At 59.9% G+C, this 67640-nt stretch overlaps 3 protein-coding genes and 1 pseudogene across 13 annotated transcripts; 3 read left to right on the top strand and 1 right to left on the bottom strand.

Annotated features, from left to right (window-relative positions):
• The first annotated feature begins 21314 nt into the window (after positions 1-21314).
• On the top strand, positions 21315-29730 carry TH (tyrosine hydroxylase). 5 transcript variants are annotated; one of them, XM_025357180.1, is made up of 14 exons: positions 21315-22013; positions 22888-22967; positions 23776-23997; positions 24971-25145; positions 25458-25546; positions 25704-25771; positions 26147-26197; positions 26617-26762; positions 26885-27020; positions 27104-27173; positions 27596-27652; positions 27890-27985; positions 28288-28421; positions 29267-29730. In XM_025357180.1, exons 1-14 carry the CDS (start codon positions 21908-21910, stop codon positions 29424-29426), a joined length of 1590 nt encoding a protein of 529 aa, XP_025212965.1. In that variant the 5' UTR covers positions 21315-21907; the 3' UTR covers positions 29427-29730. The 5 variants fall into 5 exon arrangements, with proteins under 5 accessions (XP_025212965.1, XP_025212967.1, XP_025212966.1 ...); XM_025357182.1 differs by lacking the exon at positions 22888-22967 and having other exon boundaries at positions 21315-21997; XM_025357181.1 differs by lacking the exon at positions 22888-22967 and having other exon boundaries at positions 21315-22009.
• Positions 29731-32063: 2333 nt separating this feature from the next.
• On the top strand, positions 32064-47099 carry INS (insulin). Of its 7 annotated transcripts, none has more exons than XM_025355228.1 (3): positions 32064-32135; positions 32305-32508; positions 33261-33478. In XM_025355228.1, the coding sequence occupies exons 2-3, from the start codon at positions 32322-32324 to the stop codon at positions 33404-33406; spliced, it is 333 nt and encodes a 110-aa protein (XP_025211013.1). In that variant the 5' UTR covers positions 32064-32135; positions 32305-32321; the 3' UTR covers positions 33407-33478. The 7 variants fall into 7 exon arrangements, with proteins under 7 accessions (XP_025211013.1, XP_025211014.1, XP_025211015.1 ...); XM_025355229.1 differs by having other exon boundaries at positions 32076-32109; XM_025355230.1 differs by having other exon boundaries at positions 32076-32185.
• LOC112607402 lies at positions 46212-53046 on the bottom strand (annotated as a pseudogene).
• Positions 52440-61104, top strand: IGF2 (insulin like growth factor 2). Its single transcript, XM_025355223.1, has 5 exons — positions 52440-52817; positions 53375-53539; positions 58156-58318; positions 60016-60164; positions 60458-61104. Exons 2-5 carry the CDS (start codon positions 53378-53380, stop codon positions 60692-60694), a joined length of 711 nt encoding a protein of 236 aa, XP_025211008.1. The 5' UTR covers positions 52440-52817; positions 53375-53377; the 3' UTR covers positions 60695-61104.
• Positions 61105-67640: the final 6536 nt, after the last annotated feature.

Here is a 67640-nt window from a genome sequence, read left to right as displayed (position 1 = left end):
TGGCTGGGATTACAGGCGCCCACCACCAAGCTGGGCCTCCTCTTTTTACACAGCACCGTCCCCAGGGCCAACCCTGTTCTGGCCTCTGAGCTGCCCCCAGACAGCCTCTCCCTTGTTTGCCTAGGCACTGTCTGACCCTGCACCAGTGCCTGATGCCCAAGACAACGCTGGCCCCTCAGTGGGCAGGGCTGTAGCCAGCCTTACCCCTGGAAACAGGGGAGAAAGGGAGGGAGGGGGCCACCTTCAGCGATCGGCCACCATGCTCCGCCCTGCAGAGTCAGCTGAGGGACATCAGGCTCTGCCTTCTGGGGTCCCCAAGGCTGCTCCCCTGAAGAAGATTGCTCAGTCCCAACTGCCCCAGACCGGGACCTTGGTTGGGGGGGTCCCTGAGCCTCCACTCCCTCTGGGAATGGCTGATCCTTCCTGGAGCCGAGTTCTTGTCCTGTGGGGAGAGCACCCAGCCATGGGGGGCACCCTGGTATCTCACAACATGGACCCCTGCCCACGGGTGTGCCTTTGGCCTGGAGACAGCTGCTGTACCGACTGCTGGGCCAGGAGTGTCCCAGGTTAAGCCAACAAGCACCCCCTTTCTGAGATGAAACTCGCCTCTTTTGGGTGTGCAATATTGGGGGCTGGGGGGCTGGGAGGTCGGGAGCCCTGGCTGGACCACAGGGCCTATGGCTGGGGACTTCTCGCTGCCCAGGCCACAGTGAACGGGGTCGGGTCTCAGCCTGGAAGGGGTGACCCAGGAGGGTGCATTCCTGCTTCACCCCGAGAAGTCACACTGCACCTAGCCAGGGCCCCCCCAGGGTACACCCCAGGGGTTAGGGGACGTTAATGATTGACCATCTCGATTCACGAAGACAGTAATCACCAGCACCTCGGAGTGGCCACTGCCCAGCTCCGTCACACCCAGACTTAACCTCACGTGCACCTTGATTTAAAGAATGATAAACCAGCCCTGCCCGTACCCCTCGCTCACTGAGCTTCCCTCCCTCATTCCCTCCTTCCCCAGACATAGCCACCACTTTAAATTTCGTGTCCCACGGGGTGTCCGCACAGCGCACCCGATTTATCCAGGCTCGGGGAGGGGTGCGGGGGGGTCACAGATTATTCCTTAGGAGCCTTTACCGATTTTGTGTGTTTGCTCTAGGAGTTCTAGAAGCTACTCGGTTTCTTCTTTATGCATTTTTGTATGTTTTACATTTTTCTAGTGAGCATGGGGTTACCATTTTAGTCATAAATATACATACCTATTTTTTCAGTTAAAAAACTGTGGTTTCAGGCCAGGTGTGGTGGCTCAAGCCTGTAATCCCAATGCTTTGGGAGGTCAGGCAGGGGCATCGCTTAAGCCCAGGAGTTTGAGACCAGCCTGAGTGACATAGTGAGGCTCCGTCTCTACAAAAAAATTGTTTTAAAATTAACAGGGCATGGTGGCGTGTCCCTATAGTCCCAGCTACTCAGGAGGCTGAGGTCGGAGGATTGATTGAGACCATGGAGGTTGCCGTGATCCTGCAACTGTACTCCAGCCTGGGTGACAGAGAGAGACCCCATCTCAAAACGAAAACAAAAATCTGTGTTTCCTCAATAACGAATATAAAGCCACCAACATCCTCGTCCACTGAAAGGTTAGCATGTGCCTGGTGACAAAGTCAACACACAAAGGGAACCAGGGAACAGTTATGTTCCTCCTTTGCAGAGTCATAGGCCCCAGGCCCTTCCCTGAGACAGCCTCAGGGCCTCCTCCTTCCCCTCGCTCATCCTCCTCTCCTTCCCTCTCCTTCCTCCCTCGCTTTCTCCCTCTGCAATCTCAGCCACCTGCACCCGCTTCCTCCACCCCGACCTTCCTGCCAGGCAGGTGCCCAGGGCTTGCTCAGCACGGGCAGCTCCGGCTCTGCCCCCTGCCCACTGGTAGGCTGCTCTACTCGCAGGGGTCTCTGGCTTTCCGTGTCCCTGCAATTAGCCTCCGCGTGCGTGCGAGAAGTCAGCACACTTTGACTTCACGTGGCCCCAGCGCCGATTGTGGACAGATAAAAGACAAACTAATGTCCTGCCCTGAGGATTAAGATGCAGCTGTTTCCCTGGATACGAGATCAGGGTGTAATTAGACAAAGGAAGTGCTTTCCAAACCAACTCAGCCGAAGGCCCAGGGGCAGGCAGCCCTCACCCCCACGCAGCTGGCACGGGATCAGGCCCTTCCTTCCTCCTTGTTAAAAGCAGATTGATACAGACGCCACAGAAAAGGTTTCTGACACACAGCGGGATGATGGCAGCAAGGCCACCTGCGGTGACAGCGAAACAAGACGCTCAGAGCCCATGAGCAGCGCGGCCACGTGCGCGTTCGCCTTCACCTCTGCTTCTATTTTCTCCAGTTTTGTTCACTTTGCTGTATCATGGACGATAACACATCTTAATAAGAAATCAATAACTGGTCCCGAGGCTTTTAATGGAGAAGAAATAAGTAGCAACGGCATTTGGCGGTCTGGAGGAACCAGCCCTTTCTGCCTGGACCCTGAGCCTCAGGCTTCACCGCCAAGACGGCCCTCCTTGTGGGGCGGGAGTAGCCTGGAACGGGAGGGGTCCACCCTTCCTTCTCGGCTTCCTGCAGTGGGCAGGGAGGGGCTCTGTCACCGTGCCCCTCCAAAGCCGGCTTGGGCTGTGTAACTGGGGACTTGTGGACAACAAGCCAGAAGGGGTCCTGCCAGGCTCTAGACGCCCACTCTGCCCATGAGGAGGGCACAGGCAGCGTAGTGCCGTGGTGGGTGGGCTGCCGACCTTATGCCCCAGAGGCGGCCTTAGTGCTGTGTGGACCCAGAGGGGACACTCCCCAGGGCTCCCTGAGGTGCTGCCTCAGTGGTTCTGCACTCCCAGTCCCCACGGGGTGTGCCCACCAGCTGCCCGGCCCCTGGGTGGGCCTGTGTCCATTCCCCCTCTGGCCTCCCAGGAGGGGCTGCTTGCTCTGCCCCAGGGTTGCTGAGAGACGGCCTTGCCGCTGACCCGGGCGGTCTCTGCCTCCAGCCCAGCCCTCTGTGCCCGCTGACCACGGGTGGAAACTCCAGGCTGGCAAAGAAAAACACGTGAGGCAGCCCGTCATTCTGCAGAAGAGTTTGTTCTGGGATCTCTTTTTCAACATTCTTTTCTCCCTTTTTTTATATTATATTTTTTCCAGTTTTTTGTGGTCAAATACACATAACATAAAACTTCTCATCTGAACCACTTTAAGTGCACAGTTCAGCGGCATTAAGCACATTCAGGCTGCTGGGCAGCCATCACCACCGTCATCTCCAGAACTCTGTCATCTTCCCAAACTGAACTCTGTCCCCTGAAACACTCACTCCCTATCCCCTCCGTTGCCCCCACCCCGAACCCGCAGTCCCATTCTCCTCCCCATCCCGAAGGATTTGACGGCTTTAGGGACCGCATGGGATCGGAATCGGGCAGCGTTTGTCCTGTTGTGATTGGCTCCTCTCCCTGATCGTAAGATTCTTGAGGTTCACCCACGGCATAGCGGGTGTAAGAATGTCCTTCCTTTTTAAGGCTGAATCGTGCCCCGTTGTATGCGTGGACCACAAGACGTGGTCTTGGCCGGTGGACTTTGGGTTCACTCCACTTTTCGGCGACAGCAAATAACACTGTTTGAGCAGTCATACACATGTCCCCGTGTGGACATAGGTTTCATTTCTTTTGGGCATCGGCGTAGGAATAGGAGTGCGGCAGCCTCTAGTGACCCTTTAACCTGCGGGGGAGCTGCCAGGGTACCGTTCACAGCGGCTGCCCCGCGGCACGTCCCCACCACAGCGGCTCTGATTTCTCCACATTCTCGTGAGAACTTGTCATTTCCTGTCGTGCATTTTTTGGGTTTGCTGATGGTGGCCGCCCTAACGGGTGTGGGGTCCTGTCGTGCTGTAGTTTTGATTGGCATTGTCTTAACGATTCGTGGCGTTGAGCACCTTTCCCTGCGGTAGCTGCTCTTGATACACCTTCCCTGGAGAGGCGCCCGTCTATGTCCTTCGCCCACTTTTGAATCTGGTGTTTGGCGGTTGTGTTTTAGGGGTTCTCCCTGTGCTCTGGGTACTACTCCCCGATCAGGTGTGTGATTTGTGGCATTTTCTCCTGTTCCGGAAGTCGCCGTTGTACTGTTGATGATGTCCTCTGATGCACAAAGTTGTTTTTTTTTTAAATTTTCGAGTCCAGTTTATCTCTTTGTTGCTTACACCTTTGATGTCACGTCTGGGAAATCACTGCCAGGTCTGAGGCTGTGAAGCTTTTGCCCTGTGCATTCTCTCTACCGTCTCAGACCCTACGTCCAGGCCGTTGACCTGTTTGGCGTTAATTTTTGGATGGGAAGGGAGGGGTCCAGCATCGCACTTCTGCATTTGGGCATCCCGGTTTCCCAGCGCCCTCTGTGGAGGAGGCCGTCCTTGCCCCACTGAGTGGCCTTGGCACCTGTGCCAAAGATCATGGGACTGCATTCGCCAGGGGGGTTGCCAGGCTGTCCTCTACGTATCTACGTATGAATAGGGATCCATACACATTCCACAGAACACCCAATGGGGCCACGGGACAGCCCTGTGCCAGGTTCCTACCTCCCCACCCAGAGGCTGTGTGGATAGAGCACACGCACGTGGCTGTAGCGTCTGTGGCGTGTTCGTGTGTGACACGTGGAGTGTGTGTGGGGTGTGTGTGTGCTGTGTGTTTGTGGTGTGCGTGGTATATGGTGTGTGTGGTATGTGTGGAGTGCATGTGTGGTGTGTGTGTGGTGTGTGGTTGTGTGCGTGGTGTGTGTGATGTGTGTGTGGTGTGTAGCATGTGCGGTGTGTGCATGTGTGGTGTGTATGGGGTGTGTGAAGTGTGTGCGTGGTGGGTGTGGTATGTGTGGGATGTGTGTGTGGTGTGTGTGATCTATGTGTGTTGTGTGTGTGGTGTGCATGTGTGTGCCTGTGTGTGTAGTGTGTAATATGTGTGTGTTGCACGTGTGTGGCATGTGTATGTGGTGAGTGTGTGTGTGATGTGTATGATGTATGTGTTATGTGTGCCTATATATGTGGTGTGTGTGTGTGTGTGTATGTATGGTATGTGATGTTTGTGTGTGTGGTGTATATGGATGTGTGGTGTGTGTATGTGCATTGTGTTTGTGTGTGGTGGTGTGATATGTGTGTGTGGTTTGTGCAGTTTGTGTGGTATGTGTGGTGTGTGTGGTGTGTATTGTGTGTAGTGTATGTGGTGTGTGGTGTTTGTGTGTGGTGTGGGTTTATGTGTGATGCGTATGTGTGCTGTGTGTGTATTGTGTGTTGTGTGTGTGTGTGGTATGTGTATGTGGTGTGAGTAGTTTGCATAGTTTGTGTGGTGTGTATTGGGTGTGGTGTGTGTGTGGTGTGTATGTATGTGTGGTGTGTGTGGTGTGTGTATGTGGTGTGTGGGTGGTTTGCACAGTTTGTGTAGTGTGTGTGGTGTATATGTAGGTGTGTGTGGTGTGTGTTTGGTGTGTATGTGTGTGATTGGTGTAATTTGTGTGGTATGTGTGTGGTGTGTATGTAGGTGTTTGTGGTGTGTGGTGTGTATGTGTGTGTGGTGTGTGTGTAGGGTCTGGTGTGTGTAGTGTGTGGTTTATGTGTGTTTTGTGTGGCATGTGGTTTGTGTTTATGTGGTATGTATGTAGGTGTGTGTGGTATGTGTGGTGTGTGTGGTTTGTGTGTGTTGTGTGTGGTGTGTAGCTTGTATGTGGTGTGTGGTGTGTATGTGTGTGTGGTGTGTATGTGGTATGTGGCATGTGGTGTTTGTGTGCCTGGTGTGTGTGGTTTGTGTGTGTTGTGTGTGTTGTGTGGTATGTATGTGGTGTGTGTGCTGTGTGTGTGTGGTTTGTGTGTGTGGTGTGTTTGTATGTGGCGTGGCGTGTGTGTGTGGTGTGTGTGGTGTGCATGTGTATGGCATGTATGTGTGTTGTGTGTGTGATTTTGTGTGTGTTGCATGTGGCATGTGGTGTGTATATGGTGTGGTGTGCATGTGTGTGTGTATGGTGTGTGTGGTGTGTATATGTGTGGTTTGTGTGTGGTGTGTATGTGGTATGTGTGGTGTGTGTGTGTGTGGTTTGTGTGTGGTGTGTTTGTATGTGATGTGGTGTGGTATGTGTGTGTGGCGTGTGTGTGGTTTGTGTGTGTTTTATGTGGCGTGTGGTGTGTATATGGTGTGGTGTGCATATATGTGTATGGTGTCTGTGGTGTGTGAGGTGTGTTTGTGTGTGTGTGTGTCTGTGTGTGTGCACACACTTAGATATCTTGTGTTTGCAGCTTGTCGTGGAGAGCAGTCCCTGACTGCCTGGCACCGCTTCCTTCTCGGGCTGCCGTCCTGGGAAGGGCCCCCTCCACCCGGCCGTGCCTCCTGCTCCTGCCTCTGCTGCCCTCCCAATGCAGCCGCCTGGTGCAGCAGCCTTTCCAGGGAGGCCTGGGTGGGCCGCCCTCATCTTTTGTCTCCTTAGCGGGCGTTGCAGTGGCTTCACCTGGAGGCTCTGAGGGAGTGCACCTGTGTCCTCTGGGTAAACACTGCTTGCGTCTGGATGCCATCCTCTGGTGCCCACAGGGATATCAGGCTGAGAAGGCCTTTGTGCTGGGGTCCTTTATAAAATCAGTCACGGGAGCATCCAGGACAGGTTAGAGTCAATATTCAAATGTACTGTTGTCTAAAAATGTCTGGAAATTTTACTCCTGGGGTCAAAAGAGGCCCCTCCCGTGGGCTCTGAGACTGGAGGGTAGGGGTTACGAGCAGAAGGACGCAGGGGAGGGGGGTGCTAGAGAGTGGAGGGTCCAACCCACCAGAGGGCATGCATTGGCAAGACCTGAGGTCATGCCATCATTTTCAGGCAGTGGGAGCCATTGAAAGTGCTTGAGTGAGAGAGTGGCCGAGGCAACGTGTGTTTGGCGAAACCACGGAAGTACCTGTGTTGGGAGGTGTTTGCTGGGAAGAGATAGAGTGGGGGTGGCTGGGAAGAACTGTGAGACCTGTGTACACATTTCAGGGGTCCACTCAGCCTGGGCGTCTCACGGAGCTGTGGCAGGCTGCATGGACCATGCTGTTTGTTTGGACTCCCAGCTGTTGGTGGGGATGTGGAGAAGGAGGGAGACCCTGGGGCTGAGGGGGCAATAGCCTGGATAGGGGAAGGTGGCAAGCAGAGGTCAGATGCGGAGGGAGTGGAAGGCCCCAAACCACAGCCATTTACACGTGGGTACCGGGTTGCAGCCAGGAAGAGGGGCCAGGATGTTGAATGCCAGCACCACCCTCTGACTGCTCCCTGCCCAGGCCAACAGTGGGGAGGGGGCATACAGCATTCTGAGGACCATGAGGGTGGGGACCCCAGGTGCCGAATCTAGAAGGAAAGGGCTCCTTCCAGAGGAGGTCATTTGGAGATCCTCCCATCCCTACCCCCTTCCAAACAGCCAAATGCACTCTGGCACCACCGCCTTGCCTGTGACCCCACCCCAGCTCCAGTTGAACCCCCTCCCCCAGCTTCCTCTGGAGACTGCCAATCTAGGCTGAGTTTCGGCAGCTCCTTCTCTGGAGCGCGAGCCAGGCACAGGCTCTGACACTGTCAGGGCAGCAGTAATGAAGCTGGCCTCAAGTCTAGGGCCAGCCCAGGCCCCCTGCTGCCCCCAGACGAATCCTCAGAGGATGCGAGCCTGAGGGTCCCCATTCTGGCCCGAATGAGAAGCCACTCCTGGGGGTGCACTGGCACAGGGGGCGGGGATCCCAAGGCGGCCTGGACAGAGTCAGCCTCCTCACGTCGCCCAGCCCTGACGCCCAGGCCCTCCCTAGGAAGGTGGGGTGCGTGGCCTGCCTGTTCCCTCCGCAGGGTTCCCTGGGGCAACTCAGTGCTTGTGGACCTGACAGCTCTCTCTGCCTTCCTAACCCTTGATCCCTTTGATAAACATCAAAACCTCAGCATCAGCATCGCCTGAGGCCGTGCCCTCCATGCTGCCTCCTCTGCACAGGCACTCACAGGCACGTTCACCCCAATTCGGAAGATTCTGCCCAGCCCACCATCTGCGGTTTGTAAAAGAGAAACAATAGACCATGTTTGCTATTTTGTTATCTAAATGCAAAACTGCACTATGACATTACATAGACTTTTCTGGGAACACAGTCCCCTACTCCAGTGTGCACGAGGAGGGGGCTGGCGCTTCCTTTCTTTGGGGGAACATTGCTGTTTCTGGGGTGGGTTGTTGGACAAGATCCAGGCTGTAGACACCACAAAGGACAGGGTTGACAAGCCTGGCTCCCCGAGGCCACATCAATGCCAAGCCTTCTTGATGACCACAGTCTCCATAAACATGGCAAAGGGTGGACCAGGCTCCGGGAGATGGCATTTCCTGCCAAAAAGGATTCATGTCGGGAATGCATAAAGAATTCCCACGTCTCATCATGGAAAATGCAAGCCCCCAAAGGGAAGATGAGGGGAAGCAGCAAAAGGATTGTTCGAGAGAGGGAGAAGTAGAGATGCCTGGGAAGCAGGTGGACCTGAGACGCCGCTGAAGTGTCCGTCAAGCTTCCTAATGTCGGGCGTGGGTGATGACCTAGAAGACAGACGCTGTTGGGTAGTGCTGGCGGAGTGTGACGGGAGAGGTGCTGGGGCTTTCCTAAGAACATGAATGTGGGCTCCCAGAGCTCATGATTCCCTCCTCCCCAGAGAGGCTTACCCTCCAGTATCCAGGCAGGGGGGCCAGGAGCACACGCACCTTTTTATATTTGTGTGTGTGCATGTGTGTGAGTGTGTGTGTGTTCAAAGGAGAATCTGTTGCTCGTGTAACTAAAATTAAAAATAATACAGATGGCCGGGCGCAGTGGCTCAAGCCTGTAATCCCAGCACTTTGGGAGGCCAAAACACGAGATCAGGAGATCAAGACCGTCCTGGCTAACCCGGTGAAACCCCGTCTCTACTAAAAAATACAAAAAACTAGCCAGGCGAGGTGGCGGGCACCTGTAGTCCCAGCTACTCGGGAGGCTGAGGCAGGAGAAGGGCATAAACTCGGGAGGCAGAGCTTGCAATGAGCTGAGATCTGGTCACTGTACTCCAGCCTGGGCGACAGAGCGAGACTCCGTCTCAAAATAATAATAATAATAATAATAATAATAATAATAATAATAATATAGATGTAGAGGAATTGGAAGTCTTGTGCTGTGTTGGGGGGAGTGTGTAATGCTCCAGCCACTGTGCAAAACAGTAAACATTAAAACAGAAGCACCATGTGACCCACCAATGCCACTTCTAGGTCTAGCCCCAAAAGAATTGAAAGAAGGCTGAGTGCAGTGACTCACGCCTATAATTCTAACACTTTAGGAGGCCACGTCAGGAGGATCACCCAGGCCAGGATTTCAACACCGGCCTGGGCAACATATGGAGATCCCCCATCTCTACAAGAAATTAAAACATTAGCCGGGCGTGGTAGTGCACACCTGCGTTCCCAGTTCCTTGGGAGGCTGAGGTGGGAGGATCGCTTGAGCCCAGGAGTTTTGAGGCTACAGTGAGCCATGATGGTGCCACTGCACTCCTGGGTAACAGAGTAAGGCCCCATCTCTTAAAAAAAAAATATGTGTGTGTATGTTTGTATAGAAAGGGGGTGGGGATCTCAGCTGGGCGCGGTGGCTCACGTCTGTAATCCCAGCACTTTGGGAGGCCGAGTCAGGTGGATCATGAGGTCAGAAGTTAGAGACCAGCCTGGCCAATATGGTGAAACCCCGTCTCTACTGAAAATATAAAAATTAGCCAGGCATGGTGGGGCATCCTGTAATCCCAGCTACTCGGGAGGCTGAGGCAGGAGAATCGTTTGAACCCAGGAGACGGAGTGAGCCGAGATCACGCCACTGCACTCCAGCCTGGGTGACAGAGCGAGATTCCGTATCAAAAAAAAAAAAAAAAGGAGGGTCTCAAGGAGATGCTTGTGTGCTCACGTTCATCGGTTCGGAACTCACAAGAGCCAAAAAGCGAGCGCAACCCAAGTGTGTGTTGACAGGTGAATGAATGAACAAAAGATGGCGCATCCACACAATGACGACCATTCCGTCCTAGAAAGGAAGGAAATTCTGACTCTGCTGCATAGGAATGACCCTGAGGGCATCGTGCTGAGCGAAACAAACCTCAGAAGCGCAGGTCCTGCAGCATCCCACTTAGACGCGGTCCCTAAGGCAGTCACTGGCGTGGAGGCAGAGAGTCAACGACGGTACCCACTTAGACGCGGTCCCTAAGGCAGTCACTGGCGTGGAGGCAGAGAGCCAACGACGGTACCCACTTAGACGCGGTCCCTAAGGCAGTCACAGACATAGAGACAGAGAGCCAACGACGGTACCCACTTAGACGCAGTCCCTAAGGCAGTCACTGGCATGGAGGCAGAGAACCAACAACGGTACCCACTTAGACACAGTCCCTAAGGCAGTCACAGGTGTGGAGACAGACAGCCAACGTCAGTACCAGGAGCTGGGGAACGAGTGTTTAATGGGAACAGAGTTTCAGTTTTAGAAGATGAAAAGAGTCCTGGAGATGATGGCTGTGACGGTTTCACAACCATATGAATGTACTTAATGCCACTGAACTGCACAATGGACAATGGTTAAAACAGTAAATTTTAGCCAGGTGCAGTGGCTCACTACTGTAAGCACAGCACTCTAGGAGGCCGAGGGGCTGGGAGGTGGGAGGATCACTTGAGCCCAGGGGTTCAAGACCAGCCTGGGCAACACAGAGAAACCTCATCTCTACAAAAAATAATAAAAAATAAACTGGCTGTGGTGGCACCCGCTTATAGTCCCAGCTACTTGGGAGGCTGAGGTGGGAGGATCGCTTGAACTCAGGTGTTCGAGGCTGCGGGAAGCCAAAATTGTGCCACGGCACTCCAGCCTGGGAGACAGAGTTAAACTCTGTCTACAAAAAAAAAAAAAAGAAAAGAAAAGAAAAAAAAATCAAAAATGAAAACAAAACAAAAAAGGTAAATCTTATGTACAAACAGGTAAATCTTATGTACATCTTACCACAGCAAAACAATAATTATTTTACAAGCCCAGTAATAGAAAGCAGCCAGAACAGATGGGGGTGGCAACAGCCTCAGAGGTCCTCGGGGCTCCAAGTGCACCCCGGCCTGTGGGGAGTGGGCAGGGGTGGAGATGTGAGTGGGTTTCAGGGAAAGGGCCAGAGGGAAGCAGCGCCTGCTCTGAGCCACCTGGGGCACTTGCTGGAGAACCCGAGTCCCAGGTCCACTGGCCGTGGCAGGGAGAGCTGGTCCGTGGCTTTGCCATGTGGCGGCCAATCCGCCCCCTCTTCTCATCTCTGAGCCTGATGTTCCCAAACTTTTCTACTTGCCTGTTCATCCACCAGGCTCTGAGGGCCCGTCCTGCCCAGCAACAGGGGAACCAAGGGGCCAACTTCAGCTTTCCAGAAGCCTCCGTCCAGGGGAGGAGTCGACGTGAACCAATTGGTCACACACACACGGAAAGGTGCTGCTGCTGGGGACCTGCGGGGCGGGGCGGCGGGGGGCAGAAGGAAGGTCCCCTGTTTGGGGGACCATATATTAAAAACAGGCGGCAAGCTGAGGCATCCAATCGAGTTCGTCCCGGGCCCCAAAGTCATCGCGAGGCCAATAAGTCCCGTCTAAGGTGAGGACGGGCGAGTCTGGACCCAGGCCCCGGCAGGATGGCGGGTCCTGGACGTGCCACCAGCTCTCTGGTTGGAGGCTTCTGCACGGGCTGTGCCCTGCGCTGGGAGACCCCTGCCTGGGCAGCCTTGCTCCAAGGTCAGCTCCATCGAGGGTGCCCGCCCTCTCAGCCCTGGCCTGTGCCATCTGCCCACAGCGCTTTCTCCCCTGGATGCACGCTTCGCCCCCTCTGTGTCCTCTGCTGCACCAGGAAGGGCTTTCTTGCATTGGCTGCCTGCCCAGCGCAGACTGACCCGGACCAGCTGAGGCTGACAGCGCAGGGAAGGAGCCGGACGTCCCTGTGGCTGCTGTGCAGAGACCAGGGTGTCTCCCCACACCTGTGGCCCCCAGGCCCCCAGGGACACAGGGTCTGCACCCTGCCCCACCTGCTCCGTCTCCAGGACGCCCTCGCTCCCCAGTCTGATTGCAGGGGGTGGGGGGGCCCAGCAGCCTTGGTGACAGTTCTTCACCCCAAGGGCCCGCCCAGTTTCTCCTGGCTCCTGGGGATGGGAGCGGCCTGGGGCGTGGCCCCACTAGCTCTGTGACAGGGCTCTGGACGCCTTCCCAGGCCCTGGTTTCCCTGAGACCTGCTGGCCAGGACCACAGGCCTCCTGGTTTCTGGTTACTTTTCCTCCCCTCAGAAAGCAGCCTTGGCAGAGAGAACAGTGGCCCAGAGGATCCCAGAAGGCTCTCCAGGCCCAGAATCTGGGCATCTTGCAAGCATTTGGAATCCTGGCCGGATGTGGTAGCCGAGCCTTAATCCAGAATTTTGGGAGGCTAAGGCAGGAGGATCACTTGAGGACAGGAGTTTGAGACCAGCCAGGGCAACACAGTGAGACCCCCTCTCTATGAAAAAATTTTAGAAAATAGCCAGGCGAGCTGTTGTGCCCCTACAGCCCCAGCTACTTGGGAGGCTGAAATGGGAGGATGGCTTGAGCCCAGGAGGTCAAGGCTTCAGTGAGCCATGATCAAGCCACTGCACTCCAGCCTGGGTGACAGAGTAAGACCCTGTCTCTCAAAATAAACATTTTAAACAATGGAAGTTAAATCCTCTTTTGGAGACTGTGGGGTGAGGGGAGTGTGGCCACACCACAGCCCTTCCACCTCCCCATTCTGTGCCCCGCACTGTGCTGTGCTGGCCACTGGCCTCACGCTCCCTGAAGCACGGCAGGTCCCCCACCCCCAAGGCCATGCTGGGGTGGGGACAGCGGCCATGTGCTTCCCACTTGGCGGGGGCCGTTCCAGACACCTCCCTGGACGCCCCGGCGGGGTCTCAGTTGTACTGGATGTGAGCACCATGGGCCTCCCTCCCCCCAGACTACGAGAGCCTCCGAAGTTGGGACCGTGCTGTTTCCCAAAGGGTTCCCAGGACATGCTTGCTGGGTGAATCAGTGAATGAGTGAATTCATTCTCCTGGGGGCTGGATGGGGGCAATGGCGCCTCCAGCCTCCTGGGACCTGCCCCCAGTGTGGAAAGTGAGGACCCGTCTGTCTTCCTGAGGAAAACCTGGGCTTAGTCCTCCCTCCGGCCCAGGCGGGGACCGGACCCCGCAGCTGGAGGGAGCCGGCTTAGCGGACGGCGAGTGTATTAAAAACAAGCTTCGGAGAAAAGCTGAGGTGTTGGTAGAGACAAGCTCAGGTGTTGGTAGAGTTCATCCCAGGCCCCAGAGTAATCACACGGCAAACAAGCCCTGTCTAAATATCACGGCGGCTAGGGCAGCGGCACGCAGCAGCCTGGAAATGTCAGCTGGGGGTGGGGGCTCCTCCGAGCCCCGGGATTAACGGAGGCACCTGAAGCGAATGTGCCCACCTCCTCCTTCCTGCTCCTGCTCAGGACCTGGGCTGGGCCAGCCCAGGGCACCTGGGGAGGGGCTCAGAGGGTCTCGCTGGGGCCGGGGGCTCCTCTTTTGGCCCCGGCCCGGGCTGGTTCCCGTGGGGTGGCAGCTGAGGGGAGTGGGAGACTGAGCTTGGCCAGAGTGGGGTGAACACACTTCCAGGCCCGAACCGGCAGCCCATGGGTGGGGGCAGAGAAAGCTGCCCCACTGCAGGCCCAGTGAGTCCTCAAGTGAGGGGGCCACCCGGTCACGGGGGTGTGGTGGTGTCGGTTTGGGGAACTTAGGGTTCGGGGACCAGCCCCTGGGCGAGGCGGTCACAGCAGCCGCAGCCACTGCCTGAGCGGGCCGTTCCTGAGCAGGCCACCTGCGGGCTTCCCTCCAGCTCTGCCATCGGCTCGGGGCTTCCAGAGCCCAAGAGAGCAAAGCATCTCTCCCGAGCATGGGTGGAGGGAAAGTAAGGATGTTACGGTCGAGTTGCCCACGGAAGCATTACCCAGCCCCCGGAGACTGATCTCGCCGTGGTGGGACCTTTGCATTGTCCCAGGTGGTGGGGGTCTCTGCCGTGTTGTCCGTAAAGTGTCAGCGTGGGGCCAACCGGGGACCTCAGCAGCCGTGTCCGAGCCTCACCTGAAACAAGAACCGGAGGCCTGGGCCGCTCCTCCCTCCCCGCCCTCAGGAGCACGGGCAGCAGCAGGTGAGCTCCATGCAGGCCCCCAAAGCCAGGCAGGTGCAGGAGGGAAGGACAGGATTCAGGGACATGAGACACACAGGGGGTCCCTTCTGTCCCAGGATGCTCCTAAATCCAAGCCCAGCTGCCCCCAGGGCGGAGGGTGCAGGAGGCTGCGTGGACAGCCGGCCAAGAGGGGTGGGGCCACGGAAGGCCCTGGCGAGGCCGTGGGGCCAAGCAGAGGAGCCTAGAGTGGCTGCCCAGATGGGTCCTAGGAGACGCAAGGCGTCCTCCGCACCCATGTTCTGTTTCCCCGGCTCTGACCCGGTGTGCGGCCTCTCCTTCATGTCTGTATGTGGCTACCTCGAAGGCCCCTCTCCTCGGGCCCTGTATGTCCTCCTTCCTCTGATTGCCCTTGGGAGAGGTGGCATTGAGGTCACCTGCTCCCCTCCCAGAGTCTGTATCTTGTGGGCAAATGCCCCGGTGCCTCCCACCATCCTCCACGCATGCAGCTGCCTGCCCAGGTCCCCTGTGAATGCAGCCCAGGGCCATGCAGGCCACAGCCAGGGCTGATCTCCCCAGGTGGGGCCTCCAAGTCTACACCTGTGGCTGGGAAGGGGCGTCACAGCACAGATGGGATGAAGCATATGAGCCCTGGGTGTGGACCTGCCTCAGCTCAGAGCAGCAGTGGGACCACATCTTCTCCCTGCCACAGGCCAGATGACTAGCACCCAAGCCTGTGGCACTGGCACTGCTGGGGGACCAGGGCGGGCCGCGGCCTTGCAATTAGATGTGATTTTCTGTCAAAGCACAGCTGCTGCCTCTGTGAGTGACTAACGAGAACTGAATGTCGCTCTTACTGCCTTTCACTCCACTAATTTGTCAGAGGCTGTCAAGAACCAGGGGGAGGGGGCAGGGTGTGGGGACCAGAGGTCTGATTGAGTCACCAGCATGGGGGTGAGGCCGGGTGCTCAGGGGGGTCTGCAAGAAAGCAAGAGCCCTGGCGGGAACCCAGGGCCAGTAGAGGCCTCAGCCATGACGTTGTGTGAGAGTCCAGAGGGACACAGGAGCCGGGGTCACCCTGTTTATTCCATATCCATGGCTGGTCAGTCCTTCTAAGCCCCTACTATAGGCACACGTGCACATGGATGCGTAGGACACACACACACTTACACAAGTGCACACATGCATGCATGTGGACATCAAATCATACACTCACATGAATAATTTTAGGAGCATGTACACACGTGTGCACGCAGACACTTTCACACACGGGGAAGCATTCCCACACATGTTCCCTGGCACAAGCATGCACACACACACACACACGCACGCGCACACACACACCCTTGAATGCACACTCTGTCTCCCACACAGACACAGACCAGCGAAAACTCCAGGCCAAGCTCCGATGCATGGGTTCCCAAGCCTGGCTGCGCACACAACCAGGGTGCTCTCGGCGATCCCAGCATCTCCACACGCCTGAAGCCTCTTGTCCCGGGGTGGGCTTCCAGGTGATGTGGGCCAGCCAGGTATGGGTGGAACCGTTCTCCTCCCCCTCCAGCCCCAAGCCTGAGCCAACCTGAGTCTGGCATGGAGCTCCTGGAGCCAGGTGAGCAGTGAGGGGCACTGGGAGCTTGGCCTTTGGGGGTCCCATGGGCACAAGGGGCTCAAGACTGACCCCTCCTCCCACAGGGGCCTGCAACCGCCAATCCCTGATGTCCCCACTGTGTGGATGGTAAAACTGAGTCCAGGGCCCCAGGGGCTGAGTCAGGACCCTCTTTTCGGCCCCCTACATGGTGGGTCTCAACACTGAGGCAGTCCCTACGGGCAACAAGGATGGAAGGACAGAACTGGCTGTCCAGGCTGGAGGGGCTCAGAGAGGAGGCCACTGGGGGACTGCCTGGAGGAGGAGGGCAGCCTGGGCCTGAGGGCCTGGCAGGATTTGGTGAGGAAGGGAAAGCGGAACCCCAGGCGGGCCGCAGCAGGAGCAGATGGGGGGCAGGAGCCATCTGTGGGGGACAGGGAGGGCCTGGCTGACTGTCCAGGGTGTGGTGGAGGAGAGGCAGCCCACGGGCTCAGAGCCCGAAGGAGGTGCAGTGCCTGCTCTGCTGGCCTCGCTCTGGGCCTGACTTCCAAACACCCAATTATCCCTAAGTGCATCCGATCGACCGGCAGGGCGGCTGCTCCGGGGCCGCTTCGTCCATGTGCTCCGCCCGCCCTGCTGCGGGGCTCCATCCGATGGCCTCGTTAGGGCTAATTGCTCTGGCATTTGGGTCTGACAGGGACGGCGGATTCTGTCCTGTGTCGGGGCGTCTTGGTTCCTCCAGCTTGGGAGACGGAGGGGAGCTGCTTCCTTACACGGCACAGAAAGGCCAGGGCAAGATGTCATGAGGGGAGGATGCAGGCCTCACTGTCCCCTGCCTTCTTGGGACAATGGGAACTGAGGGACAGCCCACTGTGGCATGACACCCCAAATCCTCAGGAGGTCCCCCAATGTCTCCCAAATGTGAGTGGGGGTCTAGGAGGGTGCAGGCCTGTGTCCCTGGGACCCAGGCTCTAGAGGGGGCATCTCTGGGGACCCTGGGAACCCTGGACCGTAAAGAGAACTGTGGGGTAGACATGGGCAGAGGGGCAGGGTGTGCTCCAGCATGTGTGTGCATGTACATGTGTGCACTTGTACCACCTGTGTGTATGCATGTGATGTGTATGTGTCATGTATGAGTGCACATGCATAGTGTGTGGTGTGGACATATGTCACATGTGAGCGCATATGTGTAGTGTGTGTTGCATGTGTGGTGTGCCCATGTCATGTATGAGTGCACACGTGTAGTGTGTGCTCATGTGTGGTGTGTGCGTGCATCATGTATGCATGCACACATGTAGTGTGTGCTTTATGTGATGTGTACATGCATCATGAATGTGCATGTGTGGTGTGTGTGTGTATGTGTGGTGTGTGCATGTGTCACGTATGAGTGCACTTATATGTGTTGTGTGTAGTGTGTCATATACGAGTGTGCTTCCCTGTGTAGTGCACGTGCATCTGTGTGTGTGCTTATGGTGTGTCTGTGGGTCATTATGAGTGCATTGTATGTTTATTGTGTACGTGAGTGCACTTGTATGTGTGGTGTGTACATCTGTCTTGTGAGTGTACTTGTACATATAGTGCATGCATGTGTTATGTATGAGTGTGCTTGCATGTGTGGTATGTACATGTCATGTGTGAGGGTGCTTGCATGTATAGGGTGTGGATGGTGCTTGTACCTATGGGGTGTACATGTGTCATGGGTGCCCACACGTGCATTGAGAGTTGTCTGTGTGCATGTGTGTGTGCCTCACACAGATGCCTGCATTTACCCAGGCACTCGCAAGAGGACACAATGCTGGCTCTCAAAGATCACAGGGCCACCTGAGCACACCACAGCCAGGCCATGTCTGGACGCTGCAGAGCCACAGGGCGATGCCTGTCAGCTAGGGGGCCCAGAACACCTCCTCGGCCCCTCCCCAGCATGTACATGGCTGGGCTCCTCCAGCAGGCCTGGATTTGGGAAGGCCCCATGGTGGGCAAGGCTGGTGCTGGGGATCAGGTCTGGTGGCCTCAGAGACTCTCCCTGTGGGCGCAGCAGCCTCACAGCCGGGTTGAAGCCAACGCTCTGCCCCTGCCCCATGCGGGGAGTGGACACCAGTGCCAGGGCACAGACCTGCCAGGTGGTTAATCTGGGTGATTAAGCCTCGGTGCTGAGAGGCTGTTGAGCGCTCTGGTGATGGAGCTGGCTCAGCGCTCCTTACAGCCATGGTGGCAGGGGCCATAACCACAGGGATGGCAGGAGGAAGTGGCAGAGGGTGGTGGGGTATGGAGGGGACCCCAGAGGGCTCCATGCAAGAAGGTGGAGGCTGTCGCAATGGAGGGGACAGCAAGGGCTGCTCAGACCCCCGCAGGGCCCCCACTCCCCCAGTCACCTGTTTTGTCTCTGATCTGGCCTGGGTCGGCCCTCACTCCTGGCCTCTCCCTCACAGCCCACCCCAGTGGGACTCTGCCCCAGCCCCTCTCCTTCCCAGGGGCCACTGTGCTGGTCCCAGGGGTCTCTTGGGGTGTGACCTCAGCCTCCAGAGAACCCTGTCCCAGCTCTGCCCTTCCCTCTGGGGTCTCTGTAGATGGGACGCTGGTCACAGCAGCCTGTCTGATTTGTCCCCTGTGGTCTGGGGTCCTGAGCCCCGCAGTGCCAGGGGATGGTGCCACCAGATCTTTGAAAGACCAGTGTCAGGCCGGGCGCGGTGGCTCACGCCTGTAATCCCAGCACTTTGGGAGGCTGAGGCGGGCAGATCATGAGGTCAGAAGATCGAGACCATCCTGGCTAACACGGTGAAACCCCGTCTCCACTAAAAACACAAAAAATTAGCTGGGTGAGGTGGCGGACGCCTGCAGTCCCAGCTACTCGGGAGGCTGAGGCAGGAGAATGGCGTGAACCAGGGAGGCAGAGCTTGCAGTGAGCCGAGATCGCACCAGTCCAGCCTGGGTGACACAGTGAGACTCCGTTTCAAAAAAAAAAAAAAAAAAGGAAAGACCAGTGTCTTGGGAGTTGGAAAATCTGGGCTGGAGACTCACTGTGTGACCCCTGAGAGGTCGCACCTCAGAACCTCAGTCCTCGCATCTGCAGAATGGATCTGTGAACACCTCAGCTGCCCGAAGGTGGATGCTGCAGGCTGACCCAGCACTGAGCTCTGCCAAGGCAAGGGGCAGCCGTGTGCTCCCTCCAGACCTGCGCCTAGCGTGGAGGGGCCTCTTCCCGTGGGCGCTGGAGTGGAGCCTTCCTGGTCTTTGTGGACATCTCTGGAGAGGGTCAGAGTCAGGTGGGTGACGCAGGTCAAGGCTCAATCCTGGGTGGTCCAGACTGGAGAGGTAGCCTCGGGCTGGGAGAGGGGAGGCTGGCCAGGGTGGACTTTCGGGGCCTCCATGGGTACCCTCACTATCTGGGATGGGGGAGGGGCACGGCACAAAGGAGGGCGGGACCAGGGCCAGGACTGGAGTCAGGGGCACCTCCGTGCCCACGGGGGCCTTGGATCTGGGGTGCAGCGTGGTTCCCTGGCCCTGAGGGGCTGGTGTGTGGGACAGGCTTCCTAGGAATGGACGGGCAGGGCTGCCTGACTGGGGCAGGAGGCTGGAGGCAGGGCAGGTGCAGGGGCCTGAGGGCAGCACTCGCCTCCTCAGGGGTCCAGGGGCCTCCCTGGCCTCAGCACCTGGCCTGAGCTCCTGCCTCCGGAGAGCCTGGCCTCAAGGAAGAGTCTAGAAAGCTTCGTTCCCATCGGGCTTCCATGAAAGCACAACTGGCCCAGGCAGGAAACCAAATTAAAAAGCAATATTTGTATCAGTGGAAGACATTTGCTGAAAGGTTAAATCCACATCCGGCAGTGTTGGCCACGAGCCTCAGGCGTGGTGTTCGTCAGGCATGTCTCTCCCGGCCTGGACACCTGAGCACTCAGGCCACCCTGGGCAGAGCCGGGGTGGGGCGCTCGGGGGCCTGGCGCTGCCTCACCGAGGGATCCCCAGCCGTCGACCCTGGGGCAGGCAAATGAGCCTCTTCCATGGACCTTGAAGGGACTTGGGGGGAGCCATGAAGAGCTTCAGCAGTCCTGGACACTGGGCATGGAGGCTGGGCCACCTGGGGCCAGCATCAGGGACTCAGGTGTGTGGGCCTCAGCCCCGGGTGACAGAAGCTCACAGGCGGCAGGGTGAGGCCAGAGGTTGGGTCTTCAGGCAAATCCCTCCAATGCCCTTTTGAGCAGGCACCCAGACCTACTGTGGGCCAGGACCTAGAGGTGGAGGCCTTTGGGGAACGCCGTGGAGGGGCACAGCATCTCCGAGGGAGGACAGGGTCTGCACTTGGTGCTGGGAGACAGCAGGGGCTGAGCGGTGGGCTTCCCTGCCCCCAGGGAGGTTCCGGAGGAGTGCAAGGGAGGGGACATTAATATCATGGCAAGAAAGGGCAGGACTTGCAGAGTGAGCAGCGACCGAGGTGGGTTTTGTGGGATGCGCAGGAGCTCACCTGGATAGAGGTGGCTGAGGAATGACACTGTGAACTGGGGATCACAGAGCCCCAAATCCTTCTGGGGCAGGAAGTGGGAAGGGTCGGGGGCGTCTCCCCTTTGCTCTGACTGAGCACTCAGCCTGCAGAGGACAGCGAGGAGCCGCCGAGGGGTGTGGAACAGGGATGCCGTGGCTGAAGCAGTTTTAGGAAAGGTCCCAGGGGCTATCACTGAAGAGAGAATGGGGACAGGGGTCGTCCCACAGCTGATAGGAGCAGAGTGAGCCCTGAGAGATGCCAGCTCTGGTGCCACAGTGACCAGCCGGGGGACGCCTTCAAGAAGTCAGGGAGCGTCCAGGGCTTCTGCTTCCTGCTGGGCCCAGCGTGCCACCTTGGGCTGCCAACACCAGAAAGCCCAGCAGACACAGGAAGCCCCATGCCTGTCGGAAGCGGTTCCCCTCCAGGAGGGACAGCGGTAGCAGCGTTCAGCCTCAGGCCATGCACTCTGGGGCCACGTCCTTCCCTCTCTACAGTCCACCGTTGTCAAGGTGGGCTCTGGCCATCTCTGCTGACCCCAGAGGGATGAGGAGGCCTCCCCTTCGACCAGAAACCACCCTGGGCAGGGCATCACTCCTTGGATCGGGGCAGCGGCTGGGAGCAGGAGGTGCCAGTGGGCGTGGGCGGGGTGTGGGTGCCTGAGGACTGTGGGGTGGACACAGAACTCGGGGGAGGCTCTAGGCTGGGGTTGTCCTCAAGGGAGTTCTCAGGTCACCCCAGAATCACCCTCGCCCTCAGGCCCGGTGGGGTAGAGGAGAAACTGCAAAGGTCTCTCCAAGGCAAAGGGCATCAGGGCCCTCAGCACTGAGGGACATGCGTGCTCTTCAAAGAAGGGGTCACAGGACCTCCGAGGGAAGCCAGGAGGCTAGCAGTGCGCCACAGAGGGGCTGGGTGGGGGGGTGGAAGCCGTCCCTGGCATGCCATCCTGGCCCTGGCCACCCTGGTGGGGGCTGCAATGCAGGAGGTGGGAGTCATTTGGAAACGCATGGCATCTCCTTGGGGATGTCTTCTGCAGCCTCCCAGGGTCCTCCACACTGGACGGGTGGGCCCTCCTGGGACATTCTGGACCCCACGGGGCGAGCCTGGGGAGCCTCTGCAATGACCACACCTGCAGGGCCTGGGGGCTGCGGGCAGATGGCACTCCTAGGAAACACATCGACGAGACACACGGCCTGGAGTCTTCGGGAGAAGCAAACAAATTGCCTCCTGACGTCCAGGGCTGGAGGCTGGATTCCCCATCTTGGGGCTTTCTGGGTCCGTCTGCCACGAGGGTCTGGTGTTCATTAAAAGTATGCCCCTGGGTTGCCAGAGAGCCCCTCCCTGTGTGCTCCCTTGAGGGGTGTGGGGCCAAGGGGACCCTGGCTGTCTCAGCCCCCCACAGAGCACGAGCCCCTGGTCCCCGCAAGCCCGCAGGCTGAGGATGATTCAGACAGGGCTGGGGAGTGAAGGCAATTAGATTCCACGGACGAGCCCTTTCTCCTGCGCCTCCCTCCCTCCCTCCTCACTCACCCCCGCCTCCATCAGGCACAGCAGGCAGGGATGGGGGACGTAAGGAGGGGAAGGTGGGGGACCCAGAGGGGCTTTGACGTCAGCTCAGCTTATAAGAGGCTGCTGGGCCAGGGCTGTGGAGACGGAGCCCGGACCTCCACGCTGAGCCATGCCCACCCCCGACGCCACCACACCACAGGCCAAGGGCTTCCGCAGGGCCGTGTCTGAGCTGGATGCCAAGCAGGCAGAGGCCATCATGGTAAGAGGGCAGGTAGGTGCCCGGTGGCTGCAGTGGACGGGAGCCCAGGGCTGGTACCAGCTGCCTCTGCTACTCCCCAGCCTGGCCGGCAATCCCAGGCTCAGGGTCCATGCAGACCCCCGGGACCCGGTGTGGGTGTGGAGTCCTGGGCACGGCGGCATCCCCTGTGCCTGGTGTTTGAGTCCCTGTTGGGGGAGGGTAAGGTGATGCCTGTCCCTGTGTGTGCCCCTCTTAGGCTGACCTCCCTCGGGAGTTGTGTGGGTCCCTGTGTCTTCTTTCATCTTGAATCTTAATGATGGGAACGTGGAAACAAATCCATCCAAAAAATCCCACATGGCCAGAGGTCCCTGGCTGCTGCACACAGCCCCCACCCTACTCCCACCTGCCCCTGCCTCCCTCTGCCCCAGCTGCCCTGGTCAGCACCCCAACCAGCCTGCCTGCTCCGGGAGGCAGCCCCAAGGCCCTTCCCGGGCTCTAACAGCAGTTCATGGTGGGGGGTCCTGGGCAAATAGGGGGCAAGTCCAGAGTCAAAGAGTATCTGGGCTCTGGGGCGATTCCCATTGGGCTGTTCCTCCCTTATTTCCCTCATTCATTCATTCGCATGGAGTCTGTGTTCCCTGTGACCCGTACTTGGAAGCCCTGTGTACAGGGGGCTGTGCCGGCCAGGCTGGATCATCGGGAGCTTCTCAGCCTGCAGGAAGGGTTTTCAGTGCCTCCATGGGCACACAGAACCACGGTGTCCCTGGCACATTTAAAACGGATTTTTATTTATGGACCTCGATTGAAACATGGTGTGAGTTGTAGCAGTGTCATTTCCAGGTACCTTCTCAGGGACGCGGGGTGCCCTCCCCCGCCCTCCCCCACCAGGCTCCCCACCGGGCCCTCCCCAGGGGGACCCAGGCCCAGCCTCACGGGCTCTCTGTGGCCTGGAACTGCAGCCCTAGCTGCATCCTACACCCCCGCCCCAAGGGTAAGAGGCAACTCCAGGAGGGGCTTCTGCTGCTCCCCTTCGTGTTCCATGACCCTGGAAGACCAGGGTGAAGCTGATTCTTCCCTTACAAGGGGCCCAGAGCCTTCTTGGGAGTTCAGCTCCAAGAGATGAGCCCCCGGTGTCTGCCAAGTCCCCCTCTGTCCAGGCCTGGGACAGCTCTGGGATCGAGGGGTTGGAGGTGCTGAGCCCAGCGAGAGACACCTGCACCCAGAGCTATGACAAAGGGCAGAGGGATGACAAGGCAGCCAGGAGCAGGCGCCTGGGGGGTGGCGCAGAGGGGCAGGGCCCGAGGACAGGCGTCCTGATGGGCTGTGAGAAAGGGCCCCTGTGCGGGAGGCAGGAGGGTAGGGGGTTTGTTCACCGGGGCCCTGTGGGGGCAGCTCCTTCCTGAGCTGCCGTTCCCTCCCCGGCAGCCAATGCCATTGTCCAAGACATCGCCCTCTTCCCATCACTAATCCAGTTAGCGCCTGGCCTGGGGATGGGTGACACAGCGTCTCTGTCTGTCTGTTCCCCACAGAGCGAGGAGCAGGCGAGCACCCTCCCAGCCCCTACTCCTCCCCCCGCCCCCACTGCTTCTGGCTGGGCTGCCCCCATCGGGAAGGGTGTGCAGTGCCTGCAGGCACCTCGGCTAGTGTCTGCCCCAGCAGGCACACAGTAGGCGCTCAACAATGTGTTCTCATGCCCGGCCTGTGTGCCATCAGCGCCACCCAACTGTGGGATCAGCTCTGGGTGGGGGTCCCCGGGTCTCAGCAGGTGGAGGAGGCATGGGTGCCCCCTGTCCCCACAGTCCCCGCGGTTCATTGGGCGACGGCAGAGCCTCATCGAGGACGCCCGCAAGGAGCGGGAGGCGGCGGTGGCAGCAGCAGCTGCTGCGGCCCCCTCGGAGCCCGGGGACCCCCTGGAGGCCGTGGCCTTTGAGGAAAAGGAGGGGAAGGCCGTGCTAAACCTGCTCTTCTCCCCGAGGGCCACCAAGCCCTCAGCGCTGTCCCGAGCTGTGAAGGTATTTGAGGTGAGCCAGTGGCCTTCATGTCCCTGGGGCAAGTTCACCTGCGGGCGGGGCTGTGTGGGGTGAGTTCCTGGCCCCTCTATGGCAGAGGTGCAGTTGCCCAGGCCCCTGAGGCCGGCACAGGATGCAGCGGGGGAGTCTCAGGCCTCGGCTCAGCCCCCACGGCATCTAGCTACACCCCCGTGTTTGTGAGGGATCCTGAGCCCAGCCCTAGGGCTGAAGCCACTGAGCCTCCACTGTGCCTCCCGCCTTGCCCATCCCCTGGATCCCCCTCATCCACCATTTCACACATGGGGGGCTCCCAGCAGGGCAGCACGGGAGGCAGGGGTAGGACGGTGTGCCCTCTCCCTCCCGCCCAGCACAGCGACTGAGGTGATCACTGATTGCATTAGTCACTTGGGCCCCACTGTGCCCAGGGGGGGCAGGTGACCCAGCTCCCGGAAGAAGCTCCGAAATGACATTAAAGACAGACTCCCCCGGCCCAGCTCCGCAGAGCCCGAGGGCCACTGCAACCCATCGCCCTTGTTGCTGGGCAACGGAGGTGGGGCTGGAGAGGACCCTTCCGGCCAGTGTCCTGGATGCTCAGGGGCCATTGAGACTCAGGGCCCATCCTACAAACCTGGATGAGGCCACCAGGCTTGGGGGCACCTTCTGACCAGTGGCTGAGGAGCTGGACAGTGTGGCACGGCCTTGGAACACACAGACAGAGCCGCCCAGAAGCAGGTCAAGCCTCAAGCGGTGACAAATCCCGGTTAGGTGCATGACACAAAACCCAATTTGCCAGTGGCAAACCCTGATCTGGTGGCCGACAGCTGACCTGAGCCTGGAAGAACGGGATCTGTGTGCTGCTAGAATAAAAGTCAAGGGCAGGGCCTGGCCAGCCAGCCAGATGTGCCTCCTCCTCCCCTCCTCCTCACCCTCTCTCCATCTCTGTCTCTTTCTTCTTCTCTCTCTCTTCCTGCTTTTGCTCCCTAAGACGTTTGAAGCCAAAATCCACCACCTAGAGACCCGGCCCACCCAGAGGCTGCGAGCTGGGGGCCCCCACCTGGAGTACTTTGTGCGTCTCGAGGTGCCCCGAGGGGACCTGGCCGCCCTGCTCAGTGGTGTGCGCCAGGTGTCAGAGGACGTGCGCAGCCCCGCGGAGCCCAAGGGTGAGGCAGTTTTCTGTCCTTGAGTGCCACCAAATGACCTTGAGACGCTGGGGTGCAGGGGCTCCTGCAGGGGGACCCTACAGTGACCACGTGGTGGTGGACTGGTTCCCTCTCTGTGGGCTCCACTTTGCCCCCTGTTTTGCTACACATCCGTGTCTGGGCCTGGGGCCACCTCGAGAATCCCCCCGCAGCTATCACAGCCCCTGCTGCCTCTCCCCGGTGGAAGTCTTGTAGGGGAGGCTGCTTCAAGGTGGGTGACGCGGCCCCATGCCTCCAAGCTCACCAAGACCTCTTCCTCCATCCCCCATAAAGTCCCCTGGTTCCCAAGAAAAGTGTCAGAGCTGGACAAATGTCATCACCTGGTCACCAAGTTTGACCCTGACCTGGACTTGGACCACCCGGTGAGTGGTGTGCCCCCCACTCAGGCCTCCTGCCCCTGATCACATCCCCTACCCTTATCCCAACCCTGGACAGGAGTCTGTCGGCTTCGGGAGCCCCCGTGGCCTGTGCCCCCAACCCGAGCACGGCCTCCTGACCCGTGCACCCCTCTGCCCTCAGGGCTTCTCGGACCAGGTGTACCGCCAGCGCAGGAAGCTGATTGCTGAGATCGCCTTCCAGTACAGGCAGTGAGGGGCCCCTGCGCTCGGGACCCAGACTCCGTCCTGCAGGCTCACGCTGGACCTGGGGGGTGGGAGGGAAGGACAAAGGGGAGGACCCATCTTGTCACAGCATCACTGCCTCCTGCCAGCTCTGCTCCAGGGCTTTCCATGTCCCCAAATCCCGGGGGGAAACTGAGGCCCGGGGGGGGCTAGAGCAACAAGCCGAGGCCACACAGCTGGCTCAAGGCACAGTCAGCCAGGGTGCACCCTCCTGTCCATCCTCCAACCCAAAGGCCTCGCTGCACAAGGCAGGTGTGGACCTGTGCCCAGAGAGGCTCCCTCCCTCCCTCCTGCCCTTCCCACTCCCCGAGGGGACCTGCTGACCACTGGCCCCCTCCCCAGCGGCGACCCGATTCCCCGTGTGGAGTACACCGCGGAGGAGATTGCCACCTGGTGAGACCCCGTGCAGCTAGCTGGCGAGGGACTGGGGAGGAGCCCGGGGGATGCCTCCTGGAATCCTGGTGTGTGAGGGCCGCCTCCAGGGACCTCGGCACAGCAGGAGAGACTAAGGCCAGGAAGAAGAGGGACCTCCAGGGATCAGAATGTTGGGTTGGGAGGAAGAGGCTACCCATCCTGTCGGGCCATCCCCAGTATGCTGAGGGACCACCCCTCACCGTCCCCTACCCCCTGGGATTCCCCAAAGCCACCGGCAAAAGCCCTTCCCAGGGGCCTGGGTCTTCACGGGTCCCCAAGAGGCGTGCGTTGGGAGGGGTTCAGGCAGGCAGAAGCACCCACAGCTCAGGAGGGGCTTCAGGGAGGGAGGTTCCGGCACTGGGGTGGGCTTGGAGGGCCCTGAGCCCCGCTGCCCGCAGGAAGGAGGTCTACACCACGCTGAAGGGCCTCTACGCCACGCACGCCTGCGGGGAGCACCTGGAGGCCTTTGCTCTGCTGGAGCGCTTCAGCGGCTACCGCGAAGACAACATCCCCCAGCTGGAGGATGTCTCCCGCTTCCTGAAGGGTGGGCCCAGACGGGAGGGGCGCGGACCGGGGTGGGGGGCCGGGGCCGGTCAGCCACGCGCCCCAGCCCAGCGCGGTTCCAGCCCGTCCTGGCTTGGCAGTGACCAGAGTGGCCCCTTGCAGAGCGCACGGGCTTCCAGCTGCGGCCTGTGGCTGGCCTGCTGTCCGCCCGGGACTTCCTGGCCAGCCTGGCCTTCCGCGTGTTCCAGTGCACCCAGTACATCCGGCACGCGTCCTCGCCCATGCACTCCCCTGAGCCGTGAGTGCGCGCCCTGGCCGCCAGCCCGAGGGTGGGGGGTGCGGCGCGCGGCCGCTCAGCCCCCCTCTCCCTCCCACGCGCAGGGACTGCTGCCACGAGCTGCTGGGGCACGTGCCCATGCTGGCCGACCGCACCTTCGCGCAGTTCTCCCAGGTACGCCGCGGCCTCGAGCGAGTCGGGTCGCCCAGGGGCTGGCCAGGCGCCGGGGGCGGGGGTCGATGTGCGGGTGGGTGAAGTGTGCGGCCTGCTCCTGGGCCCCGCCATGGGGGCTCAGCGCCCCGAGGGTCGCGCGGCAGAGGGCGGGGCTGGAGCGGAGCCTCCCGCGGCCTGTGCTGCCACCTGCCGGCTACCTGGGAATGGCGCCCTCGGGCTTAGGGATATGGTCAAGGAGGGCTGCCTGGAGGAGGAGGCCCAGTGGAGGTGCGGATCCAGTGGAGGTCGCCAGGGAAGGTCTCTGCCGCCCGGGAAGTGTCCCAGAGATCCCTGGAGGGGCTGCGGACACCCCCGGCGCCCCCACCTCGAGCACCTCCCAGGGCTGCCTCTCCCCACCTTTTATCCTCCTCCCCACTCCACAGGACATCGGCCTGGCATCCCTGGGGGCTTCGGATGAGGAAATTGAGAAGCTGTCCACGGTGGGTTGACCCCTCCATGCAGGGCCCGGGGTGTGGGCTTGGGGGTCCGAATCCAGGCTTCGCCCTCCTGCCATCCAGGCTGAGGCCTCTGCTTCCACCCAGGAATCGTGACCCTCACCCTGGCTCGCCTGCGGCCTGGCCTGGCCTCCCTGGGGGTGGTGCCCTGGTCACAGGTGACCAGGGGCTGCCAGGTGGCGGCAGCTGTCTCAGGGCTGATGCTGCCTGCCTTTCCCACAGCTGTACTGGTTCACCGTGGAGTTTGGGCTGTGCAAACAGAACGGGGAGGTGAAGGCCTATGGCGCCGGGCTGCTGTCCTCCTATGGGGAGCTCCTGGTAAGACCCTCTCCTTGCTGCAGACCCCAGCAGAGGGACAGGGCTGGGGGACAGGGCAGGGAGAGGACAGGCTCCCAGCGGGAGGAAACTGAGGCCTGAGTGTCCAGGACTCAGGCTGTGTTTGGGAGAAGGCTTGTCTCTACCCAGTCCTCACCCCACACTATCCCAGGCCTCGGGAGGCCCGGCGGGAGAGGTGGGGGCGATTCTGCCCCAGGAACCCACCCAGCGTCAGGTTGTGGTACCCTGGTTCCCTCCGGGACCTGGGTGCAGTGGAGTCAGTGGTGCCATTGGCCTCCTGCCAGCACTGCCTGTCTGAGGAGCCCGAGATTCGAGCCTTCGACCCTGAAGCAGCGGCCGTGCAGCCCTACCAAGACCAGACGTACCAGTCAGTCTACTTTGTGTCTGAGAGCTTCAGCGACGCCAAGGACAAGCTCAGGTGGGCTAGGCTCCTAGGGCAAGCCCCCAACGGTGCCCCCAAACTGGGCCAGCCAGGCTTCCTTCTGGCCTTGAGCAGGGCTGGGCCTGTGAGCCCAGGTCACAGATAAGAACACCGACTCCCGGTTGCAGCAGCCCCCACACAGCAGGGACCCCGTCCGTGAGAAGGACCCCAGCGTCTGGGGAGGGGCAGACCTATAGGACTGGGGGCTGCTGGGTGGCCAGGTCAAGGCTGGTGTTGGAGGTGCTGGCAGAGCCTGAGTTTTGTGAGGAGGTCCTGTGGAACCTGTCCCAACCCCTGCCCTGAGATGGGGAGAAGTCAGAGGGGATAGACAGAGTCAGGGTGGGGGGCATGGCGGGAGTGGGGTCCCCAGGGCTGGGGGCCTTTGGTGCAATGACCAGAGTGTCAGGAGAGGGGAGCAAAGCCCACTAGCCTCATCCTCATAAAAGGTCTCGTCATTTTCCCTCCAGCTTCCTGTAGTGCACTGGGGAAACTGAGACCAGGGGCTATGTTTTCAGTGGGTGCGGGTGCTGAATTCCACCCACAGGCTTAGGGATATGGTCAAGGAAGGCTTCCTGGAGGAGGAGGCCCAGTGGAGGTGCAGAGAGGGATGGGACGCCCGGCAGAGTCTCTAGTGGAAAAGGCGCCTAGCCTATCTCCCCCATGAACCCCCTCACCCAGTCCTGGAAGAGGCCTCAGTGTCCTGCCTGAGACCAGGTGGCTCAGAAAAGCCCTAGGAGCTCTGAGCCACCGTGAAGGTGGAAGCGCGGCCCCGGCTTCCCCTCTCCTGGAGGCTGCAGACTCTGCCCGCCAGTTGACGAGGGCTCTGCCACTCTCCTCCCCAGGAGCTATGCCTCACGCATCCAGCGCCCCTTCTCCGTGAAGTTCGACCCATACACCCTGGCCATCGACGTGCTGGACAGCCCCCAGGCCGTGCGGCGCTCCCTGGAGGGTGTCCAGGATGAGCTGGACACCCTGGCCCATGCGCTGAGTGCCATTGGCTAGGTGCAGGGCACCCCCGAGGGCCCTTCCCAACCTCCCCTGGGCCTGCACTGTCCTGGAGCTCAGGTCCTGGTGAGGGGCTGGGTCCCGGGTGCCCCCCATGCCCTCCCTGCTGCCAGGCTCCCGCTGCCCCCGCACCTGCTTCTCAGCGCAACAGCTGTGTGTGCCCGTGGTGAGGTTGTGCTGCCTGTGGTGAGGTCCTGTCCTGGCTCCCAGGGTCCTGGGGGCTGCCGCGCTGCCCTCCGCCCTTCCCTGACACCGTCTGCTGCCCCAATCGCCGTCACAATAAAAGAAAGTGTGGTCTCTACACCTGCCTGGCCCCACGTCTGTGCCACAGAGACAGGCCCTGGGATCCCCAGGCTCCCACACCCCATCCCCACCCTCACTCGGGTTTCGCCCTGTCCTCCTTCCTCCTCTGGGAGATGGCTGGCCACCCTGGCCAGGCAGCTGGCCCCTCCGGGCCTGGTTTCCCTGCTTACCCTGAGGCCCCACCCAGCGCTGAGCCCCCAGCAGCTCCAGAGGCTCGGGCACCCTGGCTGCACTGCCCCATCTCTGTGGGGTGCCCTCCCAGGGTGGGGAGCCAGGTGACAGTGGGAGGGCCTCTCTCAGGCCTGGCAGGGAGCAGGGTCACAACCGTGCTGGCTGGGGGTGGTCTCAGAGGTGGGCCTGCAGGCCTAACCCTCTCTGCTGACGGGGCTCCCAGCCCTTGAGAGGAACGGGGATGGAGGAACAGCTGCCCCAAAGCCGTTGCCCACCTGCAGCAGGCTCTGCAAACCAAGGGGGAGCCTCAGCGTGGCCCCCAGCACATGTGCTGATGGGGAGGGTCCGGCTGAGCTGGTGCCCAGGCAGATGGTCTGGGCCTGTCTCCCCAGTGAGGCAGGCGGGGACTGGATTTCAGACTCTAAGATGCCCCTGGCTTACCCGAGGGGCCTGGACGTTGCCCTCCAGAGAGAGCACCCAACACCCTCCAGCCTTGGCCAGCCAGGGTGCCCCCTTGCTACCTTGGAGAGAGCAGCCCCAGGGCATCCTGCAGAGTGGCTGGGATATCAGCTGGCCTTCAAGGCCTCTCCCTCCCTCCAGCTGCCCCACCACACTCTGCTGGGATCCTGGCTCTCAGCTCCCAGGGCCGACAACCCGGGCAAACTCCTACTCATCCGTGAAGGCCCTCCCAGGCACGGCAGTCCTTCCCAGCCTGGCAGTCTGTTCCTCACACACTTGGTCGGTGCCCAGCCCCTGAAGTTGCACCTGGGGGTGTCTCTGAAGGGCTGTGAGCCTCAAGGACGCCCTGGGAAAGTGCCTGCCTTGCCTCCCCCCAGCCCTGCCAACCCCTGGCTCTGCCCTCCCACCTGGGTACCCCCAATCCAGCCTCCCTCCTTACACACCCCTCTTAAGGAGGCACCCATGCCTTCTCCTGCTGCTGGGCCTCAGAGCATGGTGGCGTCCTGGGGCGGCCCCTGCATGTCCTGCTGTGGCATGGCTCGGGGTGGAAAGGGCGGAAGGGAGGGGCCCTACAGACAGCTGGTGCCCACTACCAAACCTGCTCGGGGCAGGAGAGCCTAAGGCTGGGTGTGTGCGGGGCGGCGTTGAGAGGTTCCGAGGCTGAGGCCAGGGTGGGACATAGGGATGGGAGGGGCCAGCGCACAGGATGCTCCAACCTGCCTGCCCCCACGGTCTCGCTCTCCTGCTGCTGGGACCTCCTGATCCTGCCCGTGGTGCTAAGAGGCAGGTAGGGGCTGCGGGCAGCAAGGCTCGGAGCCCATGCCCCTTCACCATGGGTCAGGCTGGGCCTCCACGTGCCTGTCCTGGGGGGCTGGGAGGGCCGGAGGGGTGCGCCCCAGGGGCTCAGCCCAGATGACACTATAGGAGTGATGGGGTCGTGGGGCCTGGCCAGGAGAGGGGAGATGAGCGGGGGCTCCCAGAAGAGGAGTAGGGGCTGACAGGGTGCCTGGGGAGCCTGGACGGAGCTGGGCCAGCGCACAGCCTCCCATACCTGCCCATGGAGTCCTGCCGCCACCCCCAGATCACATGGAAGATCACGTCTGGGTGGCCTGCTGGGGACTCGCTGTTCGTCCCCACGTCCCTAGGTCGTGCCCTCCTTCTGCCACCCTGGGGAGCTGAGGGCCTCACCTGGGGCTGCTGTCCTAAGGTGGGTGGGAACTGGGCAGCCAGCAGGGAGGGGACCCTCCCTCACTCCCCCATCCCCGCCACCTTGGGCCACCCATGGGGGCATCTTGGGCAACCAGGGACTGAGAACAGGGGTCCCGAGGACAGGGGGTCTGGGGACAGTGGCGCAAAGAGCCCCGCCCTGCAGCCCCAGCTCTCCTGGTGTAATGTGGAAAGTGGGCCGGGGAGGGCTTTGCTCTGCTGGAGACATTTGCCCCCAGCTGCGAGCAGGGACAGGCCTGGCCACCAGGCCCCTGGTTAAGACTCTAATGACCCGCTGGCCCTGAGGAAGAGGTGCTGACGACCAAGGAGATCTTCCCACAGACCCAGCACCAGGGAAATGATCCGGAAATTGCAGCCTCAGCCCCCAGCCATCTGCTAACCCCCCCACCCCAGGCCCTAATGGGCCAGGCAGCAGGGGGTGGCAGGCAGGGGAGATGGGCTCTGAGACTATAAAGCCAGTGGGAGCCCAGCAGCCCTCAACCCTCCGGGACAGGCTGCATCAGAAGAGGCCAGCAAGCAGGTCTGTTCCAAGGGCCTTCGCGTCAGGTGGGCTCAGGGCTGCCCCACTTGGGGGTTCCAGGGTGGCTGGACCCCAGGCCCCAGCTCTGCAACAGGGAGGACATGGCTGGGCTCTTGAAGCGTTTGGGGGTGAGCCCAGGGGCCCCAGGGCAGGGCACCTGGCCTTCAGCCGGCCTCAGGCCTGCCTGTCTCCCAGGTCACTGTCCTTCCGCCATGGCCCTGTGGATGCGCCTCCTGCCCCTGCTGGCGCTGCTGGCCCTCTGGGGACCTGACTCGGTCCCGGCCTTTGTGAACCAGCACCTGTGCGGCTCCCACCTGGTGGAAGCTCTCTACCTGGTGTGCGGGGAGCGAGGCTTCTTCTACACACCCAAGACCCGCCGGGAGGCAGAGGACCCTCAGGGTGAGCCCCACCGCCCAGCGCTGCCCCTGGCCGCCCCCAGCCACCCCCTGCTCCTGGCGCTCCCACCCAGCGTGGACAGAAGGGGGCAGGAGGCTGCCACCCAGCAGGGGGTCAGGTGTACTTTTTTAAAAAAGAAATGAAGTTCTCTTGGTCACCTCCTAAAGGTGACCAGCTCCCTGTGGCCCAGTCAGAAGCTCAGCTTGAGGACGGTGTTAGCTTCGGCAGCTGAGCCCCAAGATACATCAGAGGTTGGGCACGTTCCTCCCTCCACTCGCCCGTCAAACAAATGCCCCACAGCCCGTTTCTCCACCCTCATATGATGACCACAGATTCAAGTGTTTTGTCGAGTACAAGTCCTGGGTGACCTGGGGTCACAGGGTGCCCCACGCTGCCTGCCTGAGTGGGCCAGACCCCTGTCGCCAGGCCTCATGGCAGCTCTGTAGTCAGGAGATGGGGAAGATGCTGGGGACAGGCCCTGGGGAGAAAAACTGGGGGCACCTGTTCAGGCTCCCACTGTGGCACTGCCCTGGGGTGGGAGAAGGAGGTAGGACATGTGGGCATTGGGGCCTGTGGGTCCACACCCAGTGTGGGTGACCCTCCCTCTAACCTGGGCCCAGCTTGGCTGGAGACGGGTGGGAGTGCGACCTGGGGCTGGTGGGTAGGTGGGCACTGTCTCTCCCTGACTGTGTCCTCCTGTGTCCCTCTGCCTCGCTGCTGCTACGGGACCTGCTCTGCACGGCCCGCCCTGGCAGTGGGGCAGGTGGAGCTGGGCGGGGGCCCTGGCGCAGGCAGCCTGCAGCCCTTGGCGCTGGAGGGGTCCCTGCAGAAGCGCGGCATCGTGGAGCAGTGCTGCACCAGCATCTGCTCCCTGTACCAGCTGGAGAACTACTGCAACTAGATGCGGCCCGCAGGCGGCCCACACCCTCCACCTCCTGCACCAAGAGAGATCGAATAAAGCCCTTGAACCAGCCCTGCTGTGCCGTCTGTGTGTCTTGGGGGCCCTGGGACAGGCCCCGTTTCCGGGCAGTGTTGTGAGCCCCTCCCAGCTGTCTCCACGCTCTCTGGGTGCCCACAAGTGCCGATGCTGGCCAGGCTCGCCATGCAGTGGCTCTCCCCAAAGTGGCGATGCCTGTCGGCTGCCTGCTACCCCCACCCTGTGCCTCAGGGTCCAGTATCAGAGCTGGGGGGGGGGGGTCGCTGAGAGGCCAGGGGTGGTGGGACCACTGAGAAATGACTTCTTGTTCAGTAGCTCTGGACCCTTGGAGTCCCCAGAGACCTTGTTCAGGAAAGAGAATGAGAACATTCCAGCAATTTTCCCCCACCTAGCCATCCCAGGTTCTATTTTTAGAGCTATTTCTGATGGAGTCGCTGTGGAGGGAGGAGGCTGGGCTGAGGGAGGGGGTCCTGCAGGGCGGGGGGCTGGGAAGGTGGGGAGAGGCTGCCGAGTGCCACCCGCTATCCCCAGCTCTGGGCAGCCCCAGGACAGTCACATACCCTGGTCTTGAGGCCCAAGCTGGCAGCTGTCTGCAGCCACAGCCTATGCCAGACCAGGCCCAGCCAGACACCTGAAGGACCCACTGGTGCCTTGGAGGAAGCAGGAGAGGTCAGATGGCACTATGAGCTGGGGCAGGTGCAGGGACCATGGCAGCACTGGGCAGGGCCTCAGAACCCACACCTTGGGCACCCTGGCCATAAGGCCCTAAGGATTGCAGCCCAAGAGGACCAGGGAACCACCAGGGCCACAGAGGCAGAGACCAGGGCCAGGGTCCCTCCCTCTCCCAGAAAGCAGGGCCGCTTGGCTGGCTTCCTTTGCTACAGACCTGCTGCTCACCCAGAAGGGCTGACGGGCCCTGGTGATAAGGTCATTCTGACTCCAGGTCCTTGGGGGTCCTGACATGCAGCCTCTTCTTCAGCACCCCTGAGCACAGGGTGGCTCTGCTGGGCATTCAGCCTAGTGGGCAGACGAGAACCCAGGGGCTGCCTGGACCTACTGTGGCCTGGGAGGTCAGCAGGTGACCCCAGCTACCCTGTGGCTGGGCCAACCTGCCTGCTGCCCAGGCCAAACCAATCTGCACCTTTCCTGAGAGCCCCACCCAGGGCTGGGCTGGGGATGGCTGGGCCTGGGACTGGCATGGGCTGTGGCTGCAGACCACTGCCAGCTTGGGCCTCGAGGCCAGGAGCTCACCCTCCTGTTAGGGACCTGGCCACTGGGGCAGCCCTGTCCCTGAAGCTCTGAGCTCACCCCTTCCCCATGACCACATCAGCCCCCTCCACCCAGAGATGTCACAGCCCCCAGCTAGCCCCGCCTCCAGAGTGGGGGCCAAGGCTGGGCAGGCGGGTGGACGGCCGGACACTGGCCCCGGAAGAGGAGGGAGGCGGTGGCTGGGATCGGCAGCAGCCGTCCATGGGAACACCCGGCCGGCCCCTCTCGCACGGGTAGAGACAGGGGCGCCCTGCTGGAGCTGAGGTATGTGAGCTCGCGCGGGGCTGGGCCAGAGCAGGAACTGGTGGGTCAGCTGGGAGGCTGCCCACCAGTTGGTCGTTGGCCAAGCTGTTGCCCTGGCTGAACCTGATGGCCAACAAGGTCGTAGGGAGTGATGGGCAGAGGCCTGTTCTGGGAAGGGGACCATGTGTTGGAGTGGAGGGCAGCAGGAGGAGCCCTTGGGTGTCCAGGGACTCCTGGAACCACCCCAGCCTTCTGGGACTTGCAGAGCAGCTGGCACTGGCTGGTGCTAGGGGCTGAGGAGTGTCCTTTGAGGGGCCAAATTTTCTGTGACCTCTGTCCTGGGGGACTTCTGGCCTGAGGCCTCAGGAGAGGGCAAGGCTGCCCACCCAAAAGAGACGCAGCCACGGTTCACGGAACCCTCAGCTGCCCTGGGCCAGAGCTGGGGCCAGTTTTCACCTTGTTGAGACCCAGGACTCTGTCCCCCAAGCCTGTCTTCTCCAGCACCTGACCCCACCCCCCACACACTGTGTCCTAGAAAAGGTGGACACCGGAGACCAGAGCCAGGGCAAGGGATCACCCCTCCATCCCCCCAGGCCCAGTGAGAAGCAGCTGGCCAAGGTGATCCAGGTGCAGAGAGAGCATTAGACCCAGTTTCCTGTCAGGCACCACCTTGGACACCGGTCCCCAGATGCCCTGGCTGGGGAGCATGGATGCTCCCGGAGCCCCCAGGTCACCCCATGTGAGCCAGGCCCACAGAGCTTGGCTCTGCAACGCCTGCTGGGCCGCTGCCTATGCTCCGCCCCTTCTGGGAAGTTAAAAGACAGCCCTTCAGTGTCCAGAGACCTGTCTGGCCTTGGAACCTGGGCTCCACACGCCCACCGGGCTGGCAGGGGCACTCAGCGCCTCCAGCCCCGGTGGTCACCCTGGCGTTGGGTGCATCTAACTCCTCCCCAGTCACAAAGCAACTGCTCCCCAAGGCTCCCCAAACCTGCCGGCCCCCCTAGAAGCCTCTGCCCATTCCTGGAGGACTGAGGGCAGCCTGCAGTCCATCCCGCACACAGCCTTCTGTCTGGGCATCCCGCCTTCACATGTGCTGAGCAGGGAGGAAACTCTTGTACCACGTTCCTTAAGCGGAGACTGAAACCTGGAACTAGGCACATGGCACGTGCCCCCACCCACCCAGGACACACTGTGGTGTGGCTGCCTCCAGGCTGGCTCCCTGGATTACGTCTGCTCCTGGCATGGATAACTGGCACCTTTGCCTGGCCGTTGGGGCAGTGTTTGCCTTCCCCTGTCAGCAGCAAATATTTACTGTCCTCCCTGTCTCCAGGCCTGAGCAGACCCTGGGGGGATGAGAGTGGACTCAGGGGTGCTGAGGGTACCCTCCTGCCCTTCAGGTCCTGGTGCCCAGCAGGGGTCCAGCCCAGGGACGTGAGCGAGGCCAAGACAGGTGGTATTTAAGCCTGAGCTGCTGGGAAAGGTAGCCCTGGGCAGAACTTGGGCGGAACATTGGCCAGTGTCTGCCTCCAGCCAGGCTATGAGGTAGCTTGTTCCGGGATGGGCACCATTCCACTCCCAGCACTGTGGCCAGGAGCCGCCATTCACAGGTGTGACCAGCAGATGGCATCAGAGCCTCACTTTTGATGCACTCCGGTCACCAGCCACGGGTCCAGGCTCCGGCCGCCACCCAGGGTCTGAGCAGCTGCATCCTGCCCCTGCCGGGCACTCCCAGGGGCTGTGTGGCCTGTGGGGCCTGTGGGGGCCCTGCCGGACACTCTTGGGAGCTGTGGGGGGCCCTGCTGGGCACTCTGAAGAGCGTGGGGCTTAGGAATGAGAGGAGGCATCTGATGATGATGAGGGGGTCCACCGAGGCCCCCGGCCTGCTCAGGTCCAGTCTCGGCCCCCAAGTCAAGCCTCAGGCCAGCTTCTCACTGGCCTGGGTTTCTCAGAGGGCCGGGACAAACGTCCTGGGTCTCTAATATTCCGAGACAGCCCCTGGCTAGACTCTGAGCCCCACCTGCGGGCCCTAGAATCACAGAGAGCCAGGGTGAGAGGACCAGGGGACTCCGTCCCATCCTCGTCATGGCTGAGCCCACCGTGACCGGAGGTGGACCGGGCCGTGGGTTTTGCTGAGGGTCCCCAGGGCCCCTGGGGGCTACTGAGGCTGGAGGCCAGCGGCAGCCAGGGGGCTCCATCCCTCAGCCACTCGAGTCGGAAGGTCGAGTCCTGGTTCCCATGTGAGGAGGGGGCTTCAGGGACTAGGACCTGGGGGCACGGAAGGCCTGGAACTGGGGTCCGGGCGGCTCAGGGTTAGCGTGTTCCCACGCTCTCCTCCACCAGCGCCGCGAGGAGAGGGAGGTCCACTCTGGAAAGAATGTTTGGGGGCAGGGGTAGACAAGGTCTGGGAACGCGGAGATGACACACTGGGGTGCCGCCTCCGCACCCTCCGCCCTTCCTCCCACTATTGTTTCTGGCCTCGGCCGCAGGAACAGCAAGGCAGATTCCTTCGAAAGTGGGGCCGGCCGGAGGCGGTACCCCATCGTCCCTCTCTCAGTCCAGCCGCGCTGTGCTGGCGCCAAGCTCCCTGCCGGCCTCCCACCCGCTCCTCCGCGTCCTCAGCTCACTCCCCTGCTCCCAGGTGGCCCCAGTCCCCACCCCACCTCATTTGGACTCCCTACTTCCTGCCCATCTGCTGCTGTCGGGTGACATCCTCCTTGACCCCAGGGACTGCTGAGGCAGCCTCCAAGCCTCCCAGTGTCCCTGAGGCTGCCCCTAGAAGCTGGCTTGGGGCTGTACCAAAAGTCAGCCCACAGTCCCCACTTTCCAAGGCAGGGAGATAGCAGAGATCTCAGGGTGCCTGTGGACCGAGGACTAAGTCAGAGTCAGGGTCCCTCAGGCCGAGGGAAAGATAGGTGGTGCCTGCCAGGCTCTCCTCACCCAGGGAGGCTGAGAATGTCTAGACCCAGGCGGCTGTGACCCCTGGGCAGTGTCACAGGGCTGCTGAGGGCTGCGCCAGAGCCAGTCCCGCCCTTGCCAGGGATGGAGACCGGCCTCGAGGAGGCCCGGCCCTGGGGGTCTGCAGGCCTGTAGGCTTCGGGGAGGCTCTGCCCGCTGCAGCCCAGGCTGCTGAGTCATCAGAACCTCGGGGGTGCCGCGGGCCACACATTCCGCCCAGGCCTCTCTCTGACCCCCTTCCCAGCCCATCTGTGTTTTTGGAAAACAGAGCCAGAGCCCCCCACGGCCCTGCCAACTTGCGGCTGCTCACGCTGGGACTCAAATCGCACCCTTCTGTCTTCAAAGTCCACCTTCACTTCAAAGCTCGGTCCCACCCCAGCCCAGCCTCCACAGGGCCACCACCTGCCCACATCCAGGCCTGCTGCTGCCCAGCTTCGGAGGGACCTTGGGCATCCCTGATCCTCTCTAGAGCACAGGATCCCTGGCATGGGCCCATTACACACGGGTGGCTGGGTGAGTGGTGAGGACGGGGTTGGGAGGAGATCCTGGGAACCCCATGGTGGAGGCGATGAGGCTCCCAAACCCCGACTCCGGGGATGGCTGCTTGGTCTTCCATTGGGTCCTCCAAGCCCTGACCTCCAAGGTGCAAGGAAAGCTTTCAGGGGCAGGGGCGAGTGGAAGGTGGGCTTCCTGCCTTGCCACCCGGGCGGTGGGCCCAGGGCAGATGCTCCATGGGCACTTCCCAACCTAGGCCCAGCTGTGGGGAAGGAAGGAGCAGGCGGCCAGGCTCCAGGTAGGGGGAGGAGTTGCCTGAGAACTAGGGGAGAGAGGGAGCGCTGGGGCACCCCATGCCAGCTCCAGCTGCACCCCCAGAGCTCAGAACAGAGCAGGCAGGAGCCAGCAAGCTGAGAGGCTTCCTGAAGGAGGTGTCCCAGATCCTGCCAGCACTGCAGCCTTAAGCATGAGTCCATGCTGGGCTCCCACTGCCAGGGGCGCAGACCCAGCCCAGCACTGCCCATGCTGCCCTCACCAGAGACCCTTACGGAGTTAGTACCTGGGTCCTTCCCCCTGGCTGGGCATGGGCTGGCCCTGACAATGAAGAAGGGGTAGCTGTGGCCTCAAGGTCTACAACGGGCTGTGATCTGTGGGTGCCAAGAAGCCACAGGCCCTCAGTGTCCACAGGGCCAGTGAGTGTCCACCCGGGCCAGTGTGGGGTTGAAGGGTGAGAGCTGGCAGGCGGGGTTGACGTCCTGGCTCTGCTGCTGGTGGCTGTGTGGCCTTGGGAAAGTCACTTAGCATCTCTGGGCCTTGGTTTCCTCATCTATCAGAAGGGAATCAAAGGAGCCCCTGCCTGCCTCGGCTGCCGGGTGGTGTAGCTCAGTGGTGTCTGTGAGCAGCAGCCCTTGGGCAGCTGTGCCTCTGGCTTCAGTACACACATGAGCTGCTTTCTGGGCCTTCAAATTGCGGGGACAACCCCGTGGGTGTGTTTCACGTCTGGGTACCACAGCAAGGGGAAGCTGACATGTCCTCCGTGGGAAGTGACAGTCCCCATGGCTACCGGGCACGAACAGGATGTGCGGAAGGGACCTTTCAGGGAGGAGCAGCTCCCCGAGGGAGGAGCCCGGGGCTGGGATACGGAGGCCTCTGCACATCTTGGAGTAAAACAAGCAGAAGGGGCTGGGTGCGATGGCTCGTGCCTATAATCCCAGCAATTTGGGAGGCTGAGGCGGGCAGATCACCTGAGGTCAGGAGTTTGAGACCAGCCTGACCAACAGGGAGAAACCCCATCTCTACTAAAACTATAAAATTAGCCGGGCGTGGTGGCACGTGCCTGTAATCACAGATACTCAGGAGGCTGGGGCAGGAGAATCGCTTGAACCTGGGAAGCAGAGGTTGCGGTGAGCCGAGATGGCGCCATTGCACTCCAACCTGGGCAACGAGAGCAAAACTCCGTCCCGAGAAAAAACAAAAACAAAGAAAATCAAAACAAACAAAAAAACCAGCAGGGGGGGCTCCGAGGTGCCTGCGACACCCAGGTGCCACCCGTGGTCCTGAGGCCCACCATCGGGAAGGGACCTTTGCAGCTCTTTCAACCCCCAGCCCAGCTTCCAAGGAAGCCCAGGGCAGGGAGAAACCTCAGCGGCACCATCAGAGCTCAGAACAGAGGAGCAGAAATGAGCAGGGAGTGGGGCCAGGGAGGCGTCCTGGAAGAGGTGTCTCCTGCCTTGCTGGCACCGAGGTCTCGAAGATGGGTCCATACTGGGCCCCCGCTGCCAGGGATGCAGATCCGGCCCAGTGCTGAAATATGTGCTCCTGGAGCCTCCCTCCTCTTCATGAGCCACAGGCTGTGAAAACCCCAGAGTCCTCCCAGGCAGCAAGTTTGTTTGTTTGTTTGTTTGTTTGTTTGTTTGTTTGTTTGTTTTGAGAGTCTTGCTCTGTCGTCCAGTCCAATGGCGCGATCTCGGTTCACTGCAACCTCTGCCAGCCAGCCAGTTTTCCTGGAGTAGGTGGAGGAGTCTTTGCAGAGAGATCTCCCAGGCTGCCTAGGCCTGCCGCAGAGTTGCTGTGCAACTAGGCAGTGTTTCTGTATGACCACCAAAAAAGGTTTCGGCACCCGTGGGTAGGGGAGGCAGGGGCAAATATCACTGGACATCAGGGGGAGGATAAAATTGAACGTTTGTTAACATTGATTTTGTGCCAGAGGTGGCTACCCAGACCCATCCACTGAAGCGGTGAGGTTGGAAGGGAGAGGGGAGGCGTGAACAGGTCTGTCCAAGGTCATTGGCAGAGCGGGGCTGTGAACTGGGTTAGCCCCCAGGCCCCTCCTGCCCATCCGTCCTCCAAGCACTGATGTGTGAGTGGCACAGTGGGCCCCTCGGCCCTGCCAAGCCCTCGGGCTGTGGCCCTATAGCCTTTGAGGGACGGCCTCACTTCCCCAGCAGAGGCAGCCTGGCCTTCCAGTACCTCGATGGTGTAGGGCTCTGGGGCCACAGTCTGGTGTTTTCAGGACTAGGTTGTGAGTTACTTCCTCCTTTTCTCTCAACTCCCAAGATTTGGTAAAGCGGCCGTGTAGCCATGGTCATCATGGCAATATCGATGTATTGGAAAGCAAGGTGCTTTCTGAAGTTGTGGATGTAATTCTCACACGTGGCCACAAGGTGTCAGGCTCGGGCCAGATTTGGAAATCTGCGCTGTACAGGTGGAGCAGGGTGGGGCTGGGAAGCGAGTTAAGAACGAAATTCAGCCCATCTGGGCTCATCCTAGGGACGCTGCCTCTGAAAGGGGATCCCAGCGTTCTACCCCGGGCCTCTCAGTAATAGATCTGATCTTATTTTCATGCTAATGTAGTAGTTTCCTCTCTTAGAACAAAACCGGTGTTTCAGAAAGGTGTTTCCAGACCTATCCTGTGGCTTAGGCCTTAAGCTTTAGGCTGCTCACCAGGCCACAGCCCCCTGGGGTAGGAGACACCCAAAGGGAGGAATTCCTTTAGCGCCCCCTCCCAGTACTGTAATGCCAGGACAAAAGCAGGTAAGAGCCCCGGCTCCAAACACAGAGGCGCAGAACCCATGGCACCCCGACACTGTAGGGAGGTGTCCTAACTTTGCCCCCAGAGTCCCCCTCCAGAGTGCCCCAAATTGCAGAGGCCCCCTCCAGAGTGCCCCAAATTGCAGAGTCCCCCTCCAGAGTGCCCCAAATTGCAGAGTCCCCCTCCAGAGTGCCCCAAATTGCGGTGCCCAAGACCTTTGGGTTATGCCACTGTAATTCTAGAAATGGCCGCCAGGTGTCAGCATAAGGCCACTTAAGACACTAAATGGCGAAGGCTTGGTGTAGATTTCTGGGGGTTCCCAAGACCCTCATGCATGAACAAGGGTGAGCTGAGCCTCTCCCAGGCCTAAGAGGCAGTGGAGCAAGGAGGTTTTTCTATGTCACGTCCCTCACTCCTGCATCACAGTTTTTGTCCGTTTTGCAGTCCCTCTAACCTGTCTCCATAAAGCATGTGTACCCCCGACCTCTGCGTGGAAAATCTGTGGAAGGTAGTGCTGTGGGATCACAGCTCTCGCACCCCAACTCACTGACCCCCAATGCCTCTAGTCCTGTCTCGGTGGCACCATGGCTGAGCTGCTCCCGGGGGGGCCCTTTCTATCCTGACCCCTTCTCCCTGCTCTCCTTCTGTTTACACACCCTGTGTTACAAGATCCTGATGGGATAAAATAGCCCCAGACTAGAGTGAGCTCCTCCTGGGCCCATCCAGAGATGGACTTTCAGTCCAGGGCAGAGTTTGGATTCAAGACACCATTGTGGGACTGGGAGGCTCCAGGTTGCCAGGAGTTTGAGCCGTGGGCTGCTTCCCTTTCAACCCCTTAGTTGCCCACCTCCTCAACCTGGGGACCCTTCATTTGGGGGGCATCCCATGAAATCACTTCATCTGGCTTGGTGTCAGTCCTTCACTCTCTCTAGGTCCATCTGCAGCTTGGAAAGTCCCAGCCAAGTGTCTCCAGAGGGCTCTGGCTGTCACTCTTTGCAACATTTGGGCATCTCGCAGCAGACACTGGGGCCCGCACGTGCTGCAGGGCCTCTAAGCTGTAGAGCTCCAAAGCAGAGCTACAGCCAGCAGGATCGAGGGCTGCTTCATGCTGACTTCCTTGTATCTTTGTTTTGTTTCTTTCCCTGAGTCTTTGTTTTGTGTCGTCTCTTCTTGCAGGCTTGAGGAAGAGGTGTCAAATCCCCAGTAAGACTTGGTCTAATCCAGTGGGTGATTCTTTCTGAACCCTCCCTGAGCTGCTGCCAGCTCCGAGTCTGTGCTTTAGCTGGAAAGACTGTGAACCCATTCAGTGCTCTGGACCTGACAGGGTCATTAGCATCCCTCCCCACCCAAAAGCCAAGTGAAAACTCCCATTTTGCCTCCTCCCATGGGAGGGCATGGCTCTGGGGCATCTACATCTTATTTGAGACATCCCCCAACACACGCCAGGTTTTAATCCCCTTCAAGTCTAATTCTCTTCCCTGTTGAAATCCTTGTTCTCCCCACTAGATGTCCTATTCCTCCAGCTAATGAAGGGATTTAAGATGAGGGCTTGAAAGAAAAAGGGAAAGGGGACAATTAAATGCCAACCCAGGCTAGTAAGCTAAACACACTGAAGGTGGTTGGGGTGCATGGGTGTTGGGAGGGTGGGGACTGGTGGCTCTCTGGAAAGTACATGTCTTTGCCTCTTCCTGTGTCTTTGCTTTGTGCCTGGTCTTCCTGCAGGCTTGGGGAAGAGGTTAGAAATTTCCAGTGTGATTTAGTCCAATCTGGTGGGTGCTTCTATATGAACCCTCACCCTGCTGCTGTCAGCTTTGAGTCTGTGCTTTGATTAGAAAGGCTGCAAACCTGTTCAATCACCCCATCCAGGAATGCCTGCGAGTGCCACTTGCAGCAGTATCATTAGAACTTAGTACCACACATGGACTGCACAAGGTCAGATCAGACATGAATAGTGAAGTGGAAAACCCCCAGCTAGGTCCCTTGTCCATGGAACATAGAAGGACATAACTGTCCTAGGAACACCTAAAATCCAATTTTTCTGCTCATTCTTGAACCCTGCTTTTCCCCCCTTATTCCTCCGCCATTTTACCAGTGCCACGCCCACCAACATTCCAGGGTGTCAAGTAACTGCCAAGTGTCACTCTAAGTAGAGCTACACCCACTCCCCACTACCTCCACATAGCCCCCACCTCCTGGCTGGCAGGGGGCTTCTGGCTTATACCCACGCCCACAGGCGCCTTTCTGCCAGGTCAGAGGTGGGCCAAACCTCCATCCCCTAATGCACCATGCCCTGGTGCTGGAAAGTGCCTGAGCCAGCTGCCCCAGCGGCCTCAGCACTACCAAGTTGGCACAAAGCTCCCCAAATTTGGAGGGGCTCAGGGAAAGGAGTGGAGGGGAAGAGGAGGTGAGGGGCGAACCCATCATTTCAGTTGGCATTTGAGCAGGTGCCATGCTCAGCAGAGATGAGGCTATCCCATCTGTAGGGGCTGCATTCACATGCACACTCTAAAAGTGCCCTTCGTTTCTCCAGCCTCAGCCTTGTCCCCCTCCTCCTCCTCCACATCAACCTGGCCAGAGGGTCTGGACGCCACAGCCAGACCACCACCTGCTTTGGTGGCGACTGTTAATATTGGCCAGGCTGGCAGATCATCATCCAGGCAGTTTCGGCAGAGAGCCTTGGGCACCAGTGACTCCCCAGTCCTCTTTACCCACTGTCCAGGAGCTGCGGGGATTGCGCAGAGACTAGAGTACAGGTAACTGGGCTCCCATTCCTTGAGTGTGGGAGAAGAGCTGCATTTTGAGTGTTCAGGCATGGGTGGGCCTGGAGCTTGGGGCAGCTGCCAGGATCCTGGTTTCTGAAGGAGGGGAAGAATTTCTGCTGCTGGAGGGTCCAGGGAAGCCTCCTGAGAGCAGCCTCCACTCCAACTTCGGGGGTGGAGGGTGGCAGGGAAGCCTGAGAGCAGCCTCAACTTGGCGGGGGTGGCGGGAAAGGCCACTGTGGAGAGGGTTCTTCTATAGGGCTGCACAAAGCCACCGAGGCTTTTGCAAGGAAAATAGGTTTTCCTTTACTAATTCACCAAGCAAAATGGGAGGGGTAGGGGAGGAGGGCCAGGCGGCTCTTCCCAGTGGGAACACACAGCTGTCTTCACAAGTGTAAAGGGAAGAGTCTTTCTGTGTGAAAAATTTCCTCCTGTTGCATCCCCCACCCCATTCCCAGAGATAAACAGGAGACTTTGCAGAGGAGCCAGGGGCCCGAGATTCTGGTGCAAATATTTTATTGTTTTTTATATATATATATATACACACACACACACACACATATACATACACCATTTTAAAAGTAAAGCTTCCCTCTCTCCTGCCTCCCTATGCCTCCTGACCACCAGCAAGAAATTGGACAGCAGACTGAGGAGAAAGGCCGGGAGCGGGCAACAATGCCCCTCCGTGTCCCCCCCAGGTTTAGCTTCTCTCCTCCTGATGGTGCACCTGGTCCCCCTTGCCACCCTCTCAGCCTCCCTGGCACACAGAGGGGCCTTGGGGCCAGGGCAGTTTCCCTGGGAATTCTCATTCATGCATGAAGTTTTTCTTTCTTGCGCCCTGGACCCAGACTCCTCAATCCACCCAGGGTGGTGTCTGTGGGGAGCGGATTCATTTCCCCAGGAAGCACAGCCACCCCTCCCTCACTGGCCTCGTCAAGGCAGAGCTGTGCATCCAGTGGCTTTTGCCGGGCCCCGCTCGTTGTCTCCTTCCAAGGTGGGAGTGTTTGGAGGTGCAGGAGGCTTTTCATATTCTGTGCTGTGACCCCTCAAGGTGGGCCATTTGTGGGCAGCCCTCCACCCCTAGTGCCAGGCGGAAGCCCACCCTGGCCCAGGACCTGGGCAGCCTGTCTAGCAGAAGGATTTCAGCCTCTCCATCAGCACCAGAACGCCCTTTCTAGGCAAACTTCTCACCACTTCTACCTTCCCTTGGACTTTGAAAAAGGGAGCTCTAGGCAGGGGAGGGGCTCGAGGGGGAGCCACTGCTCAAATCCTGACAAGGTGATCCGAAGGCAGCCAGGGGAGGGGGATGGGACAGGGCTCAGGCTTGGTGTGTATGGGGGGGCTTTGCTTTTAAAAGAGACCGGCTGGGCGCGGTGGCTCACACCTGTAATCTCAGCACTTTGGGAGGCCGAGGCGGGTGGATCACAAGATCAGGAGATCGAGACCATCCTGGCTAACACGGTGAAACCTCGTCTCTACTAAAAACACAAAAAATTAGCTGGGTGTGGTGGCAGGTGCCTGTAGTCCCAGCTACTCGGGAGGCTGAGGCAGGAGAATGGCATGAACCCGGGAGGCGGATGTTGCAGTGAGCTGAGATTGCACCAATGCACTCCAGCCTGGCGACAGAGTGAGACTCTGTCTCTAAATAAATAAACAAATAAATAAATGAGGTAATCTCAGCAACATCTTTTTGCTTTTCCCCAGGGGCCGAAGAGTCACTACTGAGCTTGTGTGGGCGGAGGTGAATTCCAGCCCCCAGCTCCAGGCCTCCGAATCGCTGCCGGCTCAGCCCCCTGCCCAGCCTGCCCCACAGCCTGAGCCCCAGCAGGCCAGAGTGGCCAGAGAGTCCAGTCCTGAGGTGAGCTGCTGTGGCCTGTGGCCCAGGTGACCCCAGTGCTCCCAGAACTAAGGCTGGCAGCCAGTCCCAGTCCCAGCCCCAACTGCAGAGGCAGAGAGGTGAGTGTCTCAGGCACCCTGAGGCCTGGCAGAGAGGGCCACAGGCTTTGTGCAGGGGTCTTCAGACTGGGATCGCCTGCTTCTGCAAGCAGCTGTGGCTCAGAGAGGCTGGTGTGGATTCTGAGTCACACAGCTGGGATCTGGAGTTCTGTGGTGGGCTCCAGGTGTTTCTAGGGGCCAGAGCAGGTGTGGGCAGAGCAGGCTTCCTGCAGTCTCCACAGCACTGAGGTCCTGGCAGGGGAGCTCCTGGGAGAGGAAAACGGGCAGAGAAGGGGAGAGGGGCAAGGAGAGAGTGGGCAGCCAAGAGGGAGAAGATAGGCAGAAAGTGGATAAAGCGGGGAAAAGGGGAAAATATATCAGTTAGGAATAATCTGGAAACCCAAGGAAAGCTGGGCTCTGCTGGGGGCTGTGAGACCCCTGGGTTCTCCCTGCCCCAGGCTGCTGGCCGTGGGGTCTTGCACCAATAGCCTAACCTTTCTGTCTGTCCCTATTTGTCAAAGTGGGTGACAGTCTCAGGCCTCCTGGCTGTTCAGAATTGAGGCAATAACCAGAGGCCTTCTGAGCAAAGGGCCTGAGGGGCTCCGGCGTCAGGATCCCATTGTGGTCAGGAGCCTGTGGGGCTTCCTTTGTGTGAGGAGGGTGGAAGGTGGCTAGAAAGGCCCAGCCAGTGGCCTCTGCCTCAGCCGGAGGGAGCTCTGTGGGGGTGGCTGCACCCATTCACTGGTCAGGCACTGGGGTGACAGGGGAGGTTCCAGGACTTGGGGAGCACTGGAGGTGGAGGCACATGGACTGGAGTCCCTGCACCTGCCCCATGACAGGGGCCTCCCTCGGGGCCTGCAGGGAGGGACCCAGCAGTGGACTCTTCAGGCTGGTTTGCCCAGATAGAAGCCAGGAGTGCTCTTTCAAAGCTGTCTTCAGCTTAGACACTCAATAAAACAGTAACACAGTGGCGCCATCTCAGTGCTTTGGAGCGTGTACCGTCTGAACCCCTCTCCCAGGGCCCTCTCCCAAGCACCCCAACCTGGACCCATATCCCCCACGTACTTTTGGCTTTGGGTGGGTCGAGCAGCCTTTGGGTGGTCTGGGCTGTCTGGCGTGGAGGCTTCCAGTTTGGGTCCTCCGTCGGACTTCCCAGTCCAGCCGGGCTGACGCCAGCAAGCGTGTCCTTCGCCAGAGAGGGGAGCGAGCGCAAGGTCAGCGCCCTGCAGGGGGTGACGGAGGGGCGCTCTGAGGACCCTTGGAGAAAGGAACTGGGTTTGTAAACTGCTGGGCTTGGTCCCATGGACGGGTGAGCGGTTAGCTCAGAGCCAGAGCCGGGGAGGAAACGGGAATGAGAAAGACCCACCGCAGGCCGGTGAGCGAGGGGATGTGCGGCGGCCACAGGCTGAGGCTGGGGTATGGGCCAGGCTCCGTGGGGTGAGTCTGAGTCCTTGAGGGGATGTTCATTCTCTGTGGAAATTGGGTTTGCCAGTGGAGAGGAGACCAGCGCTGCCCTGGTGAGGTGCTGGGTCAGGGCTGGGGGAGGGTGCTGCTTGGGGCTAAAGTTCTTGCCAGCCAAGCTCTGGGCGGGAGGAGACCCCAGCCCCCTCCCAACACCCTTGGACTGCTGGCGGGACCCTTCCTACCTCGGGGGCTGGAAGTAGTAGGGAAGGAGCCGGTCTTGGGGAAGAACTCGGATGCTGGTCTTGGCTAGGGGGCAGCCGGTGTGCTTTTTGAGTCCCAGGGCAACCCGGGTCTGCCCTAGCCTCCAGCCTGCCCTGGTCACTTTTGACTAAATAAGGAGAGTACTCAGCAGGCAGCCCCGTGAGGGAGGGGGAACATGTGTGTCCCCCTACTTCCCCACCTGCTCCTCCCTCCCTACAGGGCCACTACACCCTGCTGTGGACACCCCAAGGTGACCTCAGCCTTCTTCCTACCTCAAAAAGTCCAGGCATGTGTCTCCAAGCATGAGTGGTGGCTCCTTGGGGGAAGGCACCTCTGCAGGGTAGAACAAGGGGAAGAGACCCCCAAACAGGTCACTAGTGTAATTGTCCCCAGCACCCCCAAAGAGGAGGAGAGTCCACAACTCGGAACTGGGGCTCTCCCCCAGTGCCCATCCTGTCCCCAGCCTGGGAAGCAGGCGTGGAGGAAAAGGAGTGGGGAGCCCAGAGCTGGCCCTGGGGGCCCTGGTTTTGTCAATGACAGGAGCCTCAGCAACCTAGTCTGCTCTCCCAGGATCCAGGTTTGCAGACAGGCACTTTTCAAATGCTCCTCACCTCCAAATTTACAAGTCACCTTGCAGAGGAAAACATCAACACAGTCGGGGATTCTCTGCTGGAGGCTCCCTGTTCTATAGACCCGGGCCGGAGCGGCCAGAGAGCTGGGAAACGGGGAGGCTGCAGAAGGCTGGTGGGAAGGGGGCCAGTGATGGGTGGGGGTAGATGGGCCAGATGTTCTTGGAATGGGACTTGGGGGTGATTGATGCAGACAGAAATTTGAAGGAGACATTCCCATGTGTCTTGTGCTCTGGGTGGAAAATGGACTGTTTTTCATGGTGGGGGGGTTCTCTCCGTCTTGCCAAGCTAATGTGAAAGAGATGCCTCACCCTGCCCAGCTCCCCACACCTGTCCAAGGCTGTTAACTTCTGCCTCCCCAGTGCCAGGCTTTGAGATGCCCCCCTTCTAGCGGGGGTCCTCCTATGGGGTGACAGTGGTGACAAGCAGTGCCCACTGCACTTGCCCCAAGATCCCACACCATTCTGCTGGTCCCCAGCGGTGCCCCCTCTCTGGCAGTCCCCCCACCCACCCCACAGGTCCCCTTAAGGCCACTGCCCCATCGCCCGACATTGCCCAACGCCAAGGGGTGACCTTGTTCCTGCTGACGGTGCGGTTGGGCGCCTGCACGCGGGTTTAATATTTGCCTTTAAGGAACTGGGCTTTCCCCAGCCTGAGTGGACAGGCTTTCCCTGAAAATTCGCTTGGAGAGAACGAAAAGAGACGCCTGGCACCCCAGCGGCGTGCAGTCCTGCACCCCCCTCCCCACCGGCCCCGTGTTTCTCATTTTCCTCCCCACTTCCTCTCCTCTTCAGTGTTACCCAAACAAAACTGGTTTCACCCTTGTTTGGTGCTGGCGAAGGCCCGAACGGCGCGCGCAAAGCTCCGAGGCGGGCCGGGGGTGGCCGCCGGGGGTGCTCCGGGCCCCCAAGCCAAGCCGGGGACTAGCCTGCCCCCGGTGGCGGCTCGGCCGCGGCTTCGCCTAGGCTCGCAGCGCAGAGGCGAGTGGGGCGCAGTGGCGAGGGGAAGCCTGCGGACCTCCCACGCGGGGACCGAGCAGGTAGCTGGGAGTCCCGGGAGCTCCCGGGAAGCAGCGTGCTGGTCGCTCCCTCGCGGCCTTTGGGTTTCTTCCTTCCACCCAGACGCCCGCTAAGCTCGGGCTGCCGCCACAAACGCGCTCTCCGTGTGGAGAAGGCAAAGAAAAAGAAAAGAAAGAAAGAAAAAACCCAAAGACCGAAAAGCAGAATTTCAGCCGGCCGTGCGCGCCAGGGCGCTCCGCGCTACCTGCCCGCGCCGCCCGCGCTCGCGTTCCCCGGGGAGGGCGCCAGTGCTCCGCGCGCGCCCCAGTCAAGGTGAATCCCGGGCAGCGCCTTCCTTCCGCGGCCCGGGAAGCTTGAGCTCAACAATTAGCCTTTGATCCTCGGGGGATCCCAAGCCACTGAACAACTTCCCTGCTTTCCCCAAACTCGGACATTTTACTTGTTCTGGGATCCTCTAAATTTAAGCATTGCTTCCCAAGTCTTCCAAATATATTCAGCATTTCGACGGGTCACAAGAATTTTCTTGGACATTAATTTCCGGGGACGTCAAAACACACCAGCCCGGGCTGGCTTTTCCAGCCTTACACTATGTCGCCTGGGTCCCCAGATTTGCTTTCTTCCAGGCTCTGGACAGTTTTATACACCCCTCCCCAGGTCCCACAGATTTACAGACTACTAACCCGGGTTCCCTAATTTTAAAGACGAAGCCCTTGGTCCGTGGTGGTCGCGCTGACCAATTTGCCTGGTTCCCCAGGATGTGGACAGTGCCCTTTCCACACTTGGACATTGTTCCCCAAACAAGTGGACCTTCCCCCCATAATTTTGAAAATTAACTCCAGGGTCTCCTAAGCTTACTGTTTCCCCCACATTTCCGCCCCATTCCGCGCCCCCACCCCACCCTTCCCCTTCACCTCAGCATGGGACATTTGCTACTTAGTTCTGCAAATCTATTCGCACTAACCTGGGTTCCCTAAATTTTACACGTTGAATCCTAAGTCCCTTAGGACACTGAGCAGGGCTGGAAGGTTGGAACCCTCAGAGTATGAAAATTCCTTCCCATACCTTCCCCCAAATTCGGGCATTACACCCAGAGCACATTCAATCCTTTTCTGAATCAAAAACGACCTGCCCTCTGATTGCCTGAGTTTCATAAAATGGAGAGATTTCCCCAATGATTCCCAAAACCTATTGAGAATGTTTTGGGTGTGTGAGTCACAAAGCTTTGCGGCATTAATGTCTATGGCTCTATACGCTGCTTGGCTATGAATCAAGTCCGTTAAGTGTAGACACTGCCACTCAGGTCCCTGGAACACACTGAGCAGTTACCAGGAGGTGCTCAAGTGTGACCCAGGATTCTCCAGGTCCCCCAAATCACACAGGGTCTCACCGGTCCCTCTGGGCTAAACGAAGCACAAAAGAACCCTTTGGGCAGAGGCTATTTTTATTTCTTTTATGCCAGGTGTTGCTAACGGCCCCAGTTCCCAAACATTCTGAGCATTTTCTCTGCATCACAACATTGACTATTAAACAATTCTCTGGGTCCCAGGAGCTTCGTCACAAGAATCTTGCTTTTCCAAAATTCAGGCATTGGTCTGAAACCCCAATGGCCAGGATCACACTGGACCCTCTTCCTGGTCCCCCATACTTGGATGTTCTGGACGCGGCTCTCCAGGCCCTCTAGAAATATTCGGCATTGCCCTCGGATCAGAGGAAGGCACCGATTTCTTGGGCTCCAACAACCCACTGAGTCATCTGAAAGTTAAGCAATATTTCCTTCAAACACACTGTACACTCCCTATCACAAAATCTGAAAATTCCTAAGTCCTAAGACATAGGAACGCTGAATCTCCTTTCTCGAAAACATACATACCTAAAACGTGCAAGTCCTCCAAGGACTATGAGTGACTTCCCTAGATCTTTAGATTCAAAAGGGATTTTCCTGGAGCCCCCAAATTGAGGTATCGTCTCCCAGCCTTCCAAGCAAATTGAGATTTTTTTCCCTTCACAAAAACAATTGAGGTATTTTTAAAAATACTGATTTATGAGTCTCCTGACTTTATGATCCCTGCCCTGGGTCCCCCTACATTTAGAAAATGTTCCATGGACCCCCAAAGCACACTAAAAAATGTCCCTGGGTCCCAGAAATCCCAGGCATGAAAAAACCTGTGACCTGTAAGTTTCCTAGCTACTAACCAGGTTCCCAGACATTTAGATATCAAATCTCCATTGGGTAATTTCCAAGTGTCCCAAAAACCTGAAACGTGTTTCACTGGGGCTTCCCTAAATGCAGACACTGTCCAGGAAAATATATAGTATTTTTCTTATTTACCGAAAATAAACTAATGGAAATAATTTAAAATTTGACATAGAAAAAGAATACTGATTTTTTTGTTTGTTTTCCCCAAATGTACTGATCACACTCCAGGCTCCCCCAAAATTTAGACAGTGCTTTCTTCCATCTCTGAAGGGCATTAAAATGTTTCCCTGAAGCCACAGTAATTATGAAAGTTACTTTTCTCCGCATGCTGCAGCGTCCAGGCGACTAACTTGTATTCTTAAGATGTGAAAATTAATCTCAGCTTCCCTCTAACACACCAAGAATGTGTTTGGATCCCCAAAATGTGTCCCTTGCTTTCATCTGCCAATTTTAGGCAATGTGCCTCTTAGGCAAAACTCCCAATTTCATATGGAGAATTTCCTTTAACTACCCCTCCTCAAAAATTGGTCTGGGATTTCCTGGGTCCCCCAAGCTAGCTGGCCCCTATTTTAGACCTCTTTCTCTATGTTCCCAATTGCATGGAGCAAGTTCCCTCATCCCCCAAACCTGTAATCTATTTTTGTGGAGTCTCAGGTTTAGTCATTAATCAAGGTTCCCACATTAACGGAGTCCCCGGGGTCTCCTCCTCCAGGACACCCATTCGCTAAGCCCGCAAGGCAGAAAGAACTCTGCCTTGCGTTCCCCAAAATTTGGGCATTGTTCCCGGATCGACGGCCGCCCACTGCAGCTTCCCCAACCCCGCGCACAGCGGGCACTGGTTTCGGGCCTTTCTTTCTCCTACGAAGTCCCCAGAGCAACTAGGATTTGGGAAATTTCTCTCCAGCGTTGCCCAAACACACTTGGGTCGGCCGCGCGCCCTCAGGACGTGGACAGGGCTTCCCTGCGTCCAGGAAAGCGACCGGGCATTGCCCCCAGTCTCCCCCAAATTTGGTCATTGTCCTCGGGTCTTCCAACGGACTGGGCGTTGCTCCCGGACGCTGAGGACTGGCCCCGGGGTCTCGCTCACCTTCAGCAGCGTCCACCGCCCGCCACAGAGCGTTCGATCGCCCGCCGCCTGAGCTCCTGGTGCGCCCGCGATCGCAGCCTCCAGCCTCGCGGTGAGCTCCCCGCCGCGCCGGTCCCCGCCGCCTCTGCGCCCCTGCCCGGCTCCCGGCCCTCATCTGCTGCTGTCCCGCCGGTGCTGGCGCTCGTATCCGGCTGCCGCCGGAGAGGCCGGCGTGGGGCACGGGACCCGGCTGCGGACTTGAGGCTTGGCGGCTGCGCTCGCTCCGGCTGGGCGCCCCGAAATCCGCGCCACTTTCGTTTGCTTATTGCAAAGATCTCATTTGTGGGGAAAGCGGCTGGAGGGCCCCTAAGTGGGGCGGGCAGGGGGCTGCGGAAAGGGACGCGGAGGAGAGGCGCTCCCGCCGGGCGGTAAAGCGTCTCTAGCCCGCGGGCCTAGGACTCCGCCGGGAGGCGCGCGCGGAGCGCGGGCGAAGTGATTGATGGCGGAGCGAGGGGGGCGAGGGGGGCCCGGGGGGCGCGAGTTTCCGCCGGCGGCCCCTTCCCCTTGACCAGGCTTTGGCGGCGGGGGGCTGGCGGGGTGCGGGATTTTGTGCGTGGTTTTGACTTGATAAAAATCACAGTGCTTTCTTACATCGTTCAAACTCTCCAGGAGATGGTTTCCCCAGACCCCCAAATTATCGTGGTGACCCCCGAGACTGAACTCGCGTCTATGCAAGTCCAACGCACTGAGGACGGGGTAACCATTATCCGGATATTTTGGGTGGGCCGCAAAGGCGAGCTACTTAGACGCACCCCGGTGAGCTCGGCCATGCAGGTAGGATTTGAGCTGTGTTTCCCGCCCTGATTCTCTCTCCTTTGGCGGCCGGAGCCTCGGCAGGCTCCAGGCCTGGCCCAGATTCGGCCTGGCCCAGCCGGCCTTCCGTGCGTCCCGCACCTGGCGGGGGCTCCGGGGCTCCGGCGCGGCACCGGGGGGCGCTCGGGATCTGGCTGAGGCTCCAAGCGCCGCGTGGCCGGCTCCTCCTGCTAGGGCAGGTGGCGGCTGCGCGCCCCGCCCGAGCCCAGGGGCCCCCTCCGCCGCAGCAACCAGCAAGGATCCCCCGATCCAGCCCCGAGCCACCTGCATCTGCACTCAGACGGGGCGCACCCGCAGTGCAGCCTCCTGGCAGGGATCTGGGAGCCTGCCTGCCCCTGCCTGCCCGGAGACCCCAGCTCACGAGCACAGGCCGCCCTGGCACCCCAGAAACCCTAGATGGGGCCCCTGAATTCTCTAGAACGGGCATTCAACATGGCCTTGGCGCTCTGCGGCTCCCTGCCCCCCACTCAGCCTCGTCCCCGGGCACCCCCCAGCCCCCGCGACCGCCGCCCCCCCCCCCAACCGGGGCCCCAGGGCCCCAGGGCCCCCAGCCCGCGCCCCCCGCCCCGCGCTTGGCTCGGGTTGCGGGGGCGGGCCGGGGGCGGGGCGAGGGCTCCGCGGGCGCCCATTGGCGCGGGCGCGAGGCCAGCGAGGCCCGCGCGGGCCCTGGGCCGCGGGCTGGCGCGACTATAAGAGCCGGGCGTGGGCGCCCGCAGTTCGCCTGCTCTCCGGCGGAGCTGCGTGAGGCCCGGCAGGGCCCGGCCCCCCCCTTCCGGCCGCCCCCGCCTCCTGGCCCACGCCTGCCCGCGCTCTGCCCACCAGCGCCTCCATCGGGCAAGGCGGCCCCGCGTCGACGCCGCCCGCTGCCTCGCTGCTGACTCCCGTCCCGGGCGTCGTCCGCGGGGTCGCGCTCCGCCGGGCCTGCGGATTCCCCGCCGCCTCCTCTTCATCTACCTCAACTCCCCCATCCCCGCTTCGCCCGAGGAGGCGGTTCCCCCCGCAGGCAGTCCGGCTCGCAGGCCGCCGGCGTTGTCACCCCCCCGCGCTCCCCCTCCAGCCCTCCCCCCGGCGCGCAGCCTCGGGCCGCTCCCCTTTCCACGCTGCGTCCCGGAGCGGCCCCGGTGCCGCCACCGCCTGTCTCCTCCCGAGGCCCGGGCTCGCGACGGCCGAGGGCTCCGTCGGCCCAAACCGAGCTGGGCGCCCGCGGCCCGGGTGCAGCCTCCACTCCGCCCCCCAGTCACCGCCTCCCCCGGCCCCTCGACGTGGCGCCCTTTCCTTCGCTTCTCTGTGCTCCCCGTGCCCCTCTTGGCATCTGGCCCCGGCCCCCGCTCTTTCTCCCGCAATCTTCCCTTCGCTCCCTCCCGTCCCCCCCAGTTCCCAGCCTCAGACTCCCTCCCCCCCTCACGCCCGCCCTCTCGCCTTCGCCGAACCAAAGTGGATTAATTACACGCTTTCTGTTTCTCTCCGTGCTGTTCTCTCCCGCTGTGAGCCTGCCCGCCTCTCGCTGTCCTCTCTCCCTCTCGCCCTCTCTTCGGCCCCCCCCCTTTCACGTTCACTCTGTCTCTCCCACTATCTCTGCCCCCCTCTATCCTTGATACAACAGCTGACCTCATTTCCCGATACCTTTTCCCCCCCTAAAAGTACAACATCTGGCCCGCCCCAGCCCGAAGACAGCCCGTCCTCCCTGGACAATCAGACGAATTCCCCCCCCCCCAAAAAAAAGCCATCCCCCCGCTCTGCCCCGTCGCACATTCGGCCCCCGCGACTCGGCCAGAGCGGCGCTGGCAGAGGAGTGTCCGGCAGGAGGGCCAACGCCCGCTGTTCGGTTTGCGACACGCAGCAGGGAGGTGGGCGGCAGCGTCGCCGGCTTCCAGGTAAGCGGCGTGTGCGGGCTGGGCCGGAGCCGGGGCTGGGGCGGCGCGGGCTTGCGCCGGACGCCCGGCCCTTCCTCCGACTGCTCCTGGCCCGGGCCTGCGGGGCTCGGCGGGGCGGCTGAGCCCGGGGAGGACGAGGAAAACGGGCGGCTGCGGGTCCCGTTCCCTGCGCGGAGCCCCGCGCTCACTCTGGCGGTGGAGTTGGGGGTGGGGTGGGGTGGGGGCGTCGGGAAGGGCCAAGGGAGGTGTGAGCTGTCTGCAGGGGCGACTTCCTGGTCGGTCTGTGGGTGCAGGGGGTGCTGCCGAACATGTGTGATTCGTGCCTTGCGGGCCCTGGCCTCCGGGGTGCTGGGTAACGAGGAGGGGCGCGGAGCCGCAGAAGCCCACCCTGGTATGTTGACGCGGTGCCAGCGAGACCGCGAGAGGAAGACGGGGTGGGCGGGGCCAGGATGGAGAGGGGCCGAGTTGGCAGGAGTCATGGCAGACGCCACATTCGCGATATCTCCCCCACACCCCCTCTGGCTCTGTCCGCAACATTTCCAAACAGGAGTGCCCGGGAGAGGGGGCAGAGGGGCTGCTGGCCCGAGGCTAAGAAGGGCAGAGCCTTCAACCCAGAGAGAGGCCAGGGCCCCTGCCCAGTGGGCAGCGTGGAAGTTTCCATACAAGGAGGTGGGAAGGAGACCCCCCCCCCCTTCACTGCCCTGTGCAGAGATGAGCTGGGGGTGCAGGATGGGAGCCCATGGCACTTCGCTACGGGATGGTCCAGGGCTCGCGGTTGGGGGTGCAGGAGAGAAGAGACTGGCTGGGAGGAGGGAGAGGGCGGGAGCAAAGGCGTGGGGGAGTGGTCAGCAGGGAGAGGGGTGGGGGGTAGGGTGGAGCCGGGACTGGGAGGAGTCGGCTCACACATAAAAGCTGAGGCACTGACCAGCCTGCAAACTGGACATTAGCTTCTCCTGTGAAAGAGACTTCCAGCTTCCTCCTCCTCTTCTTCCTCCTCCTCCACCTGCCCCAGCGAGCCTCCTGCTGAGCTGTAGGTAACCAGGACTGTGGACTGAGGACACCCGCTGCCATCCCACTCCAGCCTGAGGCAGGGCAGCAGGGGGCACGGCCCACGCCTGGGCCTCGGGCCCTGCAGCCGCCAGCCTGCTGCCTCTCGGACAGCACCCCCCTCCTCTCTCTTCCTCTGCCCCTACCCCCACCTGGTCTCTGCTTCCTCACCTGCTCCTTCGCTTTCCGTTCCTTCCCTTCGGCCCCCTGCTTGCCCAGGTCAGGGCTTTTCCTGGGCCCTCACCTGCTCCGCACCGCGGCAGGCATGCTTCCTGCCCTGCTTTCTGCCGGTCCCCTGACCCGGACCTCCAAGTTCGGAGTGGTGGGGCTTGTTGCGGAACCGCGGCGAGGGCTTGAGTGGCCAGCTGGCCGAGTGTGCTCTTATAATTTGGAAGCGGGTGGCAGAGGGGGCGGTGAGGGGACTGGCTAGGGTCCAGTCAAGGAGATGACCAAGGAGGCTTTCCGATCCTCGGTGCGGCTGCCCACTGCTCTTTAGAGAGGGCATGCAAACTTGTGCTTCTGTCCCATTGCCTGCTCAGTCGCTCACATAATTTATTGCATCAAAAACTCGCCTGGGTCTGTGGAGGGAAGGCTGGGGCTGCCCGCCTGGAGGGCTCCACCTTCTGCAGGGGTAGGGCCAACTTGCTGTGGTGGCCCCCGGCCTCCCACCCCGGAGTTGGTTAGCGGCCCTGTGGCCCTGCAGCCTGTGGAGGGGATGTGTCCTAAGACTGGCCTCCCCTTCCAGATTGCACTCAGGGGAACCTGTTGTCTGACTTCCCAGGTGGCCTGAGCTGGTCTCTCCAACTCTCACGGGGAGAGTTTGGTAGCGCAAAGGGGGAGATGTTCTGGAGGCCCCGGCCTTACTGGTTTGATTTGAGGCCTGGAAAGGAGGCTCTGGGCTTGTGTGTGTGTGTGTGTGTTTGGAGGTACACATAGCAGACTGGAATTGGAGAACTGGGTGACTGGGAAAACAAGGTTTCTAGAAGCATGGGTGGTGTGGTTGTGCTAACCACTGGAGTTCTGAGCCAGGCCTGGCTCAGCGGCAGACTGGAAAGGTGGAAAAACCAGGGGAGGGGGCGGGACTGGCCCAGCGGGACTGGCCTGCCGCTTTGAGGGGGATGGTCCTCCTGGACCCCCCCTGCTCAGCTGGGGGTTGTGGGGAGGAAGGGACTGGTCCTCCTGGATGCACATGCTCTGTGGGGTGGGGTTGTCTGCCATCTTGGCTGGCGCTGGAGGCCTGAGACGTGGTGATGGGCCCCTGGGCTGGCCCTGCCCCCATGGTGTCATAGGACGGAGGCCAGGTCCGGTGTCCAGCCTGGGCCCCTGCAGCTGTGGGTGCCGCCGAGCTCCTGCAATAATGACCACGGAGATGGTCACTCCTCGTGTAAAATTACTAGTGCTTCTTGCAAATTGAAGGAACTGGGCCCTTTCTGTGTGATTCCAGACACTTCATTCTCCAAGTGGCCCTGCGCCCTCAACTCAGCATTGTGACCTATGTGTTACTTTTGTAATGAAAATAATGTTTATAGGAAAGCCATGCTTTAAATTTTTAATTGAATTTGTAGGTTGGCCAACGGCCTCTGGTTTGGGAGGGGCACCTTTGGCCTGGGGCTTGGCCTGGCTGCCACGCTCACACCACTTCTCTCCCACCCCCAGATACCAATGGGAATCCCAATGGGGAAGTCGATGCTGGTGCTTCTCACCTTCTTGGCCTTCGCCTCGTGCTGCATTGCTGCTTACCGCCCCAGTGAGACCCTGTGCGGCGGGGAGCTCGTGGACACCCTCCAGTTCGTCTGTGGGGACCGCGGCTTCTACTTCAGTAAGTAGTTGGGAGGGGCTTCCTCAGACCCGGTCAGGCCCCTAAAGTGACAGGTGAGGACGCCCAACCTCAAGCCAGGGGAGCACACTCCTAGGTCAGCGGCCCAGCCCCCTGCTCGGAGACTCCGACCTTCCAGCTGCGTTTCTGAGAACCTGCAGGGTCCCAGGGCATCCACACCAGCTGACTTTCCCTTCACAAGCCTCCTTCGAAGGGTGGGCCAGAGGGGTCCCCTAGACGTCGGGAGCACTTACGGGGGTCTCCCTTGGGGTCAGAATTTCTGTTGGGGGCTGTGAGCTCCCACTGCGGAGGCGCCGCACCCCTAGGGCAGGGCTTCAGGCTCTGGAGGAAGAGCTTGCCTTTCTTCCTGCACCTTTTGGACATTTTGACAAGGGATGTGCGTTCAGTGAATGATCAGAATTAAAATCAGTAAAGTGATTTATAGAATTAAAATCAATAAAACAAGTGCAGTTGGTGGGTGGCAGGGGTGAACGGTGCATGCGCCTCCTTGGGCCCCAAGGCCGCCATGGAGGGTGCCCACCTGCTGACCTCAAGGACGATTCAGCCTTTCCTCATGTTTCTCTCTTGGTTTTCCGGCCTGGGGGTTGGCGGGTGGGTGCACAGCTCATTGTGCTTGAGACCCCGCCCCCAGATGGGGGGCTGGGTGGATGCAAAGGCAGGCATGGTGCCTAGGCATGCCTGATGGGGCAGGGGAGGGGCCACTTCTCGCTGGCCGGGACCACACGGCTTATTCTACCTGACACTCACCACGTCTCATCTTTACCACTTACTACTTACTCACGCTGTGCAATGGACTCACAGGATGCAAATGCACTTCAAAGCTTCTCTCTTAAAAGTTCCTGCTGCTTGACTGTGGAAGCCCCTGCCCGCCCTGGCCTCTCCTGTGCCCTCTCTCTCGCCTGTCCCATTTGGGGATAGGAAGTGGCACTGCAGGGCCTGGTGCCAGCCGGTCCTTGCCCAGGGAGAAGCTTCCCTGCACCAGGCTTTCCTGAGAGGAGGGGAGGGCCAAGCCCCCACTTGGGGGACCCTGTGATGGGGCTCCTGCTCCCTCCTCCGGCTGATGGCACCTGCCCTTTGGCACCCCAAGGTGGAGCCCCCAGTGACCTTCCCCTTCCAGCTGAGCGTTGCTGTGGGGGAGAGGGGGAAGACGGGAGGAAAGAAGGGAGTGGTTCCATCGCGCCTCCTCACTCCTCTCCTCCCGTCTTCTCCTCTCCTGCCCTTGTCTCCCTGTCTCAGCAGCTCCGGGGTGGTGTGGGCCCCTCCAGCCTCCTAGGTGGTGCCAGGCCAGAGTCCAAGCTCAGGGACAGCAGTCCCTCCTGTGGGGGCCCCTGAACCGGACTCATATCCCACACATTTTCCAAATCACCCCAGTGTGGGCCTTTGGTCCTGGTGGTGTCTGTCTGGCCATGGGACCAAGAGCTTGTGCCCATTTTTCATCTGAGGAAGGAGGCAGCAGAGGCCACGGGCTGGTCTGGGTCCCACTCTCTTCCCCTCTCACTTCTCTTCTTCCTGGGACGCCTCTGCCTGCCAGCTCTCACTTCCCTCCCCTGACCCGCAGGGTGGCCTCGTCTTTCCAGAGCCTGGCCTGAGGGCAGGGGTGGTTTGCTCCTCCTTCGGCCTCCTGGGGCAGGGGGCAGCGCGGTGCTAACATGGCTGTCTCTGTGCTGTGGGACTTCCAGGCAGGCCCGCAAGCCGTGTGAGCCGTCGCAGCCGTGGCATCGTTGAGGAGTGCTGTTTCCGCAGCTGTGACCTGGCCCTCCTGGAGACGTACTGTGCTACCCCCGCCAAGTCCGAGAGGGACGTGTCGACCCCTCCGACCGTGCTTCCGGTGAGGATCCTGGGCCCCTTCCCCACTCTCTAGAGATAGAGAAATAGGGTTTCGGGCGCCCAGCATTGCCTGTGGCCTCTGGGACCCCTTGGCCAGGGACAAGGACCCGTGACTTCCTTGCTTGTTGTGTGGCTGGGGAGCAGTTCAGACGCTGGCTCCTTCTGTCCCCCTGCCTGTGGACGTCAGCTCGAGTCGCTGATCAGTCACGGGGGTGACCTGTCAGGTCAGGCGGGTGGCTCGGGCGGAAAAGCGTGGAGAGCAGGCACCTGCTGACCAGCCCCTTCCCCTCTCAGGACAACTTCCCCAGATACCCCGTGGGCAAGTTCTTCCGATATGACACCTGGAAGCAGTCCACCCAGCGTCTGCGCAGGGGCCTGCCTGCCCTCCTGCGTGCCCGCCGGGGTCGCGTGCTCGCCAAGGAGCTCGAGGCATTCAGGGAGGCCAAGCGTCACCGTCCCCTGATTGCTCTGCCCACCCAAGACCCCACCCACGGGGGCGCCTACCCAGAGATGTCCAGCAATCAGAAGTGAGCAAAACTGCCGCAAGTCTGCAGCCGGCACCACCACCCTCCAGCCTCCTCCTGACCAGCGACGTTTCCATCAGGTTCCATTTCCAAAATCTCTCGGTTCCACTTCCCCCCCGGGGCTTCTCCTGACCCCAGCCCCCGTGCCCCGCCTCCCCAAAACAGGCTACTCTCCTCGGCCCCCTCCATCGGGCTGAGGTCCACAGCAACATCTTCAAACATGTACAAAATCGATTGGCTTTAAACACCCTCCCTCCAAATTATCCCCAATTATCCCCACACATAAAAAATCAAAACTTTAACCCCCTTCCCCCCCACCACAACAACCCTGTTAAAAATAATTGGCTTTTTAGAAACACCAGAAAAATTCAGAAATTGGCTTTAAAAAAACAACAACCAAAAAAAAAAAATAAATTGTCAAAAAAAAAACAATAAAAAAAAAAAAATCAATTGGCTAAAAAAAAAGTATTAAAACGAATTGGCTGAGAAACAATTGGCAAAATAAAGGAATTTGGCACTCCCCACCCCCCTCTTTCTCTTCTCCCTTGGACTTTGAGTCAAATTGGCCTGGACTTGAGTCCCTGAACCAGCAAAGAGAAAAGAAGGGCCCCAGAAATCACAGGTGGGCATGTCGCTGCTACCGTCATCTCCCTTCTCATGGGAATTTTCAGGGTAAACTGGCCATCCCAAAATAGCAACAACCCAGACTGGCTCCTCACTCCCTTTTCCATCACTAAAAATCACAGAGCAGTCAGAGGGACCCAGTGAGACCAAAGGAGGGGAGGACAGAGCATGAAAACCGAAATCCATGCAAATAAAATGTAATTGGCACAACCCCACCCCCAAATCTTATATCTCAATTCCCATCCTAAAAAGCACTCATACCTTATGCATCCCCGCAGCCACACGCACGCAACACACAGCACACACACACACACAGAGCAAACACACACAGCATACATGCACACACAGCACACACACGCACATGCGCACACACAGCACACATGCACACACAGCACACACAGCATACACGCACACACAGCACATATGCACACACAGCACACACAGCATACATGCACACAGCACACGCACACAGCACACACAGCATACACGCACACAGCATACATGCACACACAGCACACGCACACACAGCAGACACGAACACAGCACACACATGCACACAGCACACGCACGCAGCACACACGAACACAGCACGCACACAGCATACACGCATACACAGCACATGCACACACAGCGCATACACACAGCACACACGCACACAGCACACACACACAGCACACACACATGCACACACAAGCACCCACCTGCGCACACACATGGGCACACACGCACACCCCCACACAATTGGATGACAACAATAAGCATATCTAAGCAACTACGATATCTCTACCGATTAGGCCAAAGTTCCGCTAAGATTCTCCAAACTGTTTTCATGGTCTGAGCCCCGCTCCTGTTCCCATCTCCACTGCCCCTCAGCCCTGTCTGTGCCCTGCCTCTCAGAGGAGGGGGCTCAGGTGGTGCCTGAGTGTGCGGCCCGCGGCGTTTGGGATGCGCCCATAGGGTGGGCGGGGTGTGTCCCAGGCGTAATTCCATCTTTCCACCATGAGAGAGGTGCCCTTGCGAGGCTGGCCTCGTTGGCGCCTGTCTCCGCGGCCCCCGCAGTGTGAGCCACGATGCTCCCCATGCCCCACCATCCCGATACACCTTACTGTGTGTCGGCCCAGCCAGAGTGAGGAAGGAGTTTGGCCACAATGGAGATGATGGTAGCCGAGCAGACATGCCCCCACGAGTAGCCTGACTCCCTGGTGTGCTCCTGCAAAGAAGATCTTGGGGAACCCCCACCGGAGCACACTTAGGGATCATCTTTGCCCGTCTCCTGGGGACCCCCAAGAAATTCGGGGTCCTCAGGAGCCGTGCACTGATGTGGGGAGTGTGGGAAGTCTGGCGGTTGGAGGGGTGGGTGGGGGGCAGTGGGGGCTGGGTGGGGGGAGCTTTGGGGTAGGAAGTGGTCCCTGGAGATTTTGGATGGAAAAGTCAGGAGGAGTGACGGCAGACTTGCGTAGAGAAATTAGGAACCCCCAAATTTCACGTCAATTGATCTATTTCCCCTCTTTGTTTCTTGGGGCATTTTTTCCTTTTTTTTTTTTTTGTTTTTTTTTTTGATCCCTCCTTAGCTTTACGCGCTCAGAAACCAAATTAAACCCCCTCCCTATGTAACAGGGGGGCAGTGACAAAAGCAAGAATGCACGAAGCCAGCTTGATACCATCACGTCCTGCCCTCCGCCATTTATCGCCCTGATTGAATTTTGTTTTTATCTGTCCCTGTTGCTTGTGTTGGGTTGAGGGTGGAGCCTCCTGGGGGGCACTGGCCACTGAGCCCCCTTGGAGAAGTCAGAGGGGAGTGGAGAAGGTCACTGTCCGACCTGGCTTCTGGGGACAGTGGCTGGTCCCCAGAGGTCCTGAGGGCGGAGGGGGGAGTGGGCAGGGTCTCCTCAGGTGTCAGGAGGGTGCTCGGAGGCCACAGGAGGGGGCTTCCGGCTGGCCCAAGGCTGGCTGGAGGGGAAGGGGTTGCAGGTGTGTAAACAGAGGATTCCATCAGGCTGGTGCAGGGTGGCCGCCTTCCGCACACTTGAGGAGCCCTCCGCTCTCCCTCAGTGGCATCTTGCCCGCCCCTCAGCACCCTGCCTTGTCTCCAGGAGGTCCGAAGCTCTGTAGGACCTCCTGGGGGCAAGGTGGGGTGAGGTTGGAGAGTAGGGAGGTCAGGCAGGTCTGAGCCCACAGAGCAGGAGAGCTGTCAGGTCTGCCCATCGACCAGGTTGCTGGGGCCCCGGAGCCCGCGGGTCTGGCGATGCCGAAGCAGCCACCACCGCGGCGCCTAGGGCTGTGGCAGGGACTCGGCTTCTGGGAGGTTTACCTCGCCCCCACTTGTGCCCCCAGCTCAGCCCCCCTGCACGCAGCCCGACTAGAAGTCTAGAGGCCCGAGGCTTCTGGGTCCTGGCGACGGGGCTGGCATGACCCCGGGGGTCGTCCATGCCAGCCCACCTCAGTCGCAGAGGGTCCCTCGGCAAGTGCCCTGAGAGTGGGCCATTCGGAACATTGGACAGAAGCCCAAAGAGCCAAATTGTCACAATTGGAGAACCCACATTGGCCTGAGATCCAAAACACTTCGAGGCACCCCAAATTACCTGCCCATTCGTCGGGACGCCCACCCACCCAGTGTTATATTCGGCCTCACCAGAGTGGGTGTCCCCGGGGCACCTGCCGACGGACCCCTTGCGCCCCCAGGTTTGCAGCTCTCCCCTGGGCCACTAACCATCCTGGCCCGGGCTGCCTGCCTGACCTCCGTGCCTGGTCGTGGCTCTCCATCTTATCTCCTCCCCGTGTCCCCAATGTCTTCAGCGGGGGCCCCCTCTTGGGTCCCCTCCTCTGCCATCAACTGAAGACCCCCACGCCAAACACTGAATGTCACCTGTACCTGCCGCCTCAGTCCACCTTGCGGCCCGTGTTTGACTCAACTCAGCTCTTTTAACGCTAATATTTCTGGCAAAATCCCATGCTTGGGTTTTTGTCACTAACCTGTTAACGCTCGCAATCCCAATAAAGCATTGAAAGCCATAATCTGAGTGTTCCACTCTTTGACTAGGGTACCGGATTGTGGGAGGGAGGGAAGGGGCTGAGCACCTGGGAGCGGGCAGAGGGGCATAGGAGAAGAGGGGAGGGGAAGGAAAGCCTTAGGGGTGTGGACACCTCCCTCTGTCCCCTGATCACACACATGGGAGAAACGAGAGCGGTTGGAAGCCAGACTCACACTCATGGTTGTGCACCTGAATCCAGGGGGTCTGGGACAGTTTCAGGCCCCAAGTTCTCAAAGATGGGGGTGCCACGAGGATAGGAACCTGGGGGGCTTTTTCAGAGAAAAAGCAAAGTGCCATCACTACCAACTCCAGGGAATGCCCCCTCCCCACCAACCTTGGAGGACTGGGGCTGGGCAACCTCTGAAAGGTTTTGGAAACCGTAGCTATTGCTGGAGATGGGGGCTCAGGGCCACTCCCACCCAGGCACTCAGCCCCCTTCCAAGATTGAGGCTGCCCATATGTCATTGGTACCACTGCCTCCTGCCAGGGCTCAGCCTATGCCCACCTGTCCCAAGGGTGCTGGCCTCTAGCTTTCAAGGGTCCCTGAGCATGGGAGGAGGGGTAGGCTGGGCTGCTGGGAGCCTGGCCCAGCCTCTTCTCTCCATCCCCCTCCAGGAAATTTCCAGCAGCCTTGGGCAGTGGATCTGCCTCTGCCCACCCCACTGTGGGGATGGAGGGACAGGGGCACCACAGTGGAGCCCGGAAGCATGCCCCGGGCCCCGCAGCCTTCAGTGCTGGGCAGGCAGTGGGGAGGGGCCTGACTGGGTTGGGGGCATGTTTGCATCCTGGCACCCGGGGATTCTGCCCCTGGTCAAGCCCTGTCCCTTGATGGCTGCCTCTGTCCCTAGTTTCTCCTGTGCCGGGTACTGGAGGGTGCTGGGCTGTCACCCAAGCCTCTGGGGCCTGAGGACACATCTACATGGACGGTGTCACTGCCCACACCATCTGAGAACCACTCCAAGGGAAGGGAGAGGGTAGGCAGTGGTTTGGGGAGTTGCCTGGAGGAGGTGGGATTCGCCTTGAAAATGAGGAGGGCTGGGGGTTGGAGAAGAGCAGATTGGATGTGGGGGGCACCATGCCCTTCCCGGGCTGGTCCCTGGCTCTGTACCTCAGTGCTAGGGCTAAGCTGGAGGGCTCAGGGCCCAGGTGGCATTGCTGACCCCCAGGGGGTCAGGGTTGCTCTGAGGCCCTTCTGTAGGTGTACATGGAGCCCTAGTCCTGTCCACCTTCCTGAGGCCAGCTGGAGTTTCTTTCCCTGCAAGCTCAGGAAGCCCTGCCCCGTGCCCCTCCCCCAGCCCTGCGGCCCCCTAGGCCCATGCAGGGCCAGCCTCATGGTCTCCCTTCCTCTCTGGATCTGCTTCAGGGCCTAGCGTCCAGCCCCATGAGCCTGGGCCTTCCTGCTCTTGCCCGCACTGGCCCCAGATCACTTCAACACTGGTTCTCCCTGCACCCTGGGCCTGCTCAGCCACTCCTGCCCACGCCCGGGAGCTTCTCTGCAGCTTCTTTCCTTTCACTTGCAGCCTGGCTGCCCTCTGCTTACCCAGAACCCTTGTGACCTCTCCTGACCTCTCTGCAGAACCAGGCAAAGCCACTCACCCCAGTTCTCTCGGGATTGGCCTGGTCTCTCGCCACCNCCCATCCCTCCACCCATCCATCCAGCCATTCATCCCTCCACCCATCCCTCCACCCATCCATCCACCCATCCCTCCACCCATCCATCCACTCATCCATCCACCCATCCATCCAACCATCCATCCACCTGTCCATCCACCTATCCCTTCACCCATCCACCCATCCATCCCTCCACTCATCCATCCACCCATCCATCCACCCATCCACTTACCCACTCACTCACCAACTCATCCATCCACTCATCCATCTACCCACCCAACCATCCACTCACCATCCACCCATTCACCTGTTTATCCATCCCCTCCACCCACTTACCACTCATTCACCCACTCATCCATCCATTTACTCACCCCTCCATCCGCCTACCCACTCATCCATCTATTCATCCATCCTCCACCTACTCACCCACTCACTAACCCACTCACCCATTCACCCATCTTTTCATCCACCCGCCCAACCATCCACTCACCCACCCATCCATCTATTCATCCATCCCATCCACAAACACCCCACTTACTACTCACTCACCCACTCATCCATCCATTTACTTACCCCTTCACTCATCCACCCACTCATCCATCTATTCATCCATCCTATCCACCCACTCACCCACTTACCCACTCTCACCCACTCATCCATCCACTCATCTATTCATCCACCCAACAATCCACCCACCCAACCATCCACTTACCCATCCATCCACCTATTCATCCATCCCATCCACTCACTCATTCACTTAACCACTCACTCACCCACTCATCCATCCACCCACTCACCCTCCATCCACCCACCCAGTCATCTATCTATCTACCCATCCATCCACTTACCCACTCACTCACCCACTTATCCATCCATCCACTCACCCTCCATCCACCCATCTGGTCATCTAGCTATTCACCTGTCCATCCACCCACTTACCACTCACTCACCCACTCATCCATCCATCCACTCACCCTCCATCCACCCACCCACTCATGCATTTGTATGCATGGACAGGCACTATCCACATGCTGGACTTTCGGGCCAAGAGATGGGCTCAGTGTCATGGAGGGAAGAAGGACAAAGGTGTTGGGTGCTCTTTTAAGTAGGACAGGCCTCATGGAGAAGTTGGCATGGGGGAAGAGACTGGAAGGAGCGGAGGATGGAGTATGGAGTGTGCAGAAAGAGCATTCTTCCTCGTGGGGATGAAGCATGAGTGGCTGTGGGAGTGTTTGAGCAACAGCAGGAAGTTGGGGGTTTTGGTGGGTGGGAGCTGCAGCAGCAGGAGGAGGTGGGGGGCCTGTGTAGGGGCCTGTGTAGGAGGCACAGCTGTCATTGGGGGCAGATGGCCTGGGCTGCATAGGCCAATGCTATTTGTTCAACAGACACCACGGGCCCCTAAGGCCATGGGGTGAATGGTGGCCCTCAAAAAGATCTGTCCCACTACATCAGTGACTCGAAACTGTAGTCCCAGCTACTCGGGAGGCTGAGCCAGGAGGATCACTTGAGCTCGGGAGTCCAAGGTTACAGTGAGCAGTGATAGCACCTGTGAATAGACACTGCACTCCAGCCTGGGTTACAGCATGAGATCCCCCCCATGTCTCTAAACAATAAAAGAGACCTGTCTATATCCTGACCCCCTTGGACCTGTGAATGTGCTCGTGAATAGAAACAGGGTCAACAGGT

Source organism: Theropithecus gelada, chromosome 14 (genome assembly GCF_003255815.1).
Source record: "Theropithecus gelada isolate Dixy chromosome 14, Tgel_1.0, whole genome shotgun sequence".
Classification (NCBI taxonomy): domain Eukaryota; kingdom Metazoa; phylum Chordata; class Mammalia; order Primates; family Cercopithecidae; genus Theropithecus; species Theropithecus gelada.
The sequence above is the reverse complement of the archived record's forward strand: the minus strand, read 5'-3'. Positions and strand labels throughout refer to the sequence as shown.

What these genes read in the sequence shown, in the direction of transcription:
- TH (XM_025357180.1), top strand. Translation starts at nt 21,908, where the DNA reads ATGCCCACCCCCGACGCCACCACACCACAGGCCAAGGGCTTCCGCAGG. An exon ending in CAGCCCCGCGGAGCCCAAGG is followed by an intron (nt 25,146 to 25,457) that starts GTGAGGCAGTTT and finishes TCCCCCATAAAG; the next exon opens with TCCCCTGGTTCCCAAGAAAA. An exon ending in GCGGAGGAGATTGCCACCTG is followed by an intron (nt 26,198 to 26,616) that starts GTGAGACCCCGT and finishes CGCTGCCCGCAG; the next exon opens with GAAGGAGGTCTACACCACGC.
- IGF2 (XM_025355223.1), top strand. Translation starts at nt 53,378, where the DNA reads ATGGTTTCCCCAGACCCCCAAATTATCGTGGTGACCCCCGAGACTGAA. An exon ending in CGGTGAGCTCGGCCATGCAG is followed by an intron (nt 53,540 to 58,155) that starts GTAGGATTTGAG and finishes TCCCACCCCCAG; the next exon opens with ATACCAATGGGAATCCCAAT. An exon ending in GGACCGCGGCTTCTACTTCA is followed by an intron (nt 58,319 to 60,015) that starts GTAAGTAGTTGG and finishes TGGGACTTCCAG; the next exon opens with GCAGGCCCGCAAGCCGTGTG.
- INS (XM_025355224.1), top strand. Translation starts at nt 32,211, where the DNA reads ATGGCTGGGCTCTTGAAGCGTTTGGGGGTGAGCCCAGGGGCCCCAGGG. An exon ending in GGAGGCAGAGGACCCTCAGG is followed by an intron (nt 32,509 to 43,965) that starts GTGAGCCCCACC and finishes TCGTTTCTCCAG; the next exon opens with CCTCAGCCTTGTCCCCCTCC. An exon ending in GCGCAGAGACTAGAGTACAG is followed by an intron (nt 44,189 to 45,898) that starts GTAACTGGGCTC and finishes GCTTTTCCCCAG; the next exon opens with GGGCCGAAGAGTCACTACTG.